The following is a 72089-nucleotide window of genomic DNA, read 5'->3' as shown; positions in this document are numbered from 1 at the left end:
GTAAAAAATAACATCCAGAAGGACTCTTTAGCATACAGTGGAATATCAAAGTGTAAACCTGAGATGCTAGGACTGCCAAGATATCCCCAATGCATTGCAGGCATTTTGCAGATCACCGTTAGAATTTTTTTTGCAAACTATTGTTTGGTCCAGGTTGGTCAGAGAGCTCTATGTATGGCATGAATAACAGTCTGTCAAGCATGATATTGCAGTCAATATCACAAATCGAGCTGCTTCATTTCTTCTGGCTCCAATAAGATGGAATAGATCCCTCAGTGAATTAATGATAAAAGTTTACCTGTGACTACTCCAGTCAGCTACTTGATAGGTGCATTGTATATGACATTTTAAGCTTAAAATATAAGCTCTTAAGCAGTTCTATTACAGAATTAGATAATCACAGAATATTCTCATCATATTGGATGCATCATCAAGTCCAACTTGTGACCCTGTACAGGACCACCCCAAGAGTTACACCATGTGCCTGAGAGCTTGGTCCAACCACTCTGGAGCTTCTTCCAATTCCTGAACCCTCTTTGGGTGAAGAGCCTTTTACTGATGTCCAACTTAAACCTCCCTTGACACAGCTTCAGGACATTCTGTTGAATCCTGGAATTGGTCAAAACAGAGAAAACCATCAGTGTTTTCCACCCCTCTTCCCCTCAAAAGGAAGTTGTAGGCTGCAATGGGGTCTCTCCTCCAGGCTGAACAGAACAAGTGACATCAGCCCCTTCTCATAGGGCTTCACCTCAAGGCCTTTTGCCTTCTTTGTTGCCCTCCTTTGGACACTCTCTAATGACTCAAAGTCTTTCTTGAAAGTCTCCAAAACTGCCCCCAGCACTGGAGGTGAGGCCGCCCCATTGCAGAGCAGAGCGGGACAATCCCCTCCCTTGCCCGGCTGGCCCTGCTGAGCCTGATGCCCCCAGGACAGGACTGGCCCTCCTGGCTGCCAGGGTACTGCTGACTCATGTTCCACTTGCCATTGACCAGGATCCCCAGGTCCCTTTCCACAGCACTGCTTCCCAGCCTCTCATTCTCCAGTCTGTCCGTACATCCAGGGCTGCCCCAAACCAGGTGCGGAATCCAGCACTTGCACTTGTTCAGCTTCATACATTGGTGATTTCCCAGCCCTGTGACTTATCAAGGTCTCTTTGCATGGTCTTCAAGGGACTCAACAGCTCTTCCCAATTTTGTATCATCTGTGTTCTTATTGTCCCTTAGAGTCCTGCATCCAAATTGTTTATTAATACATTGAAGAGCACTGACACTAAGATACAGCTCTGTGGAACCCAAGTGCTGACCAGTTGCCAGCTGACATTCTGAAGGTTCAGCTCAGATAACAACCAAACTGTGGGTAGCTTGCAGTTTCCTGTTTCTTCTTCAGGAACAGTTACTGAATGATTACCAAGCAGAGAAAATTCAAAGGTCCTCCAATTTGTTATTTCTGAAGCATGAATTTAATAGCTGCTGCCTTACTATCATTTTCCTTATAAGATTCCATAGAATTCAGTCATAAAAAGGGTTTTAATGAACAGCTAGATTAGAGTTGACACACAACTTGAACAGTCTGCAGCAGCCAAACATAAACAGGTACAAGTCAAATAAAAAGAAAAAAGTGATGGATGGTAATTTAAATTAGCTATGGAAAAGCAAAAGGCTTTGTGATTGACTTGACTAACAGCATCAGAAGAAAGCGCAGTGAATTACTTTGTTATTATTTAGACTCTAATACAATTTCAGCAAAGAAATGACCAGTGGCAGAAAGCTGAACCTTGATTATTAGATGCAGTTAAAACAAAAGTTCCAAGATTGGTTCTTAAAATACAATAAAATTCTAAATATTTTGGAACTTAGCTTGAAGATCTTCCTATAACAAAGTGGTCCAGGAGGAACAGCAGAGAAGAGGTGTGAAGGAAGCAGAAGAGAACAAAAAGGTAACAATAGAAAATCATCCAGCAGATACGGACAGAAAAGCATTACAGAGGAAGGAAGCATGACAGGATGTAATTTTTTTAAGTTACAATAAAACTGAGCAGACATGGTGTTAACCAAAAATGTAGAAGTCAATAAAACACAAAATGTAGAAGTCAATAATGACTGTAGAGTATAACATACAATAGTAAACGCATGCGAGTTTTGCAGATAAATACTCTCTAAACTGATCAGTGCTGAAACATGGGAATGCAGAACTCAAACAGTTGTCCATATCAAAAATATACCCTTTACTTTTATTCTCAAGGTGCACTAGAATAGATTATGTAGAATACTGTTAACTATTACTTCCTTGATGATTCTTTAAGTAGAGGCTAGAGAATACATATGTACCAAGTGGTAGTATCAAAAAGGATATAATTTGCCAAAAGAATAGAGCTATTTTGAATTTTCTTTTTGTAAACAAAGTATTTGTTTGTTTTTCTGCTTAGTTTGTGCTTTCTAGAAGAATGGATCATGAATCCTTCTCGGATTCTGGTCCAAAAAGATAGGGAGTACAACAATAGCATGTGGAATGGGAGAAGACTTTTAAAGACATGAAGGAAAATATTTGGAAACTTGAAGCTTACAAGGAGCAATCAATTACATAAGTTCATTCCATACTGCTAAGAAGGTTTAGAGTTTGTACTCTACTTTTATTCTGAACATTACTCATCTAGACAAAACTGAAATACCAGTCCTCTTGCACAAGCTGTGTCCTGATTACTGAAAAGCAATCTCACATCAAGGGATACAGCAAGCTAGGACACAGTGATTCCTCTCCCTGCAGGAGATGAAGTCCATTGCCAAGACACTTCAGAACAGCATGCTGAGGCCTGTGAATGCAATAGGACATGCAGAGGAAGCGGATGACTGAGATGAGAGAAAAGAGACACATTATGCTGATGAAGGCTCTCTGGCAGAAAGGCTCTATCAGATTTAAAATAATGCATAGGGTTACTCACAAAGAGGAAGCTTTGACTGCCAGCTTGTCAGGAGAGAACAGCAAACCTCTGAATGAGAGGTTTTCTAATCCAACAGGGAGCCAGTGTTGAATTGGACTGGCAGGGTAAGGCTATGCAAAACAGGGGTGCAGTGGTAGGGTAGACTGGACAAAAAAATTAGTGGTAAGGACTGAGAGAAAAATGAAAGTACATCTGAACAAAACTGAAAAAATATTAAAAAAATGTTATGTGCAATGTGCCTAATATTACTGTAAAAACCCATGTAGAATTTGCTCGGTCCATAGAAATGCCTGCTGATAATCTTCCATTGGAAAGTACTACTGATATTAAGAATCCTCAGCTGTGGCAGAGGAAAATTTGAAATAAAAAGAATGAATAAAAGGCAGAAAAAAAACGTGTTCCAGAAACTTGTGTTAAAAAAACTTCCTTGTCCAACCATTCCGGAGCGACTCTGGCAATGACACTCGAGTCACCAAGACTGTCACTGGTGGGACCAAAGCCACATAGCAGCAGGCAGCCCCGCTGAGCTCCTCAGCAGTCCCTGCACATCCCACTCTCACTCAGGTTTTCCAGAGCAGAGTCTGACACCTCTAAATCCTTAAATTCAGTCATAGCACTACCACAGCAGAACATCTCGAGCCGATGCCCCCGAGTAGGGGCCGGAGCAAAGGAATCCCTGGGCTCATTACCCCTGACAGTCTGTGCCCTCGACGGTCTGGGGTCTCCCATGTGAGCCATCCGCTCCTGCTGTGTCTCTGAGTGTCCGGTCACCTGGCTGGGACACAGTCCTTTGTTATGCAAAGCGTCCCCTGCCTCTTGCCTGGGGCTTCTCCGCTTCCCTCCGCTCTCAGCCTGCAGCTTGCGCTGCAGCTGCACGCCAAATGCATTCCTCAGCACTTGCTTCAGCTTCACCAGGAGCTTCAAACACTCAGCTGAGGTTTCATGTTTCAAATCCTACAGCCATCCTGCAGCAACGCTGCCGTCAGCATTCTGACAGAATACAAATTTATGGCAGCAGAGGCAGCTGTGGTGGCCCAGTCACACCTAAGAACCCAGCAGGTTCAGATCCACAAATAAAAGCAAACAGATATTACAGCCTTGCCCATTACTGGGGCATCAATGTACTGCACTGAGATAATGCTCATCAAGGTGTTCATACAAGGTAATACATAACGAAAACTCCTATTGATAAGTCATTTTTAAATGTTCACATTAAAAAAAAGTGCTCAACACAGAAATGTCCCAATCCAGGGCCCATTGAAGTCAATGGCAGCTTGAACTGGACTGTATACCAAAAAAAAGATATACAGAATATTTATTTTCTTCAATGATTCATTTTATGAATAAATAAATCTCTTTTAAAATAAACTGTGGTTGTTAAGTGCCAATTTAATTGCTGGTGCAGAAATAAGAAAATTTGGATAAGACTTAGTCATGGCTAGATTTTCAGGTTGAGCACAAATATGTAGAAAAATATGTAAACTACAGGCAAGCAGACACCATGATTCAGGGCCACCAGTAATTACACCAAGATTGAAGGGTTAAATCTTTCTTAGCATACTATACTGAGAAATCAGTGAGTTTGGGTTGTTTGTTTGTTTTTTCTTTATGAACATGACATAAAAATGAATGGTTGATCAAAGGCAAAAACAGAGTGATGCTGTTGCTTTTCAAAACATAAGTGTTCTCCCCAAATTCATACAGTTTTATTTCTTGTCATATTACTTTGTCCAGAGTTCATAAATTAAATGTATACAACTTTCTATCAACACTCTCAAACATTAGCAGGTATTGGATAAATTTCATGTTAGAGTATTTCTCTTCATTTGTGTGTCCAATGTTTAACTAATTTAGATATTTGGGATTATATTTCTAAAGGATTAATAAAACCAAGTGCTTTCTCTTTTGCTTTTGAAAAATAGATTAGGGAAAGAAAGAACCAAAAAAAATTTTACAGAGATGCTGCTTTGTTACTTTACCATTAGCAAAAAGTGTTAGGAATTTACAAAACATCTGAGTTTAAGAATATGAAATGACTACCACAGAGAAAATTATTTGAAATATCAAGTGAGGAAAATACAATAAAAACCAAACCTACACTCACACAGCAGCAGTGTGAGAGGCAATCCGGCAATGTGTCAAGGTAGATACTGCTTCTTTCATTTTAGAACTCAAACTTATCATTATAGCCTCGGTTTGGACACATGGCTCAGTTCCAAGAAAACTCATAAAGCCAAATCCCTTGCAGAGGTTTTAACATGATCACTAAAGAAAGATCTCTGGCAAGCTGATAATATTTAGCTGAGCTTTTCCAAAACACCATTCATGAAAACCACTCTCAGACTTGTAATCTCCCAGCCTCCAAGGTTAACTGCCTCCCTAAGATGCAGCTGGTTTCTTCCATCATCTGCAAAACACCTTCATACCATCCTCTCCACTAATATCTCACAGCTTTCTACAACATATCCTGCCCTAGGTACTTCAGATAGCAAGACTAATATTTATAGCTTATGCTCAGGGATATCATTCATTCTCTTCTACCAACAACTTTACTTTCAATAATGAAAATGACCTCTAGATAACAAGCACAAAACCATGCCATTTTTTTTTTAATATGCCATCCTGAAGACATTTTAAATAGTTCTCACACTGCTGCCTACCTGAGACACACACCAGAACCTGCACTGGAAAATTAATACTTCCAACAGCCTTGTCACTAAATTTGTCTTTTCAAACAACCTCTCCAGAGTCTGATGTGCACGTAATGAATCCAGGTTGGGCCTCAAGTCATAATTTAAACTTGCCAAAGACCTCCAACCACCACAAAAGTAACCCCTGCAGCAGATGCATCAAAGCCCTCAGATTCTTTACCTCAGTTTCTTGAAGAATGCTTCTATATTTCACCCAGAGTACTCAGTACTGTTACTAAAATTAGGTGTGTGGAAATAAACAACTGTTATACACCAAAATAAACTCATACAGACAATCAATAAAGGACAGAATGATCCAGCTACCAGTAGTGGAAGAATATTTCTGAGAAAATACTTTCTTGATCATCTCAGTCTACATCTTCACAACATGAACTTTAGAAGTATGTTCATAATCATACAAGACAGCAAAAATCATCAATTCTATAGGAATACTGGTTCTAGGACGTAACTAACCACTTCACCCACAAATAGACACATAAATATGTTCATGCACAATGTGCAATGCACCTAAATTTCAGCTTATTTGTTCTCCTTGTCTTTGCAGAGAGCTACCTTACCACCCCTTTCTTGTTAAGATCCCTTTTTCTCAAATGATTTTGCTGATATAATATCTAATTAAATCTAAAACTGGGTCTAAATCTAAAACTGTTCTCAAATTGTATTTATTATTAAAGTATGCTTTTTAGCCTTCAGTCCTGAAAGATCTACATGCCTAAATTATTTGCTTCATGTATTGTATCATCCACTTAAAAATTTTGGCTGGTTGGAACAACTTATGTCCTCTCAAAAGCTTTTCAATTTTAAATGATCCTTATCAAAACCGAAGATAGAATCTCTTATAACTGTCATATTTTAGGAGTCTGAGTAGACTGTTACCCATTTTTTATCTGATCTGTTTCAGTATCTCATTCCCTTTTTGCAGTAGAAGTACACTGAGCAGTACTGTGCATGAAATAGATGGCTGATTAACTATCCCAACAAAGTTTTTGAAATAAAAAAGGAGTTAATGTCATTATCCAAACTGACTTCCTGTTAACAGATGGCACCGTGCATTCTATCCTCATTTCTGAAAATCAAGATATTTTTGTTTGAGTTAAACTATATTTTTAGGTACCTGTCTTGCGATGAGTTTTGTCTATATCATATAACTATGGCTACTTAAAAATTGGGCATGTAATCTAAATTAGTCATGAAAACTCCACCCTGGCTTCTGTGGGCTCTAAATTCCCTGGCCTTAGAGACTCCTTCAGAAGGTGATTAATCCCATTCTGAAGTAAGTGTCTAGGACAGGTGGGACAGATTGCTCCCACAAGACTGATAGTCAACCAACCCCCTTGGTAACTTCTTTGAGTCATTGGTTACAACCTCACATCACAAATACTTAATTGTATTGCTGATCTGAATATTCTAGTGTCATATTCATGACATTTACCAGTTTAATTTTTTTTTTTAATTTAATTGGGAAGATAATTCTATGCTGTATGTTGATAACATAATCTTTTTTCTTCTCTTTGGCTCCAACCCTTTGCTGCACTTGGGTATGAGTACTCTCATTTTGGTGTCTGGAAAGTTTTACTTTCGAGTTTTACTTTCAATCACTTCCAAACTGAGTTCATAGATTCAATAAAGTATTTCATTTTCTTCATTAAGAACAGAGACCAGATATGTATACTCATTAATTAATCATTTTTAAATCTTTAGAAATCTTTGTACAATCCTCAGCTAATTGCAACTTTAAAAAAAAAATTGCTAGTCCCTTTATTAATAATAGCTTTATCCTGGCTATTTTCCAGTCTTTGCAGACTAGTCTTTATAAAATCAGTGGAATTTTGTCCAAATGTTTTTATGGTACTTCATCCCTGCTGGAAGGATGTTGTGGAGTCCTTATCAATTAACTGCATCTAAGATTTTGAGCAATTCCTGGTCAACTTTACTGTGTATATATCCTACTTCCTCATCCTGTAAAAGTCATATTGGCAAACATCCATTTAACTAATTTGTTAGAATAGGCAGAGAAAAATTGTTTAACTCCTGATATAGGTCACATTTTTTACTATCTCTCGATAAAAGAGACGCATAAGGTATTGAACAGACCACATTCCTACCCTAGGGAAAAATGTGTCTTATTAAAGCTATTGACTTAAACTAACCCATTGTAATAATGACTGCTGTACTAAACATAGTGGTTCAAGAAATACTCTCAGTTATGTAATGGATACAGCTGTGCATAATTGTTTGTGCACAGAAGGGTTAAACAAAAAATATGATCAAATTTTTGTAGTAGAAATCTTGGTTGACACATTCAAAACATTAACTCTACACTGGAAATTCAGAACAAATGCCACAGACAATGCTGCAAGAAATCTCAAGAGACATTGTTTATCCACTGTCAATTTGTGGGGTTTTTTTCCTTTAGATTTTATACTCATTTCACCTCTTTTGTCTATTATTTTCTTTAAAGGTCTTGTAGGGAGCTAATGGAGCCTTGAGACACAGTTCTGCCACTGGCTGACAGAAATCTCTGAGCTGAACATTTTGACACACCACTTTAGCAGATCAAAGCGTTCTTTCTATGCCTCCTTGTGTTTTGTACAAAAATTAATTTTGCTACAACCGTGTAACGAATACTTGCAAAATATGCAGCAATGATCTACTATATGTTTCTGTACAAAACTTTTTATTCAAGTTGATGGAATTAGATAGTCATAACTAAAGGAAGTGTTACATGCTTAACTGTTTATCTGGATGCCATATGTACCTCTCTTTTTATGAGTAAAATAAACAGCAGATTTTTTTTTTTTGGCTCATTACATTCTGGCTAAAAGCTTTAGCTAAGCAGTAAAGCTGCCAAGCTCACAGGTTTACACAGCTTTAACCACCTCTGTTCTTTCCTGCCACTCACTCTTGGGCACAGGTGTAATTCATTTAAATTCAGAGCATTGACCCTACTCCTTTATAAGATCAAGCTCAAGTCTACACTTAAGGATGTTCTTTTTCCTTTCTTTTCTTTCATTGTGACATAGGTACAACATTTTGAGGTTGTGTGGTGTACCTTCAAAAAGTGGTCTGAAATGAAGAGCAGAGGAATATTTTTCTTGTATAACCTATTAGAAAGGTACACAGATTTTTCCTTTTCATTGTATCTCTGCATTTGCTCTATTAGATGGAGAAAATACATATGGGAACAGTGAGGAGGGCAGTGGCTTGTTTGCACCTGCTTTTAGCAGGGCTGGAGTTCATATGTTTCTTAAACAGCTGGTACAGTGCTGTGTTTCTAGGATTTAGTATGCAAATAATGTTGACAACACTCTGATGTTTTGCTGTTATTGAGTACTGTGTACTCAAAATCAAGGAATTTTCAGCATCTTTTGCTCTGCAAGTCAGGAGACACACCAAAAGTTGGGATGGAGCATAGCAGACCTGGTCTGTCCAAAGGACAGTGGAGTGTCGTGCTCAGTACATAAACTGTGGGAGTTTCTCAGAGCTGACTGATTGTGGTAACTGCAGCCTCCTCTGGATCCTGCTCATCCCACTTCTCAGGGTGGGGAATAGGGGCAGGGGGAAGGAGAAGACAGGGGACAAAGCAACACAGAATCATAGCACCATAGAATGGTTTGGATTGGAAGAGACTTAAAGGTTTCATAATTCCAAGCCTGCTGCCCTGGGCAGGGACACCTTGGACTAGGCCAGTGTGCTCGAAGCCTCATCCAGCCTGGCACTGAACACTGTGAAGGATGGGACATCCACAGATGCTCTGGGTAATCCATGGCAGTGCCTTACCACATTCACAGTAAAGAATTTCTTCCTGATATCTGTTCTCAACACACAGTCTTACAGTACAAAGCAATTTCCTCTTTATTATTAGTTGGCCTGCCAAAATGGCCCTCTCCAGCATTTTTGAGGACTGTGCTTGCAGGATGAAGGTGTGCAAGGTTCTGGGGTAGGCAGCAGTGCCCAGCTCCCAGATGTGAGCTTACAGCTCTCAGGAAAACACCCTTCATGACATCACTGCCTCTTTGGGAAATTAATTCCCTGCCACCCTGCTCTCTGCCAGCTGCTTCCCAAAAACAGGAGTCAGATGTCTGAGGCTCTGCTGTGGGAAGCATAGAGCAAAAAAGTTTCTCTGACATTCTGGCTCCATATACATCCTGTTTATCTTCCTCACTACCTATTGTTTTTCCCTATGGGGCCTGCAAGAACCCTAACACCCAAGTAAAGACTGTCACCAGCTTCTGGAGTGGAAATAGGCAGGAGATAAACTTCCCTGGTGGCATTGGTATTAACCTTGACATCTGAGGAGGGTTTGAGACATGCATAAAATGACCCCATGCCATAGGTAGAGACAGCTTGCACCAGCTGTGTCATGAGATGCATCTGGTACAGCATTGCCCCCCATGAAATTTTCTTGCCAGAGAATTGAGCACATTTGAAAGAGCAGCTAGTGCTCGCTGCCTACTTGCTGTCCCTCAGATAAGATTCAGTATGTCAGTGTGACTGGCCAATTCAGGACACAGCGTAGCAAGTAAATCTAATGGTCTTCATGCTCACCTGGTAGATTTTGTCCCAAAATGGATGACAAGTATTTTCAAGGTCAGGTTCAGCAGAGAGATTTTATAAGAAATTCTTTTCGTGCCTCTCAGCTACTGTCTCCCAGAGCACTGATAATTGACTTCACTGATAAATCTAAATCTGCTTGTCCTCTCGCTGAGGTGTTTTTCTTCACTATATTATCTTTTCTATTTTTTTAATCAGAATAATAACATAGGTAGTGACAGTTAAACTGTATAACCTTGTTTCATGCTATTTATAGTGAATGGAGAGTTGTAACTTTCCACATCTCACCAGCTGTGTCCTGAGGACTCAGTTACATTACACTGAGAGCCTTTGAGCCAGGGCTAGTGAACACTCACTGGGATCTATTAGATACTTTGACTCATGTTAGCTGTTAGAGAGCTCTGCTGGATATTTGTACCCTGATCTGCCCAGGCAGATAGATTTTTCATGGCTGGGAACCATGTGCTGCCTTTGTGTGCCACAGCTGCTCTCTGAGTTGTTTATTTATCTATTTCCCTTGATTAAAAATAAAGGTCATCTGAGTCCTTGTCCAAGCCTTCCTTTTCAATCGTGGGAACAGAATCATTGAATCATTTAGGTTGGATAAGTCCTCTAAGATCTTTGAGTCCAACCAGTGACTTAACACTTGAACATGTCCCTAAGTGCCATATCTGCATATTTTGGAACACTTTCAGGGATTGTGACTCCACTGCTTCCCTGAGCAGCCTGTAGCAATGATTGATAACACTTTCTGTGAAGAAAAGCTTCTGTGAATAAACTTTTCATACCAGCCAATCTAAATCTTCCCTGGCACAGCCTGAGGCCATTTCCTCTTGTCCTACCACCTATTACTTGGGAGAAGAAAACAACACTCACCCACTACAAGCTTCTTTAAGGGAGTTGCAGAGAGTGATGAGTTCTTTCCTAAACCTCCTAAAGCCTCCCTGGAACCAAGGTTAGGCTGACAGGATCTCCCTTGCTCCTCCTTCTAGCCCTTCCTGTAGTTTCCATTTCCTAGCTTCCAGTCCAGTCAAATGGAACCTTCCCTGTAAGCAAGAACTAATCCTATAAATAATTTTAAGTGACTCAGTGAGCTCCTCTGCCAGTTCCCTCAGTACTCTTGGGGTCCCATCTGACTTCACAGACTTTTATGTATCTAAGTGGTGTAGCAAGTCTGCTTGGATTACTGGGACTTTCTTTTGGCCCTCTGTCTTTCATCTCAGAGACCTGGATACCTGGAGAACAACTGGTCTTACTATTAAAGACCAAGGAAAAGAGGGCATAAAGTACCTCAAACTTTTCCTCTTTGTCACCATATTTCCTCCCACATACAATAAAGGGCAGAAATTCTCCTTAGCCCCTCCTTTCTTTTCTGGATTTATAGAAAATATTGATTGTCTTTTACAAAAGTAGCCAGATTAAGTTCTGAAATTGCAACAATCACTTCTCATCTCTAGATCCACAGGTGGTGGTATCTTTCCTATCCACTATCTACTTTTATCCTTTCTTTCTTTTTCTTTCTTTTCCTTGTATATTTTCTTAAGAGATATCTTTATATTTTTGCTGTTATATTACTGTAGAAGATAATAATCAAAATGGCAACAAAATAGTTCTAAAATAAGCTACACACACACACACAGAGAAAGAGAGATAGATATAGATATATATAAAAAAGCAAAGATTTGAGATAAACAACACAAATGAAGACAAATATCTGACGTAGTTTTCTAGTAATATGATCAAAGGAAAAATTAACAGAGGTGAGCAAAACTCAAAGGTTTTGTACAGACTACTTACATCTAATGGTATTCTCCTAACCCCCTGCTTTCAAATGAAAAGAAGGTAGAAGAGCAATAATTGATAAGCTTGTTTTTGAAGCACTTACTAGTAGTGATCAACAGTTCAGGTTTAATTAAACATATGTAAAGCAGAGGAAGCAGTGAAAGAAACTTAAATTTTTAGGTCGTAGTTTCTACCAAAATCCACTTAAGTCAGAGTAATAAGATTTGCTACATATTTTGACATTACAGATAAAATTCAATAAGGTGATGGAAGTAAAACTACAATAGAAGTCATTTCACTTTTAAGAAAATAAGAGGATTTTTTAAAATTTCTTCAGAACAGGAGGTAGGGGAGGAATAATAACTTTTGCTGCTTGGGATGTTCACAATGACATGCTGTTTGCTATTAACAGAGACAATTGGCATAGCAGCAAGAAAAATTCCCAAGATTGTTTTAGAAGTTAGTATTGCTGAGAGATTTAATGGAGTTCACCTGCCTGCATTCAGAGGGATTTTTAGATTGATCAATCATATCTACTCTTAATAAAACTTACTGATTTTACTTTAATTATATTATCTAAATAGACTAAGACTTACTGTTATTTTTCCTTTATTCTCAAATATTTTTATTAATATCTTAGTAGAAAAGAGTAAAGATATGTTGGTAACAAAGCAATCTCTCATATATGGATACAGAGTTTGAAAGTGATGAATTGTAGGTGGAACCTCAACCAAATTTGACAGTGAAAAAGGCAAAAAACCCTGAAAATGAAGCTGTTGAAGCAACTGATAAACCCAATAGAAACTTATATCCAAATCTTTAAAAGGGGCTGAAGTGGATGCTAATGAACATAGTTCTTGTTAAGTATACTACAATTTAGGCTTTGGGTTTTTTTTTTTTTTTTTTTTTTTTTGTTTTTTTTTTGCTTGGTTTTTTTTTTTTTCTTTTGTTTTGGTTTTTTTTTTTTTTTTTCTTTTCTTTCTTATTAAATATAGCTCTTTAGATTAACTGGACTTTGAGCTACTGAAAAGTAAATGTCTTTTGAAATGTCAAGATAATTGGAGAGACAAGAATTCCAACAAGACAACAAACAAGAATTCTCTCTATAACTTTCTATTGCTAAGGTACTACTCATCTAATTACATGCAGGTATATTCATGCTCAGTGAATCATTAGCCTTCATCAGCATACAAAAGGAAAATCATCACTTGATTCTCAGCTGCCACAAACAAGGCACATGGTATTTGCCTCCTCAGTCAGTACTTCAGTACATGAACTTTACCTTTTGCATTTTTTCTTTTTAAAATAGAAACAATATATGTGAGTAAATTACCTTTTTTCAGTAGAAAAAGGGAAGCTTGCTCTGCATAATGAATCTTAATTTCTTATATACTAGCGGGTACAATTTTAGGAAATGTTTAAAAATCTTCGGTTTAGAAAGAAAAATCTAGTGTACACCAAAATACAAACAAACAAACAAAAAACAACAAAAAAACCCCACAACAACAAAACAAAAAAAAAAAAAAAAACAACAAAAAACCCCCTGTAACTCATTGGAAGACTGTCCTCGCTCTCTGTGTAATTGCCAAATTTCAGTTCTTTGTTGTACATACTTTAGGTTGCTAACTTTCTCATTCAAGCCCCAGCAAGAAGTTTGTTGTCTTCCTGATGTCTTCTGTAAATGCAAATCTTTCTACAGGGCAAACTACAGCCTACTAATCAACCTAATCCCATCTGCTTTCACCTGCTCTACTGATCCAAGCTTTTGTGACTGAAAATATGGCCTCATTATTGTTTTCTATTCAGATATTATATTTCCTTCTGGTTTAGTTTTTTTGAGCGGGAAAAGATAATAAAGTTGTCATAACAAGTTTCTATTTTTTCCTTGATATGAAGGTACAGAATCTACATGGACAACCCATAGCTTGTTACACAGTTAACACCTCAATTTTTTACTAGCAGAAATTAAATTGCTAAAATGTGTGAATGTGGAAGAATAAAGTTCTTTGAGAGGGAATAGGTTTGCTTAAAATTTTAAGGTGATACATTGCAGAAGCATGTCCCACTCCAGGTTATCAGGTCTGTTGACCTTAACATCTTCTTAGATAGTTTCCTGTTTCTATTTAACTATGATTTTTGTCCTGGAGAAAAGAGATATTATATATGCCACTGCGTGTGTTGAATGTTTCCTTGGTGCCATTCTGTGGTATTTGCAGCCCTCTTTGACATTATCAAATGGATTGACATTTCAAATATTTGCAGTGCTCAGCGGGTACTAATTCAGCGAAGGTGAACCATGAGTTGCTCTCATAGTGGCACAGCAAGTGATGTGTGTCTATTTAATCACAGCTGCTGAAATGGGATCAAAAGGCACTCTGATGTTAAACCCTTAAAGCTGCTGTCACAGCAGTGAGATCAGGAGGGGCCCACCACAGGAAGCAGAGTAAAAGGTAAACTTGGACTTGCATCCAATGCCATTCTGCTGCTGGTCATATCCTGGTGGAGACGACTAAAGGGGCACGTTCAGGGGAGTGGCTGTACAGGTGAACTGCACCTGGCCAAAACTCTCTCCCACACAGATATGCCCAGTGTCAGGAGCACCAAGAGACATTTCTTTAAATGAATTTTTGTAATCGTTTTTCCCTTGGTAGATGATGGCTTTAACTTCCAGTATTATCTAATTTTACTAGTTTTCTCTGTGAAAGAGAATTTGTTCAGCTTTTAGCTGGTATTCTGGACTTCTGGACTTCTACAAGGCTTCCTGTAACCCTAGAGTTCAACCACAGCAGATACTTATTCACCCTGGACCAAGATCTCCCTTGCTGTTTTTCCTTTACCTGCTGAGAGCAAGTGTTAATTGCACAGCTGCACTGCACACTTTCTAGCCAGGAGAGGGCAATAACATCCATCAGCTGCTGTGCAGGAGCAGGAGAAGGCTTGGAATATGTGGGGTAGATGATGGCACAGAGGGCGGGGATAGATGTGATAAAGCAGCAAGTGGCTGCAGATGATGCACAGTAAGTGTGATGGCTCTTAGTTCCACTTAAATATTTGGTCAGGACTCTGTTACTGCTTCAAGCTCTATCTTGACTCTTTCTTATTTAATATACAATTGTGTTAGCACCAGCAAACAGAAGCTCCACTAGATAATTCACAACAGAACCCTCCACTGAATTCCATTGCTTCAAATGATCATGTTCCTTACCTTTGCTGAAATAAGTAATGATACAGAGGTAAGGTTTTCTATTTCTCTAAAGCCAAATCATCTGGCTTTTAAGCTCAAATATTGAAAAAAAACTTGACAATGAAGCACCTGTGAGTTATGATTTCACACTGGTTATTTGGCTCAGTACAAAGATCTCTGCACAATATTTTATGATCTGTGTCACACAGAAGGTCAGAAGACATGATCTAATAGTCCCTTCTGGCTTTAAAATATTGGGATCAGAATCTAAACTAGACTGTAATGGAACTTTTTCTCTGTGTGTGTATAATTTAAATGCACAGAATGTTACCAGATTCTGGGCCTGTAAGTGTTCAGAAATTCTCATTTCGTTCCTCACACCCTTTATCTCCCCTAGAAGCGATTCCCAAGTTGTAGCGTTAACAGGTTTTTTAAACTTCCCTTCTCCCTACCCATTCCATGCAATACTTCCTTCACTGAGGTATCCTCTGCCCTCAGCTGTGAAACAGCAGACCTTGTCAGTCTGAGGGCTTTACTTGAGAGCCACTGTGGTCAGGGGGTTTCCTGCTTCTATGATGACAGAACACACATGAAACTTTAAAGAATTTTCTTCTTTTTTTCAGCTAATTGTAGACTATTTCTTCATCACCTACCCTCATTCAGAATGCTAGATCCAGACACTTAGAGTTAAGCAATGTAAAAATGTTTTCTGATTATTTTTGTAAACATTCCAACTGTCAATTACCTCAAGACAAACTCAGTTGGAGGTCAGATCATACCATGAAAACTCCAGCACCATTTTGAGGGGAGAATTGAATTGCTCACACAGAATTAAAACCTGTATGCTTGCCCATCTCAGTGATGCTCAAGAATTTTGCAGAGCTTTTACTGTTGTTTATTATTTTTCATGGAAAATTGGCTCATCGAGAACCTGTCTACTTGTAGTCTCTAGTGTTTTCTGTCCTCGTTTTGGAAAAAGTAGCTGCAAAAGTAACTAAGGTCTTTATTATTTTTTATCTTCTCCTATGAGATATTTCTGCATCTTTTTTGTCTCTAGTGACAAACACCACCACACTGCATGTAGTATTCACTGTAAAATTAAATTAAGCATGTGTTGGAGCACCTGAGAGCAACCGAAAATAATTGAAAAGAGCTCTAAAATCTCATTACTCCCATTAGGGTTTATTTCTCATAAGAAGCCTTACTGGGGAATTTGATGCCCACCCTTTTGGTTCCTCTGGAATGGGGAATGTGGGCTGGTATAAGAGTGGCATACAAGAAAATAAAACAGAAACCAACAAAAATGTAAACTGCTGGTGTTGATGCATAACCGAGGAAGAGCTAGTAAAGGAATCAGAGTGAAGCTGAGGAAGAGACATTTCTTATGTCTTTATGTGGGAGGAGACTGAGCCTTCCACTCTCTGCCTTTGCAGCAGCTGCATTATGAATTAATAAAGAGACACTTCATGAATATGCACATGAGGACTTTGCATTAATAATTCATGAGGCCATCAGTCAAGCAGCTGCACATTCAGCACCGGAAATTGAGGTTAGGCCTGCTCTGCCCTGCTTTTTTTGAATTACAACCAGAGGCACAAGGTGGAAGGGTGGGGGAAGAGAAGATAAAATGTTTATCAGGAAACAGGTGGATGGGAATGAGGCATTCTGACACCTTCTTCAAAAAGTAGCTGAGAAAGAGTGTTTGAAGCATAAGTGTCTTGACAAGTGTGGGGGAAGGGGAATGGGAAGGCAAGACAAAATGCAAGTGATGTTTTATAGGGTTTGTCATACAGTACATCTTCGAAGTGATGTAACAATCAGTGACAGAAAGCTACTCTGATCCTCGGATAGTAGGAATGGTGTGTACTAGCTGCACCTTAAAGAACTGTTGAGAATGTGGAAGATCATTTATTTCTTTTTAGTAAAGGCTGCATCAGGCCTTTTGCTTTGTAATTATTTTTTCTCTTGTTGTAAGCCAGTCTTGAAAAAATAAAAAAAAAGGGAGAGTGTGGAAAAAATCTAATCAAATCTAATCCAGTCCAAAGACATTATTTTTCTAAATACTTTATTTCGGTAAGTAAATATATAGATAAAATAATCCATGGTTTTAAGAGAAGAAATTTAAGGTGATTAAAGTTATGAATCTTCCTGTTAAATAGTGATCCACTGAAATATGAAACCTTATTGGAATTAATATATTGTACAGCTCATGCATGTAATAAATGCCTACAATATTATGATCTGGTTTCTCACATTTCTCAGTCCTCAGAGAATCAGATTAATAAAGGATTTAGATGAGTTTAAAATAATGTCATCTTCCTCTTTATCTGCCTTTGAACATCTGGTCCTTCTCGTTCATGCCACTGCCTTCTCTACTTCCTCTGTTTGTAGTGCTTAATTTGCAGGATGCAATGCCACATATCATAAAACATTGTGTATTGTGCTATTGCTTTTAACATGTCATGGTTAGGGGATAAGTGGCAGTGCATGTAATGATATAGGGGTTGACATTCTGGTAAGGTCAGTTAAGGCAGCACCTCATGTGAAGCACTCAAAGTTTTCTGTGAAGTGGAGAAATGTGGATTTAAAGTAAAGTAATGTAAAGCATAAAAAAAAAAAAAGAAATTTTCAGGTCTATTTCAAAGTTTGGACTGTAATAGTGCACAGCACACAATTTTGAATCTGAACTTGAAGCTTCTACTCAGCACAGCTTTCTAGCTTTGGAGATAATTAACTAGTGAGGCAACCTGTCTATTGAAACAGAAATCTTCAATATCAATATTCAAAATCTCAATTTTTTTTTTTTTCTTCCGGGGGGGGGGGACAGGCATATGAGAAGACAATGAAGTTTCCAACTGCAAAAAAATGTGCAATTTTAAAATGGATTATTTGTGTATTTCTTATATTAGTGACATATATGATACAAAACATAGTTCTCTCATTTAAGGTAAATTCTATACTTCAACAGTTACCATTAAATCTCTTTTCTAATTTTGATTTAGAAAACTATGAGTTAGAAAAAGAAGAACTTTTCACCCTTTTCCCTGTACTCAAACTATATGCAGATAAAAAGTAAAAATAATGGCCCCTTCAGCAAATAGGTTTAGTCTTTGTTGGCTTTGTTGGCCACACTATCCTTTATGCTTCTGCTTTGAAGAAATCAAAACAGAAAAGTGAGAGTGTGAGCTCTGCTACTACATTAGTTTCTGTTAATATGGACATGGATCTGGAAATCACAGAAAGCAAACCAAACACCTTGGGTTTAAAATCCTTCTTTGATTTCTTCAATATTTTTTTAAACAAGGGCAAGCAACTGGAATTAGCACTCATTACCCAGTAGGGGTGAAGAGAGGAGAGTGACATTTCCTCTGTAAAACATTAAAATAAATAGGTAAACGAAATAAACCATAAATAAAAAATGAAACTGCAGGAAAAAATATGTTCTCACACTGTTTCACTTGATGTTATTTTGGTGTGATATGGGGAAAGGCAAGATGTAAGCTCATTAAGCAACTGAGACCAGTTGCTGTCTCTTACAATAGTTTCAATAACCACTTAGTAAGAGACTTTTTTTGCTTAGTAAAAGGCTTTGCATGCACACTGGTTCTTTCCTCATTTTCTCACACTTCAACCTTTCTGGCTCCTTCCAGTCAGTTTTCCCACAAAACTTCAGGCCAGCTTTTTGTCATGACCAGGGCAACCCCACGGACTTGGGCATCTTGTTCTTTTCCATCCTAGCTTATTTCTGCTAACTTGTTCTAAACAACACAGCCAGAGCTCTCACTGCATTGATGGATTATAGCATTTCCAGAGAGAGACTGATTCCATATGCCCACATTGCTACTGACAACTTTCCAGTTAAATTAGCACAGAAGCTTCCAAACTGCCTTTGGTTAGTGGCCCATTTCTGAAGCTTTCCCAGGTTTTCCTGGTCTTTCAGATAGTCGCACGAGAAAGTTTTCATTCTTTAGGCATAGAGTGGAATTGACTTAGAAGGTGAATTAGCTACAGAAACACAAGGAATGCATTCCTGATCTGTTTGTGAAGTTGAGGGCAACTGGCTGTACTTGTGTACTTTTAATCTACAGCTGACTGGTAAAGTCACCAATTTTTTATCTGTTCATTCTCACCTTTTACAAAAATATCTGTGGAAGGTAAGCTTTTCTTTTCTTTCCCCAGGACACCTTTCCTGAAAAAGCCCATAGAATCATGATCATTTTCTAAGGAGAAGAGCTGGGGCAGAGTACTACTTCAACATCTCTGACATGTGAAGCTGCTGGGAGCTAATTTTTCCCACTAAACGACCTTACATGGTTCAGTAACAATCTGCTGCAGGAACCACTGACATGGATGATTGTTCTTTGACTTTTAACCTCCAGGTAATAGAGATTAAGTGCCACTTGGATGGAGACAATATTTTCTAACATTGAGTTTCTAATAACTACACTATTCTACAACAAACTCAAAAAAATGGAGTTTACAATAGGAAGCTACAGATTTTTTTTTCTTCCTATGTTATAAACTCCATTTGCCTCTGGGGGGAATTTATTCAGATACATTGTCCGTTGAGTCTGCAAGTTTTTCTGTGTTTCAAAGTTCACTTCATACCCAGGAAGAAACAGTTATTACCAAACCCCATTTAAATTTCACTCCAAAATTTTTAGTAAGGCTAGATGGTGAAAGAATTCATATTCTTTCTTCCTTTAAGGAATACATAGAAAACCACAGTTGCCAAGTTAGTTATTATATTCATTCTGAGTGGGGGTTTTTTATCAGCTAAGTAATAGCTTGTTTATACTTTAAACACTTCCTATTAATTTTATTTTCTATTAAAGCACATATTTATTTCCTTTGAAAAAGGTTAATATTTTTTCTTTTTAATAATATATTATTGTCTGAAATCATGGATAGTCTTTACTTTGTCGCACAATAGACCTCAGAACTACTCTCTTTGCTGTTGTCCCCAGTGCTTCAATGAAAATTTCACTCAGTGGAGAAAGAATGAATTTGCTTTTCAGGCTGATCAGTCTCTCCCTCTCAGATGAGAAAGGCAGACAGATGCTTTACCTCATCTTGTGTGGGCTGAAGTTTGTGCAGTCCATCCTGAACTGATATCACTTTCCTATACCACCCCCGAACAGCCTCCGGGAGCAAAGTCCATTTGAGATCCACAACACATATTTATTTTACTTACACTTTATTGATCTCACATGCAATCTGCTAGACAGAGATATTGCTGTGTAGCTCATGCTGTGGTGCAGCACATGCAGCAGAGATTGCTGCACAGCTCACACTGTGGTGCAGTACATGCAACAGAGACTGTTGCATAGCTCCCACTGTGGTGCAGTACATGCAGCAGAGATTGCTGCATAGCTCCCACTGTGGTGCAGCACATGCAGCAGAGATTGCTGCATAGCTCCCACTGTGGTGGAGCACATGCAGCAGAGATTGCTGCACAGCTCACACTGTGGTGCAGTACATGCAGCAGAGATTGCTGCACAGCTCACACTGTGGTGCAGTACATGCAGCAGAGATTGCTGCACAGCTCACACTGTGGTGCAGTACATGCAGCAGAGACTATTGCATAGCTCCCACTGTGGTGCAGCACATGCAGCAGAGATTGCTGCATAGTTCCCACTGTGGTGCAGCATATGCAGCAGAGATTGCTGCATAGCTCCCACTGTGGTGCAGCACATGCAGCAGAGACTGCTGTGTAGCTCATGCTGTGGTGCAGCACATGCAGCAGAGATTGCTGCACAGCTCATGCTGTGGTGCAGCACATGCAGCAACCTCACGCAGGATGTTTTGCAGCACGTGAGATGTGTTGGGCTGGGATGTGTCACCAATAAAGGACCAGGGCCTGACAGCTGCTGTCTATCACACAGTGAAAGTTCTAGACCACCTCTGGCAGACAAGCTCACCTGCACAGGAAATCATCCTCAGCTTTGAAAAGTCAGCTGGAGACTCAAATATATTAATATTCCAAGATATGAATGAGCTTGTAAACGTCTTCTTTAACACTTAAAGTAGCAATACCTAGAGGCCATTGTCTGCTGCAGGGAACAGAAAAACTTTTCACACTTAGTGAGGTGTTTGCTAGCTCCAATTAATGTGAACTCAGACTGCCTGAGCTACCTTTATCTGGACATCGGACAAACAGCACCAACAAAAGGCCTGTTACTTCTGCATGGTCCAAAAAATAGTATCATGAATCAATTTAGATGAGGAGCCTGTGTGACAAAATACAAAACAATATTAGTGAATAATTTAAAGTAGGTGGGATGAGCCTATGAAACAACTACAGCTCTGGCTGTGGTTCAGAGTAGCAAAAATGTTGTTTCTCAGCAAGAAACTTTTACTGGCTTAAGTGGAAGAAAAAAGTATGCTACTATCAAACTTGATTATTTAGTAATAGTCAATGCCTTCTAAACAGCAGCCTCTAACTATAGGTTAATGTATGAAGTAAACACAAACTATAAGCAGCATAAGGTTTTCTTAATTTATCCAGGTTCCTGCACTGGTGACTGATCAACTCAATCTTGCATTCAGAATAGAGGGATCTTTATTTGAAGTGCAAGTATCAGTAATTACATTAACGTTTGACCACACTAATGTTGTGTTGTCATCACATCTGCAGATCTGTAGAGGAAGAATGAAAAATGAGGGGAAATCTAAGAATTGTAAAGAAAGACCAATGAAATGAAGTGCCATAAAAATGCCCTTAATATATCAAATAAGGAGAAAAACATGCCTTTCCTCTTTTTTCTTTGTCTTTTTAAACACATTTACAGATTAAGAGTTATAAAAATTTAATTTGTGGATCAGGCACTAAGGTGATGAGGACAAACATTTATGGTCAAATAGAAAAAAAATTTCTTTACACCAGATTCCAACAAGATTTCAGCAGATTTATCTCATTTGGAAGACATTTTTAGTATTGGCAATACATGAGAGTTACATAATCCTATTTAGTACTTGTTATTTAATATATTCACTGTATCTTACTGGTAAAAGAACCCTTTCTTTCCAATTTTATCCTGATATTCATGGGTTTATGTAGAAAAAAATTATATGAAAAGCTAGCCCATTAACCTACATTGTAATGATTTGAGGTAATAATGAGGGCACAGGGCTTGAGATGTAAGCTAAAATTTTCAAAAAAATTTCGATGAAATTGAAAGTGACTTCAAGGCCAAGTGTCATTTTCAGAAATATCTGAGATAATTAGATGAGTTTTAAAAAGAAGTCAATGGGAGATAAATGTCAAGTGCTTAAGTTTTACCTGCCAATGGGCCTGAAGTGTTAAACTCATTTTTCAGCTTTGCCATTTCTCTCATGCTTTTCTAGAAGCCTACTTTAAATATAAAGTTCCTACTCATGTAGGAACATCTTGATATTTCAACATATAAATACCAATTTGACTCTTTAAATCACAAGTAGATGTTTGGTAATATTCATCTCTATAATTTATCATTTTCAGGAGGAGAAAGCAGTGTTTAATAATGCTCAGCAAACTCACATCATAGGATAAAATTTATTCAAAAGAGAAGAAAAAAAGATCATTCTTATCAGTGGGTGTTGTAATCTTCAAGGAGCAGGATAGATGGTTTTAAGGTCAGAGAAGAGTGGAAATGACAAACAGATGTATGAGCCATCACTTTAATTTTTTAACTCTCTGATTAGTCTCTCTCAGGAGAAATGAAGGGGTCTTCTCTTCTGAAGAGAAGAAAAACATTTAGAAAAAGCTCATTATCCTCTCTTTATATCTCCCTTCTCTCTCCCCTGCCAATATACTGCAATATCTCATTGACTAGAGAACATACATAAAATTTACCCTTGACTTTTCTATAATTTCTAATGATTTAAGTCCATATTCATTAATTTTTTTGTACATGTGATATTTTCCCCAAATCCCACCAGTAAAAAAGTTAATTGTTTTTCCTACATTTTCCTCTGTCATTTCACCTTTTCCATTTCTTTGGCTGCTAGGGACAGTCTATTGTTTCAGTCCTGTAAATGGATAGTCAATATGTGCAAAAAAAATCTTTGGAAAGCTAATAAATCATGGAAAAATAAATGAAGCTGCTGTGTACTCCCTACGGGATAACAGACTTCTCTTACATTTTATGGAAAAATTATGGTACCTACATTCAATAGTAAAGCAATAATATTTTACTTTATCAAGTGGAGTTGTTAAATTAGGCTGGGAAGATTTTGTGTTGTCTATAAAAGATTTAAACTTTCGCTTTAGAATTCACATCAAAAGGACAAAGAACATTTAGATATCTACTGAGCATAGGAAATTATTTCCACCTTTTTCTTCACTTTTGACATGTCCAGAGATGTAGGCTATAAAGAGGGCATAATTTCTGCCCTATGACTCAAATAAGGGAGGTATAAGGTACCATAAACTACCTGATAAAAACTATTTTTTCAAGACATAAATGTGTAGACTTTGTAAGCAATCTGACAGATAAGGAAATGTGAATCTTCAATTTATAGATTAAATATCAACACCTCACCCCTCTAAATCCTTTCTGTTTAGCGATGAATATTCCTCCTTACAGTGGAGAAAGATATGTCTTATGAGAGAATCATTCATTTATCTCACACTGACTTTATTCCAAATTGTTGCACATTTTCTATAGACAGTTAATATCAAGTGCACATAGTGTCTTTAAAAAGGAAAACAAAAATTCTTAGCAATATGGAAGCATAAGGATGTGTTTGCATGTTGGTGCACTATGGAATTATAATTTTAAGAATGACTACTCAATTTTATTCTTCTGCTAATTTGTTCTTGCCTTTGACTGCACTGTTCTCTCTAAATGCTTTCCTTATATTGGGGACAGTTAGTCAGAGAGAGAGAGAAATCCTTTTCCTCATTTTTTCTAATATACAATGTGCAACTAATTTGCAGAACCAGCCAGTCAGTAGCCATTGATTTTCCATCTCTGCTGGAGAAGGAAATATTCCATGCTAAAGCCACAAGTTTCAGTTTGAATCCTTGTCTGGGCTAAAGCCCCCAGAAGGGACTGGAGGTCAATCTGGACAAAGATCAAGTACTTCAAACCACAGCTGTTTTCCATGGCTTTTCTCACTTAGTTGGTTTTCCAACACTGCCTTTTTCAGAAAAAGCAGTGTTGGTGCAGCATGTCAATGAAGCTCATGAAAGGCTGTGCTGCATGTACTATTCAGCATCCCTGGGTAGGCCTGGTCTCACTGAAGAGCCTGCAGGAAGAGAGAGAAGAGCAGTCTGCAAATCAAGATGCAGCGTGGATAAATAGTGCCTCTTTCTGGCCTAGCACTCCCCTGTCAAAGGGAACTGTCAGAGACAACACAAGTGCAACACCAGGAGGGCAAAATTCAAGTCCAGATCACTCTCCAGCATGACACACTTTATATAGTCTTGTTCATAAGCAAGTATTCTTAGGACAAAGGAAACTGGACTTCTCTGGTTAACCCCTTATTTCTTCCACAGAAGAGTTTGATTGCCCACCAATATAAGTGTTTTAGGCTAACTAATCAGTGCTTGCTGCATAGAGAACCTCATAAATATCTTAATTTATGGTGAATTTACAGGAAAATACAGTGTTATCAGCAATTGCTGCACTTACTTTAAAGGAGTTAATTTCATTATAATTTCTGTTATTTATTAAATAATTAGAGAATTCTGTTACACACGATTGTTTACAATGGTTTATCAGAATTGAAACTGTGCCTAGAACAACTGGGAATGTTGAAATGTGAAAACCTGTTTTTATTGTAAACATATTTGTGGAGGACCTGTTACCCCCCACTTAAATAATGTATAAATATGAACAGTGATTTTTTCGGAAAGGAGAAAAAAATCTGATCCTTCACTGAATGTGTACCCAAAAACCTCTGTTTTTCAGAAAACAACAGATAGCCTTTATTATGCCTTTTCATTTTTTATTTCCCTTTATTCTTCATGGATCATAAAATAAGACAAGGAGCCAAATAACTCTAATAAGACAAGGAAAAATGTTCCCAATATTTCTACTTGAAAAAAGCTGAAAGAGTGAGAAATCATCTTTGAACTCTGAAATGAATCTTTATTCCTTCAGAAAATGCCTGATTAAAACCGCCAGTATTTTTACTTTCAACCTAAAACCCTAAAACTGATTTCTCTGTAAAATTGTCAACAGTTCCTTTAACTCTGTTGAATTATTACCTTTTCCACCAATTAAATAATTGTAATAAATAATGATTTTAATAAATAATTGTTTTACAGATGTTTTTGCCTTGATAATATTTTACTGTAAGACCATTTGAAATTGTTATGTTTGGAAAAAAAATTGTTAAAACTGTTTGCTGTGACGTATCTTTGTAAGTGTACATAAGTACACCTTACACTTTGTAAGTGTACCTAAGAATGCATTGCCCATGTCATATTTCTTTTGATAAATCCATGAAGTAATATCATGCAAAATGTTTGTCCTTTTGTTTAGATTCATTCTAATTCTTAAGTTGACTTTTATATTTTTTTCTAAGAAAAAAGAAAAATTTTTTGAATACCAGTGAAATCTTTTAAAAATGTTCAAGAAAATATTAAAATATTTAAATTAAATAATGAAACAATGTGTTTAGATATACCAGCATTAGGCATTCTGTTTTAAGTATCTGAACTCTAAAGTCAAATATTTATTAAAAAAAAATAGTTCAAAGTTGTTTAGAAGATAAAATTTTTTCTCTGCATTTTAGTATGTTGAAAATGGGTTTGGAAAAAATGTTCTCCTAAACTTGAGAAGGAAAGCTAAACATTTAGCACAAAGACAAAAACAAGGTTAAAGACAATTGGATCATTTTCATGCAAGAAAAAGTTTAATAAAATATCCTTAGTTGTGCTGATTTACTGATATCTAGATATTTTTATAATAGTAGTAGCAAACCACACACTGAAGAATTCTGTAATTTATAAGTGAGAATTTTCTGATCACACTTGATAAGTAGCTAGTCTGTTTGAAAGCTGTAACACTCTGAAGTCTCAGTTGCTTAGCTCCATTTAAAAATAACATACAAGAGAATGAAAAGGTTTTGGTGTCTGGGACAAGCTTATTAGTATAGTAAATGGAAATGTGAAGCAAGGACAGAAAAGATTTGTGATGCTTTCCCTGAGTCATGCATTTTTTTCAGAAGAAAATGGAATATAGAAAATAGAAAATAATGCAACCTCTAAAAGCATGAAAAATCCTAGGAGATGCTTTCAAGTACGTCTAAGCAAAATCTAGTGAGGATCTTTTGTGACTAAAACTTATGGATTTAAATGTCCTGGAATGCATGAGTAACAAAGGAAAATAAAATAGGAATGGAACATGAGATTTTTTGAGTAGACAGCTATGCAGATTATAGATATGTGTGACTGAGGGACAGTATTTAGGTTATACAGTAGCAGTTGTACACCTCCTAAAGCTAAAAGCTGACTTGACTCAGTGTTCTATTCTTTTGCATAGACCTGAAAGTTAATGTAATGTTCACCATGGGTTTGCTGCTCATGACCACTGTCTGAAATGTTCCTGCCATTTCAGCCACATGCAAAAAAATTCTTTGTCTCTAGACTTAGGAGTCTAAAAACACCAGGATTCTGTATTTATGTTTCTCTATGTTTGAAGAAATTAGATTTTGTTTGAGTTGCTTACCAAGCAGTGGGGAATAGCAGAGCCTTTAAACAACTGGATATGGGAAATATGCGTGGTGTGGTATCACACAAAACCTAGCACTTCGCACCCAAAAGTAGTTTAGAGGAATTTATGCAATAATTGAGGAAATTAATAAGTCTGTGTCAAGCGAACTTTTGTGCCTAACCTTTGTGGAGTTACTCTAGCAGGGGTGACACCCACCACCTGAGATTGTCATGGCTGGGATCAAAGCCCCTTCTCAGAGGATGGCTCCAGGGAATCCCTCGGGACTGCCTGCACACCCTGCTCCATGCAGTCATGCCATGTTTCCTGAAACAACAGCTCAACAATTTGAGTGGGTGCCTCCAAGAGACCCAGAACAAAGGAATCCCAGGGCTTTTACACCCTCACAGTCTCTGCAGATGCTAGTCTGGGGTTTCCCATCTGAGCCATCAGCTCCTGCCATGACTCTGAGTGTCTGGTCACCCAGAGAGGCCACAGGTGCCATGTCCTTAATTTCACACAAGGGATCAATGTTTTTGCCTGGGGGTCTCCCCATTTCCCACTCCTGCTAAGCCTGTAGCTCGCACTGCAGCTGCATACCCAGATACAAATGCATTCCTCAACATCCCTAATATCTCTGCACCATCCCAAACCAATCTGGATGTCTTTGTAGAATTTCTGCTACTGGCTTGGATACAAAATTTAGGTACTGCTATGTCCTGAACCAGTAAGAATTGAGGAAATTAACCAGGCTTTTAAAGGGTAGCTGAAAGAGGTTACACCTATTTAGTATCACTCACAGTTGTTTGATTCACTAAGGAAATAATTCAAATGTCTCTTCAGTAGGCTCGAACTTTAGATTACTTTCCTGATGGGATACACCCAGGAATTCAGAGGAAGCTGAGAGCTGTAATTTGCAAAGAAAATCTCAATTATCTTTGAAAGGTCATTGTGAATGGGAGAAGTTCCTGAGCACTTGAAAGAAGCAAATATCATTCCTATCATCATGAAGAACAAGAGGAAAATTCAAGAAACTAAAAGCTTTTCAGCATCACCTTGGTCACAGGAGGTGGAGGAAATAATCCTAGAAACCATTTTCAAACACAGGAACTACAAAGTGGGAGTAGTCAGCAAAGAGAAAATCATGCTTTATCAACCTTGTTCATAGACACCTATAATGAGCTAACTAGCTCGGTGAATGAGCTGGGATCTCTACCAGGGCCACTACTATTTATTGTCTTTATTAATGACATGGATAATAGGACAGGGGACATTCTCAGAATATTTCAGATTATATAAAACTGGAAGGAGGTTTTGGTACACCAAATATCTGTATGGCTTTTCCATATCTTCAGGGATGGAACAACCACAACCTCTCTAAGCAATGCATTTCAGTATTTTGTTACCCTCACAGGAAAAAAAGGATAATTGCTGTACCTCAGGGGTTGATACTGCAGGCAGTACTGCTTTGGTTGAGCTGCTATTCACAGGAACCTCCACAGGTTGAAGAAATGGTTTGGCAGGAGCCTCATGAAGTTCAACAAGGGAAAGGACAAAGTTCTGGTCCCAGAACTTTGGTCCCAGAACTTTGGCCCCAGAACAGACCAAAGTTCTGGTTCCAGTCTGCTGAAGACAGACTGGAAATCAGCCTTGCAAAAAAACCCCTGTGAATCCTGCTGGACACTCCTGAGATGCCTTAGAAGCACTGCCAGCAGGTCAAGGTAGGTGACGCTTCCCTAGGAACAGGCAGCCCAAAGTAGTTTTAGAGTCTTTATCCTTGGAGATATTAAAAATCTGGTTCAAGAGCTCCCTGAGCAAACTGCTGCAGCTGATTCTGCTTGAGAGGGGCGCTCAGAGTAGGTGATACCCATAAGGACCTCCCCACCTCCACTGATTTTGAGTCTGTGGTTCTGGAATTCCTAACAGCCAAGAGTTTCCTTTAAAAACATAGCTGGAAGAAAGTAGAAAAAAGGACAGGGTAAAGGTCAAAACGGGTCACCCGCTGTCCTTCATCTCAAAACTGTTTCATTGTAGCAAAGGTATGCACACTAATAGACCATTGAAATAGTAAATAAAGGGAATCAGGACAGTGCTGCTTGTCATCCAGTTAGAGGACCCATCAAGGACAGGAGTCACCATAGCTTCATTCCTTGAAAAAAGCTTGAAGAAGTTTAATTCTTAATTTTCTGTATATTTGCCTTGACACAATTAAATGGTGTGAGTCAGAAATCTGACCATGAAAATGTAGAATTCAATGGAGAGTGTAAAATCAGAAAATAGTAAAGGAATAACTTCTGAAGTGCAACTTGCAAACTCACTGTACAATACGTCTGCAAATTGATAAAACACAAATTATATATAGGCTGCTTGAGTTTAAGGTTTTACATAATGTCATTGTTAGGCAGGAAATACAAGGAAACATTTTAATTTCCATTAAATATGGAATTCAAAGTTTTAAGAGGTACAAAAACCTGTATACTCCCAAGAGCACGTGACAGTTATATTTAGAAATCTTTGTGTGCATTGTATGATCTCTGTTTCTAAGACACCAAAATCCTGCATGTAGAACCAAGTACAGGATAATAAAGGAAAAGCAGACTAGAAAAATATTTCCAGCAGCCAACACTAGATCAATAGATAGAAAAACTGCCAGGAGGGGAAATAGCAAGTGTGTATTTTCAATGTCGAAATTTACTACTTTCCCTCTTCATGGCAATGAATGTAGCTCATCTAAAACATAGCATTCATAGGTCTCAATATTCTTTCAGCTGCAATTAATTTTTGTGCTACTGACCTGATTTATTTTCCACCTCTCATTTTCACTCCTGGTTTATGTTTTAAAACCAGTACATGTCAATAGCTAAAATTTGCGCTCTTCCTCTGGCTTTTCTCTGCCTGTGTTTTAGTTCTCCAATGCTATAAAAAAGAACACCTCTTGGTAATTTATATGTGCTTATAAACTAATCTTGGGAAAACTATGTGCCAATATTACAAACTCTTACTATTAACAAAGGCTTTCGATAGGAAACTTCTCTACACCATTATGAAGAGAATGTGTAAATTTCAAAGGCTGCCTGAGTCTGCTGGGGAATATCACATGGAGTAACTCAGCATCAGATTCAGAAAAGAAGGCCTTAATAAGCATCCCTACCTGCATGAGAATGGAGAGAAAAAGCTGAAAACAGTATTGCTGTATTTCTGAGAGAGTGTCAGAAAACAAAGCTGTTTTGTGTGATTACATGGTCTGCCTTTTCTAGGACTAGGGTACAGCCCATTCAATTTCCTTAAATTCTGTCTTCTTATAGAAGATATTATATTGCCTGTGGACAAAACACTGGGAGAGTAATGGGGTTTTTGAATGCATTGATACTTTAATTTTTAACATTACATTTTTCTCTGGGTTTTTTTTTTTTTTTTTTTTTTTTTGGTGGTGGTGGGTTTGGGGTTTTTTCTGTTTCTTTCTTTTGTTTTATTTTGTTCTAAATTACTCTTCCAAAGCTTATATGTATAAAGAATGCATGCTTAGCTGGAAGCAATTCTGGCTAAAAATTAGTTCCTTCTGCCTCATTATCCTACTATTTCATGCATCTCTGAAACTCTGCATTATACTCCAAAAAGCTTCCTAGAGGAGATTTGTTGCCATAAGGCATCAATCAACATAACTTGTGATTAACCTCATACTAGAGAATAAAAGTATGTCAAAACCTTCTCATGTAAGTGGCTTGATGTGTACAGCACAGACATTTACCATGCCAAATTCCATTTATACTTATATTGATCTATTAGCTGTCCTGGCATTCTGAGCGGAGGGAAAAAACCCTACAAAAAAAGATTTTGCTGAATACGATACAACAGATTGTGGTAAGTGTGAAAAACCAAACTGCAATCTCTTAATGTGGCAATTTCATATTGCCTGGAGTTGCTACTTCTGCAGCATTATACTGCTGTCTTTGGGCACATCTGGGCAGGTGGCTTTCAGAGTAAAGACAAAGCCACAGTAAAGGAAGCAGAGGACTCAAACAGTAGGCAGGAAGATGGCTACATGAAGAAATGTGATTCCTATCAAACAGTCAATAGAAAATGAAAAAAAAAATCCAAGGACCTGAAGAAATCATGCATGGAAGAGAAAATGAAGAAGTAGATTAGCACTATGTTGTAAATCATTTTCCAGAGCCTCAGGATAAATGAACTAATCCTTCTCGTCTCAATGCCAAATATGCATAATTTGAAAAGAAGAAGAAGAATAACTTGCTTAAAGCATTTTTAGACATTTATTGAGTAACAGATGAAAAATATGGCTGCTATAGCTAGGTGCTCTTTAAATTGTGCATTTCCATAAAGTATTTCATTTACTTGAACAGGTTTGATAAGATCTCACAGGAGACTGATGCTTAACAGACCTGGGGTGAAAGGTAAATGCTAATATAATTTAAAACTAGGAAAGTGAAAGAAAAAGAAGCCAAGAGTAGATATGTTACACTGTTAAGTTAATCAAAGAAGGAATCAGTGAATTGCTGCAGAATATAGCCACAGTCACTGTTGCTTACAAGTTTTATTGATGGTGGGAAAGACTTCCCAGCAGTCAGTCAGACAGATATTTCTGTTTCCTAATGGCTGCTTCATCTGTGAAAGACTTGTTTTTGTGTTTTCCTCCAGAAATGCTTATGCTTTACTCTGTTCTCTCTGCTCTTTGGCCTTTCCTATCGAATGGCATTCCAATTTGGCTTTGATTTCATTAATATTTAGTTTTACATCTCAGAAACCTCCTTCTATATAAGAGTGACAAAGCCAGATTTGTGCTGCAGAAGCAACTGAAGAAATTTCCTCTTCTGATATCAAAAGAAATAAGTATTGCTGAAGTGACAGACATCTTTGTAATCAGTGATATATTATATGGGACAGGAATGAATGTGGGTTCCTGTACTTGTTCATCACAAGACCCATGAATCACTGAGAAACATGAATACAGGTAAAATTCGAACTTGTTGAAAAAGAAATGCCAGACTTCCAAAGAAACTTGCACTTTCAAACAGATTTTACTTCATGATTTTGGAGAGCAATTTAAAGACAATACTAAATTTGATAACATGTATCAATCATGATCTGGTTCCTCACTTTTTTTCTTTGGGCCTTTCTTTCCCTTTTTCTTGCTGGGCATTCTTAATAGACAGTTGAATTTTAACTAGGAATGTACGTATATTCTTACTTACATAAGACATGCAAGAATAAATGTGTACAAAACCAAAACAAACCAACTAACCAACAAAACAAACAGATTCTCAAGCATTTACAGCATGAGACATATTTGCATTCAGTGTTTTCAGATACTTTTGAACTGTGTGCAAATTCTTGATCGACCTCCAGAAAATTCATTAATAGTGAAAAGAATTTAAGCCACTAATCCAATTGTTTGCTACAGATACCTCTTTTAGCCCCAGGCACAGGAATAAATGACAAATTGGACAATATGCATAATGCAGACATAAAGATGAACAGTAATTCAGCTGCTGCTCAATTCTATATTATATATTACAAACTGGAGAGAATTAAATCAAATTTCTAAGCAACATGGCCTTAATGGATGCATGTCTGTTTTGCTCCTGCTAATGCATTATTGTTCCACATAAGTTTATCTTCTAGTGTCAATTTTTTTACATTTGGTGATTACTTCTCTAGTAAAATAATTTTCCTTGCTACAAATTTTGCTTCTGCTGCTCAAAATCTTAGGTGAACACATAAAGATATAGAGTTCTTGATTTTGAGACAACTATTTTATAATATATTATTTAAAATCTGTTCCATAAGAGACCAATAATATTTTAACTGAATTTAGTGGGGAAACACATTGATGGAAATGCAGTGTAAACTGCCACCTTAAATTCTTAATTTTTTCATATTCATAATCCACTTTCTAAATATCTGCCAATTCTTGTTTTAAAGGTACATTTCTAGCTTCGACATGAAAAATTTTGAGATTTTTCTACTATTTCCTGTTTGTGAATTGTCCTCCATATCAGCATATATCTGGTCCTCCACTATGTGCTTGATTTTTTTAAAGGCAGAAAAATTAACTAGTGGTAGTTTACAATTGTTAGGGATGTAATAATTTTGTACATTAGGGATCAATGATCAGAGATTTATATCAATGTTACATATTGTGCAACATTTAAGAGATAAATTAATCATCTGACTTTTCAGGAAGTATAAACAAAAGAAGGTATAAATTTAAAAGAAATTTTTAAGTAAGATATTTGTGAACTATTTCGGTATATATGTTGCTGTTCTTTGATAGGTCTAACTTTTACTCTCTGAGATGAGTTGAATTATTCCTGATTCTGGTTTCAATTCAGGCACTACAGGGTATTACTGCACTTAAATCTCCATGCTCTTCTTTCCTTCCAGAAGAAGGAAAAGGGATCTGTGGAAAAGGAACTGGTGGGAAAGGGAAGTTGCTGTCCTTGCCTGATGAGAGAGCTACAACAAAAACATGAGCTTGGGCTACAGGAATAGGAAGCTGAGGACTACTTCTAGCTTAGTGTCTCTAAAATCATGATAACTCTTGTGTGCTTTCTGCAAGTAAATGAAGCTGAAATTTCCACTAACTCATACACAGAGAACTACTGTACCCCTTTGAAAATGCTGTATTACTTTCAGCTTTGTTGTTGCTGTGTATCTGACCTCTTTGATAATTTCTTTTCTCCTTCACTGTAAAGCTTTCTCTCTTGACTTCACAAAAGTCAAAGAAATCAACAGAAGGCTTTCAGATTTAATTTGAAACATTTCTCATTTTGAGTTTCATCGGTCAAATCCTCTGATCTGATTTTCTCATCCCTCCAGACTCTTCACAATCTCAAAGGAAAACAGCTCTCAGGCCACAGGACTACATCTATACATCTTCAAAATCCTGTATCTAGGGCTGTTTCATCTGTTGTAAACCTGGGGCTTTGCACAGGTGAGTGATCAGCTCTGCCCTAATAAAGTTGGTAATGTAGTTTGAAATGAAATTTGATTCCTCCCTTTTTGGAAGAAGCAGTGCTGTTTGAAAATGAATTACAGGCCATTTGTTTGACGGCTACTCCATTATATTATAGCCAGCCTTCCTGTACTCGTATAAAAAAGCAAAATGTGAAATGGTGATATTAAAAAAAAAAGAAAAAGACATGGTAATTGCACAAGAAAATGGCAAGCCTAATATTTTTATGTGATTTTAGTAGGCAGATTCTTCCTGAGAAATAGCTTTCCTGACAAAATCACATTCTACTGTTGCATTTCATATGGGTCTTAAGGAGCTGGTTACATAAGCTGAAGGCCAACTACATATTTAATGCCTCAGTTCAAGCTGATTTCAAGCTGATATTGCACAATACAGACCCTTATAAATAAACTATTATTCATGGAACAGTATTTGACTGTATAATGAAATCATGAAAATACCTACATCTGCCCAAAATGCATTTAATGCATTTGGTAACTGGCAAGATTTCATTGCCTTGCTATTAGCCAATTCCAAATGATTTAGAAAAAAATAATCTTTTTTTCCAGTACATGTATAGACATTGAAGTGTAGCAGGAAGTAATCCCACTACTCTACAACTTGGATGGGGCAAACCACTGATAAGATGCAGTCTACAAATGTTTATTTGCCCGATTTTGGTTGAGTATTCTCCTGCCATGCTGCATTTCCTACAAAAACTTCCGTAAGAACATGTTCTGACTCTCTTTGTTTCTGGCTTTGCTAATGAAATTTATTTAAAATAAGTTTCAGGGAAGATTGCCATTCAGAATAAATTTAATAAACTCCATTGACATAGATGGAATTTTGCTGTTTATACAAACTGACACTCTGGGTCTATATATATGCAAAGGCTGAACTCGATGACCTTGGGGGTCTTTTCCAACCTTAATGATTCTATGCTGCTACACTGTATTGTTTTCCATCTGCACATGATTGACATTCACTATTTGATTTTCTGAGCTAAAAGACAATAGTCAAGTTTCTTGAAAGTATTCAGCAATTCCTTTTTTACTTTTTATGTGTTTCCTGTATTTTCTTTCACCAATTTCAACAATGGACTTTTAAAAGTGTTTGTTTTAGATAGGCTACTGCTTGAAAAATCCAAGCAATAGATTTTTTTCCCTTCCTTGTGTTTCCATCCTAGCAGAAAAACTATTAAAGCAGGCAGAAATCTGATTGCAGTCACTGTTTTCAAGCATTCTGGAAATTGGTAAATTTTTATTTCTGTGGTGGTAAGAGAAAATATTTGTGTGTATCTAAAATATTAAAGTTTATATAAAATGAATTAAGTTTTAGGATTTTTTCCTATTTCAAGAAATACATTCATACAAGTGGTCTGCACAGGAAAAAAACAAATCATTTATTACCCTTTCAGTTCCTTCCTCTTGCTATTTCATTTTCTCCAGTCTGTTTACTTATTTTCACCATCTCTCTCCAAAATATTTAAAGACTCAGCTACCTTTCAAGTTACTTCTTATGCTATTTTTTGGTTAGATGAACCAAGTTGAATGCTGAAACAGTGCCCCACAGCTGTTGGTACCCAAATGCAAACAATGAACACGATTCAAATATCTGACAATGAGTGAAATACGAACATAAAGTTTGATAAATAATAAACCTGAATAAATATTAAAGTTAATCATGGACAGCCTGTAATTTTGGAAAATAACCCAAATGACCTGAGTATATGAATTGTTCACTGAATTTATTTCTTAGCATCAGTTAAAAGACATGCAGATGGTCTTTCTTGTTGTAGCTTGAGCATTTGGTTGTGAAGTACATGGGTATTCCAACAGCACTGAATGCACAGTTTTGCTTCAAGAAATATATAACATATTAAATATGCACTCTTAAAATTTATTAATATTAATCATACTTATGGGTGCATTATCAGAAAAGGAGACTCATCTCATTCTTAAGGCTCCTTCAATATATTTTAGAATATGTATTCAGAGTTGGTCTACTTATGACAAAGATGCCTGAAGACATGCAGGCAGGCTTTTGAATACTGTATCATCTGATTAATATTTAAGATCTAAAGAAAATTGATAAGGCAGCTGCAAAATGTGACATCAAATATAGGGAAACATTTCTTTCCCTGGAGGGCTTTTGGCCAATGGAGCTCTGTGTAATTTCTTACCAAGTGTGAATATTTCAGGTTCTTTTAAGGTAGTTTTACAGCAAAATTCAGCTGTGTGTGGTGTGCAGCTGTTGGGGATATTGGGATTTTGTCATATTTTGCTTTTCATTTAAAAACAGTTTCATAGTTTTCCTCATTTATAGAAACTTCCCATGATACTGTAGGGATATAATTTGTTGTAGTATCCGAAATGGTCATGTTAGTATTGAACAACTGTTCACACCAAAGAGGAATACAAAAAAAAAAGGGAAAAAGAAATAATAAGAAGCTGTGTGATTCAGAGATAGTAAAGGCAAACTGTAGGTATGCAGTTCAATCACCTTGAAATCCAGCTCATGTATTCAGCTTTGTGGTGCAGATTTTAGGACAGGTCAAGGAATTTAAGAAACCAGTTACTCAAATAAGAATTATCTAAAATGTTTTACAATGATCTTGTCTTGAAAGTTTTCAAGCCATGTATGTAAACATCTACAATTATTTCTAAGGGTTCAGTACCTGTACTGTTTTAATCCATGTTGACATAAAAGAATATTTAATACATTCATATAGCATTGTAGTCTGGAAACACCCTATACAGAAATTAAATCAGTTTTGTAAATATTTTAATACATTTTTTGCTTTCTTGCACAAATACATGGAATGGTAACAGTAATAGTAATTTAGCAATAGTGATTGTAAATTTAAACTTTTTTCTTAAGCTGTTTGGAATTTCATATTATTAAAACTTCTTCCTTTGAGAGAAATTAGCAGAGATACTTAGAAACCCCCAAAGAATGTTATAAGGAGTTTATAAAGCAATGTCATCTGTAATTTCCTCATTTTTCTGATTAGTGGCTGTCTAGAAATGTTTTCCAGTGTTCCTTGGGTAGACCCCTTATTCATATTTATACTGTATTTTTAAAGAGGTTATATTTTTCCCTGTATGAACAGTTTTAGGTATTGGAGATCTCTACCTTTTAGATGCAGAGTATGTGAACATGGCAATTTCTTTGGGACATTGTCTGTCTTTGGGTTTCTGTGGTGGTTTTGCCAAAATGAAAGGTGAAGGAGCTGAAGGAACAGTAGTAATGAATCATCCTCATTGGTATACTGGAACCTGGATAGGTGGGATGAATCACCTCCTGAAGACTGTTGTCTCTCTTCATTAAATCAGGGCTAGGGGAGAGGTGACAGCATGGACCAGACAGCTAACTCTCAGAATGTCAATGCTAAAGGAAAAATTTAAACAAATTTTACATAAGTGCTCAGGATCTCTTTTATCTTTCATTGGATAACTGGAGAATGTTACTTCTTTCAACAGTATGCATTTATGATGTAGAAAGTACTCTTCATTAGCCCAGAATTATTCACCTCCACATTTAAAAATAGCTAAGACCGTCAGAAAATTTAAGTTTATATCAATGTGTGAAATATTTACACACAAAATCATAATTTATCTGACCTGAAGTCAGCATTTCACCAGTAGTCAAATGGAAGAGAAAGGCACCTAACAGAGAAAGTTCATCACAGTGCAAACTCAGTTAAGCCATCTTACACACCTGATATCTGAATGATTTGAAACTGAATGTTCCAAGTCCTGCCCTCCTTCACAGTAAATCAGGTTAACAAGCCTCTCTCTCTTATTTGCAGATTATAAAAGGAGCCTGAAATAAATAAGATTCTTTAAACAATAATTTTAAACCATATACTTAAAATGCTGATGTTGTTTACATCAGCATTTACATTTTGAGTTTCACTCTGTGACACCCAGAGTAAAAACTTTTGGACACAGAGAGAGTTACACAAATATTTTTGGGGATATACACATCTTCCTGCAGGTCCTTGTGTTTGGTACTGTGATGCTTATATATCAGCTTCTTTTTCTAGGAACTGCTCTTTTGGGTAGTTGTTTTTCAGAGTGCCATTATTCACACAATTTTTTCTTAGGAGATATGTCTTAGTCTCTGGAAACCCACAGGAAAATAGCTGGGTGAAAGCACTGGGGTAAGCACCATTAAAATACACATAGAGTGACATAAATATTTGCATGTTGTTGCTTGGATGATATTTTTGCACATATGGAAAGCATGTGGTAAAATAATCATTTTGCAAAAAAGACGACGGCATGAATTACCAGAGAGAAATGCATTAAATATAAACAGTAAAAGATCCTAAATTTCTTTCTTTACCTGACTATTTCTCCTATCCTGCCTTGTCACTCCCTGGGACAAGGGATGGGGAGTAAAATCAGTAGAACCTGTGTGTTGAAATAAGAGCAGTTTAGGATTGAAATAAAGTTAATAATAGTAATAATAACATTAACAATAGCAATAACAATAACAATAATTACAATGAAATGGAGAGGGAAAAAGAACTGAACCCCAGAACAAGTGATCCACAATCCAAAGGTTTGCTGACTGTGGGCCTACCCTATTGGACTGAGAAAAATGTTTTCCTCATGCAAACATCTGTTGAACCAGACTGATCAAAGATATGGACCTGAAGGGTGATTCAAGTGAATGTAATATCATACGCTCAGTACTATATTGTTCAAATACTCTTTCTCTTATCTCCTCCTTAAAGCAGATATATCCCAAATTCTTGTAGGATTGAATATAATCCCTTTATAAGTGCTAACAGGATATGAACCTATGCAGGTATAAAATAGTGCTCAACTTACATGGGTTTTAACACTTGAAACACGAACACCATCAGAGAAGTGACTTGCAAATTAGTATAGTACCACTGAAAGCAATGGAAAGATGCTGAGATACATCACACAGTTTTGGCCTTGACTGCATGAAAAGATTATTGTTATTGTAATACATATGTAATGTAATTTGACTCAGCTCTTAAGTATAGTGTTGTTAATTCCAAACACCTAGTCTTAGTAAATGTATGATTTTTCTTAATGCTTTTAGATAAAGACAAAAGTATATGTCTATGAACTCAGAAAAGAAGCTGGCTAGAGAGAACACTTGGGGTACAAAACTCAGTGCCAATCATGTATTTCAGCAATTTCAGCAACTTAATGCACTTCTTTTACTTATTTGATTGCTGCAAATAAAACCTCTTTCAGCTAATTCTCTGAGATTTAGATTATGAAAGCTCAAAATCTGACCAATTTAAGGAATGTTACATTTGTAAATGTACTTTATGCATTATGTGCATTTTATGCTTAACGGTTTTAAACTTTTCATTTTCAGATAAAAAGACTCTATAACGGAAAAAGGAGAATATAGAGTAAACACAAATCCAGTAACCCAATCTTTTTTTATGAGTAGCACTTTGTTTTAATGGCACATTTAGCTAACACTGAATTACAGAGGAGTTCTGACAGAAGAACATATGATGTCTGCATTAATATCAAATTAATCCTTTATGATCAATGTTATTGTCATGGAAAAAAGACTAATTAATTAAACAAGTAACATAAAGTGTCTTTTATGCAGCTTTTAAATCATAGTTGGATATTAATTACTAATTTTCTTGAAATCAGAAGATCCACTTGTTTCCATTCAGCTTCATGCCTTGAAGAGAGACTTGAACTGTAGTGTCCTTCAATGATGGGGAATACATTGTATGGGTTCAGCAAAAATGAGCACTTTTCAATTATTATCCACTATTACAGGTAGTGAAGCATTCTGCACTCCTCAAAATCAACACCTAATACCCAAATAAAATTAACTGATAATCCAGTCTTTTTATTGATGTTACTTGGCTTGTTCTGAGATCTTGGAGCATATGGAAAGACTACTGTGGTAACAGCCGTAGGATGTATCACTTTTCTACTTGCTCATATCTTTGGGCGAGGGGCCACATATCAGAGAGCTTTGACACTGGGCATCTCTCTGAGAATGCCTAGCATGTTTTTCCTGTTGTTACTTCACAGATATTGGGTAAAACAAATCACCAAAATACAGTGAACAATGATAGCAATGTCAGACACTGGTTAAAGTTGTAGATCCTCCGTAGAGTTAAAGAAAGATCCTGCAGAGCTGTTTGAGAGAGCAGGAAATGTTCATTGATCTAAGAATCACACAATTCTGTAAAACTCACTGAGCATAATAACCTCTTGTCTTTGGGAGATAAGGCTAACTAATATGACTTGCAGCCTAAGCAATTTTGATATTTCTAACTTGTTTCATTAACTTTTGATTGTTATTACAGAAGGCCAGGGGACAAGTACTGGATTCCATGTCACTCATGAAGGTATTAGAATGTGATTTTGTATTGGAAGGAAAATTGCAAATAATTTTTGATGTTTTCAGGTCCTTGTTTTGAGCTTGTCTTTCTTCCCCTTTTTAAAAAAGGAATCAAGTGTGAATGAGTAATTTCAAAAGTAAATCTACATGTCTTCATAGGGGAAAGCTTTCAGAACACAGCTTCTCTTATCACAAGAGTTTTGTGGTTTTTTCAGTCAAAGTACTAGCTTGGGCCTTGGTACATCTCCATCAAAACTGATATTAAGTTTCAAGGTATATTTGAGGTTAGATATCCCTAATTCAAGACTTAAGAGCTTTAAACATAGGTGTACCTCAGGTCAGTACTCATATCATCAGACATAGAAAGTGTGACAAAAGAGAGTCAAATCAGTATCAAATCCTTCTGAGTTAAGTTTTAGTAAAACTTGAAGAGCCATTAACTAACTTTTAGTGTTTTAGTGTTTTTTCAGCTGCATTATGTTACAAGACTGATTTATTTCAATCAAAAATGAAATATTATTGAGGTGCTTCAGCCAAATATAATTCATATGTAAATCTGCATTTTATTTTCATGAAAGAGAATACACAATAACAGATGATAATGTAAGTATGTATAAAGTCTGAAAGTGAGAAACAGGTAATGAGTAGATCCTATAATAGACATGCAGTCTTTGATAAATGCATCTTATTGTTTTAATGACATTATGATATTCTACTCTTTAGGCTAACCTGAAATAGCTTTGCTTTTTCTTTCACCACACTTCTAATGACACACTTGTGCCTTAGGATTTCCCTTGTGATAAAAATATTCTTATAAATGACAATGAATATAAAAACAGCTCTGTGAAGTACAATAATGTATTTCTAGCATAGCTGAACAATCTATTCTAATAAATTGTTTTACACTTAAACCTGTATTATATGAATTAGAATGGTGAGTATCATTCCAGACTTTCTTAAGCCCATCTAATTAAACAGCTTTGATGGGAGAAAAATTATATTTACTTGGTTATTTCCTCCAGTGGGTGTTTCTTGGACAGTTCTATTACTTTAGAGGTCCAGGAATACTGAAGTCCCCCAAAGGTTCCTGATGTTGCCCATTGCTGTGTCTTTCCTTGGAGGAATAGTAAATTCATCAAACATTATAGCTTAAACTTAGTTTTCCAAAACATGATAGTTTACCAAGTCATAATATGGGCTATAATATTTGTTGTTGACTCATGCTCAGCCTGAGACAGAAATTCTGCTGCCTTCCAGAAGAAAATGATGTTTCCTTGAATGAGAAGGGTATATGACAACTTAACAGGCAGGCACTAGCAATTTGATATTAAAAAAAAAATGTTTGCTGTTATATGAATGTTCTGCAGATCATGAAGATAGAGATTCTTAATATTCAGTTTAATATTCTGTGGTATCTTCATACAGAGCAGTAACATCACCATCCCATTTGCTGGACTATGTGCAGTAAATACTGAATTACCTGCTGGTCTCATCTACACCAGTGTCATTCCAAAATAACAGTTCAAATCAGTAAAACAAATTTCCCTGGAAATTAATCAGGTTGAATCCCTTTGCGAGGGCAGAGAATTGAGCTCTACCATGGCCTTTCTCCTCATCCTTTCAGTCCCAGAGTCCTGTTACTGACTTTGTACATGGAAAGGGGACATATAAGGAAAATATGAACATAGAATTAGGCCTGAAATTAGCTTGAAGAGTGGCTAAGGTTACATTAGCTTTAACATCTTCACCGACCCAAAAGTTTTAGGAAGATATCAGTTCTTTTTGTATGCGTGCTGCTGTGTGAGAAATAATGTGGTATGGAAATGTTCAAGCTTCTTTCAATCATCTTGTCTTCTTTACAGACTGAGAAATTGAGGGTCTAAGATACACATCAGACAACTTCTAAAATGAATCTGAATCTCATCCTAAGATTTAAACTAAAATATGAATGTCTGAAAGAACTCAGGCTGACTGTAGGAATTTTCCTAAGTTTTACAAGCAGAAAAGGATTCATCCAGTGCAAGTGTTAAGAAATCTCTTCAGATGCTCCAGGGTATCAGAGACATGTCAAATGGTTGACAGATAGGACCTGGGACATATGAAAGACTAAGGCTGCTGTAAAGGATCAGCTGAGACAGAAGGAAAATATCCCAGATTATCTAAACTGCTATTAATTGCCTATATATAGGCAACTGAAACCCTGCCTCTGTTAAGCAAGTTTTAGATACTTGATATTTCTAAGAAGAGACAATTTTGGTTTGATTTTTGACATGGTAATGTTTGAAGTTTTGGCTTTACTGAAATCACCTTATTTCTGTGACAAGATAATATTCTTGGGTAATTACTTCTAAGGCATAAAAGGTGACATTAGAATGTTAAAGGCTACATTTGACTTTGCATATTAGATTCAAAGCTATTTGGGAAAGTTCAGGTTATTTAAAATACCACACTTTCTTTCTTTGTTTTCAAATTTTGCATAGTAGCTTTATAAATAAGAGCTCTCTGACAGCTTGGACAGAAATCTCCTAGGAATGATCCAGACATCTTAGTGTCATAAACTATAGTATCTTCAGTGAATCTAAAATCCATCCCCTAGTCTGAATTTAACCTTTTGGATTTGAGCACTGCCTATTTAGATCTCTTCTAGACTGTGAAGGAAAATTACTCTCTCTCCTTAGCCTATACAAACATAAGTTTACAATGTTTTCACCTTTAAGTATGAATTTGAATAATGCATGACATAATATTAGAGGATGGGCCTTTTAAATTGAGTTAGCACTGCATGCCATCATATTTTGAATCTCCAGGCTTGATTACTCAGACTCAATGTTACATTAATTTTCTTTATTTTATTTAATATCAGAGAGTATGTCCTCCAAATCCTGTAATGGTGTCTTTATAGCCAAAGTAAAGGTGGCAAATATTGGACAGTATATTAGTGCAAATATAAACAAATTCATTGAAATTGTGTACTGGCCACATTCCAGATGTTGAGAGTAGCTATCAGAGCAGTAGGTACATCTCTGCATACTCAAATAATGTCTTTGGGTTGAAAATTTGATACAGAAAGTTTAGATGGAAAAAAAATGTGGCATTTTTTATGATCAAGAGAAATCAGCATTAAGAAACAGCTCAATCTAAACATTTCTTATTTCTCCACGCATGTACGTGAGACAAGTGCTTCTTGTACTCAAAAAACTGATTTTTTTGCAACCTCTTGGGGAAAACTGAGAACATTCTTTGCAGCTCTGTAAGCCTTTATAGTTTAGGTTCGGGGTCTGTTTCAGGAATCTTTCAGAACTTTTCAATGTTGCAAATAAGAAGTCTAGATTTTCTTTAAATTTCTCTTCTCTTTGCATTTGGTATAGTCGCTCTTTGCAGTCAGGAACTGTGATGCAAAAACTCCTTTAAAGAATGAAAGAAATAATAAAGCAATAGATGGGTTTTGCTAGCCATGAAGGCAGAAAAATAGGTAGCTGAACACATTCTAATTGTTGTCTTTTAAGTTGAATGTATCAGCTAAAGGAGTTAGGTCTTTCCCCCCTGGAGAAGATAAGGACCATCAGAGACCCTCCCCAGGGCCACACACTGACCTGCAGGGATCAGACACAGGGTGTAAATCAGGCTGGATTACCATAAATCCATCATCTTCCTCCTGATTTACATCCAGGTAGCCAGGAGGATTTACCCCCAGTACCTGCCTTGAGTGTCCCACCCCCAGAAGAGCACCGGGAAAAGACAAAAAAGACAGGCTCTTTCAATATTGATCTTGCTCATAAATATCTTTATTTTTTTTTCCCTTCTTTGGCTGCAAATGGAGATTGATGAGAGCAGGCCAGCAGCTCCTCACCTCTGAGGGTCATTTGTCTGTGTTCCTGGTAGGGGTGGGCACGTCACAGTTTTCCAACATTTAAAGATGGCTGCAAAGAGAATGGATGTTCTCTCTTCACAAAGAGCCACATGGGGAAGCCAAGAAGCAAAAGATACAAGTTCTACTGGGAGAAGTTTCACTTAGGTATAAGAAGAAATTTTTTTACAGCAAGAATAATCATTCACTTGAAAAGCCTACTCAGGGACATGGTGGTGTCCCTACCCACTAGAGGCTTCCAAGATTCAACTGGACACTGTGTTAGATGACTTCTTCTGGCTCCTATTCCCGTGAAAGATGGGACAAAGGGAACTCTTGAGATCACTTCACACTTGAGCTGTTCCATGTTTCTGTGAATGGACATATTCAGAAAGCATTTTGAAACAAAAAAAATTTACTTTGATATGAAAACTAGTAGGTAAACAGTTAAAAAGTCCTGTGGATAAGCAGATTGTGTCTTGTGAGGAGATTAAAATGTATTGGTTTACCTAGCCTAGAAAGGGGCTTAAATGAGCTATAACTGCGTTTTTTAAATTATACTTGAAGGAGGAGTGATACTTAAACAAACAGATAACTGTAGTGCAAAAGCAAATAAGCATAGACAACACTAGATACATTTAAGCTAAAAGCTCTAAGAAGGATTTTAGCTGTAGAATGAATTATGTTCTTTATGTTCCAACAGCAACCAGAAGAGTAGATACATTTACAGATGAACAGTAACAGCAGTAAAGGGAAAATAAGGGTCTAGTGAGTATAGCTAATTTTCGAAATCAGGTAAATACAGGTGTTATGACTTGATCCTCGTAAATGTGTTAGTAAATAAGATAACCAAATCATCCAACTTAAAACTTGATTTGCCTCCTTCTTCCATCTTGCAATTTCTGAAATAAAAAGCAATTTCCAGGAAGCAGCATGTTCTTAACACTTGTAATTTTTAGTCCCTGAAGGTCATGATGAGGCAGAACTTGGTGCCAGGTGGGCTTGTCCCACAGTAAAGAGATGCATTTCCATACTTGCAGCACTGCAGCATGATGATTTATTTTCTGGGTGGAGAAATGAATTGTGTGCCTGTAAACATCCCAAGGGCTAGAACTTCACAGAGAGATCTAGGGAGTGGAGGGGTCTAGCTCAGGATATATGATGGAGCTGCTGTGGAGAGGAAGTCTGGGAAGAGCTGACACTTCTTTCCTCAGGAATTGCCCTGATCTTTCCTCCACGAGCATAAAACTTGTTCTTTGATAAGAGCTGGTGACATCATGTTATTACAGCCTGGTGTAACCTTGCAAGTGTCTTTCTACCCTGGAGTCAAGAAAAGAAAAATCCTTCAAGCATAGAAGGGTCTCGGTGCCAGAAAAATTCATTAAAGCAACCCTCAGGATGCCATGAAGTTCCCATTTTAAAATGCCAAAAAACAATGCAGGCAGTTTGAATGTTAACCTGCAGATAAAAGATGCTTTCTTTATATTCCCAAAGATGCAAGTTTTGACCTTCCACTCATCATTCCATATTTGCAGATAGTGGAGAACAGAACCTCCAGGGCTAGGAGAGTGAGAGAATAGGGGCATTCAAGGGAAAGCACATCTTTCATTGTGTGACAGGCAAAGAAAATGCTCCATTTTCTGAAGTTACATTTCAATAGATCACAGTCTTTGTTTATCAAATACAATATTTTATGTTTCTATTACAAACTTGAGTTTAGGCTTCCTTTCTGCAGAAATGACAACTCTGAATATTATCAGGAAAAAAAAAGAAGGTGATTTTAATCTAAATTCTGTCTGCACAAAGCTCTTTTCATTACAAGCCCAGAAGCCAAGCACAACATATCTACAACACTTGATTAGGATCCACTGAGTATTAAGTATAAACTTACACACATAAGTTTCTTCCTTCACTGCTGCTGGTAGGATATTGAATGCTGTTTTCTCCCTTTGTCTCTTTTCCTAAAGACTCTTCTGTCTCTCTGTTATCCTGTGCTGAATAGTAAGGATTTTTCATGTACAAAACCTAAATCTGCCATAAGGAACTCTGCTGAACCAGCTTGTCGCAATACATTAGCAAGAAAAATCTACTGGGAGAGGAATGGTATAAAGGTAATCTAGAGTATTAGGAGTGACACAGTCAACATTTAAAGATTTTGCAAATGGAAAACTAGCAGAGGTCTGAGTAAGGTGGTTGAGATTATTGTAAGGTTCACAGAGATGAGCAGGAAATATGAATGTTGAAAGAGATGTGAATTCTGAATCACTAAGAAACTATATTTATCTTTTAAAACACATTTTATTATTTCTCATTTTAGAAAGAAAATGTCAAATTAAATTGCCAAATAATAAAAAGTGAAATTGCCTTCTTATCTTAGGGAAACTGAAAATGTAGTAAGACATATTACAAGTAGGTATTTTTGTAGAGATTGGGGCAGCTGGAGAAATTGTTTTGGTTCTCATCAAGTCATTTTAGATGTAATACCTCTGTGCCTGTGGAGCCAGTGGGACATACTGCAGCATGATGCAGTAGCAGATATTATTCACTAATAGTTAAGGACCTACTGTATCATTTCTATAGTACACTGAGCCACCAACATATGTGCAATAGGCAGCCTTAACAGAAGTGAAATTAAGCTACCTAGTCTTTACCATATGCATATATGTACATGCCATATGCACATTGAAAGTCCATTTGCGTAGGGTCTGTTTCAGGTTTTTGTCTTCAATTTTCCAATAAATTAAATTGTACTCATTAATGATATCCATTCTAAACAACCCTTAATCTTTCCTTACTACCAGTCAATATGAGTGAGAAGTGACAAGTACATACAAGCAGCCATTGTTTGTGCAAATTTTAGATTCAAATTGCAAAGGGCTGAATTCTGAATAAAAAAATGCAGAAAAATAGGTCTTTTTTATACATAATAATAGTAATAGAAGTTTGGGAGTTATTTTTGCAGGACAAGGGGAAATTACTTCATACCAAAAGAAGACAGGTAAGGTCAACTAGATGTAGGGAGGAAATTTTTAACAGTGAGGTAAAACAGTGCCACAAGCTGCCCAGAGAGATACTGGGTGCCCCAACCCTGGAAACATTCAAGGTCAGGTTGGACAGGTCTCTGAGCAACCTGTTCTATTTGAAGATGTTCCTGTTTATTGCATGGGCATTGGGCTAAATTACTTTCAAAAGTCCCTTCCAGCCCAAATCCTTCCATAATTCTATGATTATTCCTTGTTCCAGTTTTATTTATTTATAGATTCATAAGATGCATTATTTTGGAAAAAACCCACAGTTTTGTGTGAATTTGGGGTGTCATCATAGGCATTAGCAGTTTTTGCATTTTACATGATAATAGTAGTTTAAAGACTTGTAAATTATTCAGGAAATTTTCTTATCTCTTGGTTTTGTTTTGTTGGTTTTCTTAAATGAGACAAATAGCAGTTTCAGTTAGAGGTGTTATTATACTTTGCCAAAATGCTATCTAATATTTATTTGTAAAGGTTAAATGAACTTTCACAAAATGCTTAGTCAGGGATGTCTTATAGAAAGTAATTTTCAGAGATCATGTTTAAGAAAACATTAATTTCCATCACAACACCTAGGGTAAACTAGCTTCTTCTCTTACTGGTACTTTCAAAAAACTTCTCTGGATGTGGAATAAAGCAATGGAGAATAAAATAAAAGGTTCTATGAGCCTCCCCAAATTTCTGTTGCCATTAAAATAATCATTAAAGAGTCATCTGTCTCTACCTGATTAAAGCAGCTGCTTCTGCACTCTAGGTGATGTTTGGCTGGTAAACACCTGTAAACAAATCTGTCAGGTGCAGACACCATCTCAGAGAGGTTACAGAGCTTCCCATTCTTAAGATAACAGGGCTTAAGTGGTCCTATGTACATCCACAAAAGTACATCTTAAGTCCACAGTCATAAAGTCACTGCTCTTGCAAGGATGAAGAGCAGACAAGATTTGACTGCATGGCTCAGCACGTGGACTTGATGCTCCTTGCAAACTTGTCCTTCTTTTTCTGATCTAACGTGGAAAACAATCTTCCAAGGACTCTTTGCACATGGTGATATTTCTTTGTGCAAAAGCACCTGATATATTGACTCATTATAAATTTGACCCTTGCAACTTAACTGCATGATCAAGGCTATGATGTCTGTGTCCATATGACAAGGCAAGGTGGATGTATTTCTCTCCAGGCTTGGCAGGAACATACAGCATATGAGCAACTCTACTTGATGTCAAATAAATTTAATGCCTGTGAACCTGCTCATTCAACTAGTCAAAGACAAGACCAAAACCCACTAAACACCCGCCCCCACCCCTGAAAAAAAACCCCAACTCAACCAACAAATATGATAAAGCTTTATTAAAATCTAGTCTACAATTAATAAATATTTATTCTCATGGTGCCCTTTAAAACTTTTTGTTCCTGTGGCTGTAGATACACTAGAAATCTCCTAAATTAATTAAGCTAAGTTCTTATCAGAAATTACAGTAATGGCCAGCTAGCCAAAATACTAATCTCCCAATGTGCAGCTTAAGCTTTGTATCTGAAATCAATCATATTTTCAAACAGCCTGCAATTAATACATACTGCAGCCTAGTGTTAAACACCCTCCTATATCTAGCTTTTTAATTTGGACTCGCTCTGTCATCTTCAGTAGAGTTTCACCCTGCAAAGAGTCCCAGAGATTTCCACGGAATATCTACCTTTGGAAGTTATAATATCATTCAAAACACAAGTATTACAGTATGTTTCGTGTTAACCGTGTGGCCTGTTCATTACATCCTTAAAGACTGTTTAACTAGTTATTGCTCCCTCAAAGAAGAATTGAACATAGATTTCATGCAAAGGGAGCAAAGTCAATCTAATGTTAATAGTTGTGTTCGAGCTCTATACCTTATAGCAACACTATCTTGCTCCTTTTCACTTTATTGTTCCATAAACAACTGTGTTCCTAGCTGTAGAAGTGTAAGGCTATTTCTATTTTCACAGTAGGATTTAGCTTCTTCCGAATACGATAAAGGCTATTGGACTTGATTGGTTGTGGAAAATGGTGAGTTATGTTTTATGTGTTTCATTTTGCTTTTCGTTTTGTCAGCAAAACAACAAAAACAAGAAAAAAGGCAATGACTGTCAGTGAAATCTGTTCTAGTTTGCTTTAATTTCCTTTCTAAATAGTTATGTTAATAGGAGAAATCCCCACTCTGAAGAGTGGAAAAGTCCCAGAGATGCATTTTGAATTCTACACAGAATCAAAAAACTGCAAGGGCTGTAAGCATTGCTTCTGAAGCTCCCGTGTGGAGAGAAATCATGGGGCTTGCTGAATCTCACAGCAAAACCTGCTGTCTCAGCAACAATTACTGTAGATGTGCTTACAAACTGACACCAGTGATAATGTCAGCGTGCAGCTGGGATGTTAAATGGAACCTGCTGCTCCACACCAGCTTATTCAAGCAGATTCATGGGCAGGGAAAAAAGCAGGCAGAGGGGCAGAGAAGATGCCAGTGTGTTATGTGTGTGTGTGTGTGTTACAGATATATGAAAATGCAGTCATGCATTTAGAAAGGAAATGTATAAAAAGGTGAAGACAGTGAAAGAATACCAACTGGCACTCAGCAGGGGATTGAGGGCATCAGGAAAGCAGCATGATGCCAGCAGGTGAACAGGGCAGCAGGAGCCTGTAACTGGCAGCCAACATGTGGCCGGGCCAGCAGGCAGCAAACACCTGGAAGCTTCTTTGTGAACCAGCCAGCAGGAGCCTGGTACAGAGCAGAGAGCAGGTGGATGGGGTGGCAGCCAGGCTGGATACCTGGCAGCTGCTCGGGGTCAGCTTGTCAGAGAGCTCGCTACACAGAGCCATAGAAAGGGCTGCTTGCTTTTTTTCTCTGTTGTCTTTATGATTGTTCACATATTTTAATGGGGAAGATGAAACACAGGTTCTCCAAAGTGCATTTTGTGTGAAAGGGGGAGCCTGTGTCATTGCTTAAAATTTTTTTCCGCATTTTCAAAGAGCTTCCTCAGTTTCAGCATCTCTTAAACAACACTGTAATGAAATTCCTTTACGTTGGTCAGAGTTTGAACAGTTCTGGTTTTAAGTGCCATGATACATATTTAGATCTCCAGGCAAAGTTAACACATTAACCGGTATAAAACCAGCCACAGCAACAATATCACTGCAAAACTCTTCTAGCGAGCACTACAGCAATTTTCTAACCTGCAGAAGAAAAAACAGAGATTATGGAAGAGCTGATGGCACTCATTACAGCTCCTCATACTTTAAGGCACTACACTGACTCTCACTACCTAGAAACTGGCTTTGTGTGTCCATCCTGTCCCTGATGAGCCCTGCACAGCATGGCAGCCAGAGAATAACAAGTGCTATTGCTGCAATATCAACCCCCTGGTTATGGAGGGGATTAACTAGAACCAGGGTACAAATCAAAAAGCTTTTAAAATCTGAGGTTGCACAGCTCATTAAGCTCTTTTAATGAAAATTATATTTTTGCTATGGATTTTACAGACGTCAGTCTTTCCCCAAAGAATTAACCGTACAGCTGACCTATTCAATTAAAAAATCTTTCACCAATTTGAGTCATCTGGGATAAAACTCGGTATACATGAAATTACATCAGAATCCTTCCTTTGAAGAGACCACACAAAACCTCAATACTGATCAGAATGGGTTTTTGCGGATTTTCTCTTTCTTTCTCTTTTCTTTGCTGATACATCACTCTCTGTACAGTGTATTTGCAGCAGGAGGGTAACCTCTTCACTCTCTGGCAATGACATGCTGCAAGGTATAGCATGTTCCTTGGGTGTGTAAGCAGATGGATATCATGTAGGAAGAAAGAGGTGTGCGCGAGGGCGTACGTGGCCCTGAGGTCCGGCTAGCTTATGGGAGAAGGCGGCCGACGCCTCCGCGCATCTGAGAACCAGCCCCCCTTGGCGTCCTGGCCTCAGGCTGGGCTGGGTTGCGGATGTGGTTGAATGCGCGCCTATGAGCCGAGGAAGGAGGCGACCACTCGCTGGGGTGGAAAACGTCGGTTTATTGAAGGTGAACGCAACCAACAGGTGGAAGAGACCCCAACAAATGGCAAAGAACATGTGGAGGGACAAGGTTTTAAAGGAGAGGGGTGGAGAAAGGAGGGGTGCCCAGCTAGCCAATAACCAAACAACATGGGAGGTACAGAACTTAATAGACATACAGGAGTAACCAATAAATACAAAGTTAAGGAGGAGCCCTGGGACCACAGCCAACCACAACCCCCAGAGGGAAGAAGCCTCTAGAACAGAGGGAGGAGTGGGGTTGATTGACTGGGCCCAGGGAGGAGAAAAACTTGACTTATAAGGATAAGAAAGGGGAGGAGAAGTTACATAACCTAGGAGCTTAAGAACTAAGGGGGAGGGGGTAACCATGGAAACCGGACTGGCAGGAGAACAGTGGCGGGAAAGCTGAGAGGGGAAGAACCATTTACAAGAACATGGGGGAGGTTACATCAAGTGGGGGAGCAAACACAAAACTTAGAAAACACACTACAACATCTCCCCGTTTCTTAACAAATAAAAATGAAGGAGCAAAGCAGTCCATAGAACTTAAAACTCGGGGACCCGCGGCTGGTCCGGCCAGTCCTCGCCTTCCTCGAACTGGGGTCCGTCCGCCCAGGGATGGCCAGCGGGCGACGTAGTTGACCCCTCCTCTTCTGCAGCTTCTCCGGCCTCCGAGGAGAGGTCCCCCAGCTCGATGTGCTCCTCTACGGGCACGGTGGCATGATTGATGCTTGGCGAGGTGGCCTTGGATATCAGTCTCTGGACCAGACCACGGATCAACATAAAGAAAACTAAAAGTATAAACAAGCTTAGAACAATTTTTGAAACTGATTCTAAAATAGAACTGGCCCACCCGCTAAGGCCCCAACCCTTGAAAATGTCCCCCAGCCAGTCCGAAGTCTCCTTCTTGACCTGATGGACGAGGTCCTGGAGCTTCTTGATGGAATGCCTGGCGTCCTCGGCTTGGGAGGACAGGTTCAAGCAGCAGAGGCCCTCAAACTCCTCGCAATGATGGTGATGGAGCAGCAATAGAAAATCTATTGCTGCCCTGTTCTGGAGTGTCGCCTTCCTTGTAATTTCCTCGTCTGTGAGGAGGTCGTAGAGAGCGGCTGAAGTAAAATTTGCTTGTTTAGCCACCCAACACTCTAGGCGGCCCAATTCACCTAGAGCCTTCGCCACCGATACCCAAGGCAACAGAATAGTAAAGGCGACGGACTTTGAATGGGACCAATGAGTAATTTCGTCGTCACAATCTTCTGTGAGATCCTTAAGATCTCTTTTGGCTCTGCCCAATTCATCTGTGACATTATTCCTTTTCCAATTAACAATTTGGGTCATGTTGGGGGTAAACAGCGACAGCCGGCCAAAGGTACACGGCCCTCCGACCAGGCCAGAGGGGATGCCTGCCCACGCTCGGTCTCCGCAAATTAAAAACACACCCCGAGGAAGGGAGTAAGGGGTCCGGCCAGTAGTGGTGGGGCCAAGGATTTTCAAAACCGCCTGACACCACTGCCTGGCCTGGTATTACTTTTTCGTTTGGAGGACCACCTCACTGCCCTTCTCTACGGGGGTAATACCATAATCAAACTGAAAACAAACAGAGGCGTTGGCGGAGCCGAGCAGATGTAATTCAGTGGGCTCGGAGGTTGCAGGAGCCAGCCTGAACACTCCGTCTCTCCAGGCATTTGAGGCGTCAAAACTCGGGAGGATAGTGAGGCTCCTGGCCAAAATCGGGTAAAAGGGACGTTGGAAGGTGGGAGGGAACTCGCCTGGAGAGAATGGGATCCCCACAAGGCAAGACGACATCGGGTCCTCTGCTGCACCGGTATCTAGACAGATACTGTCCTGCCCTAGAGATTGAGCCAAGGCACGCCAGACGTTGACTTTCGGCTGGGGGATGACCCACGACTCCGAAGGTGACACAAGGAGTCCGTAGGTCAGGATGACTATTAGCAGCAGCTCAGGGTTGGGAACCAGCGATGTTGCAGCGGGGGCCATTGGGGGGATGCAACTGAAACGAAAGAGACCAGTAAAAGTATAACGAAATTACAAATAGGGTTCTTCCCCAAACAGCCAACTTAAATAGAACATACGGGGCGACATAGCTGGAGCGGGAGGAGAGTAGGAAGCAACGTGGGATAGTAAATCAAGGGGAGGAGGAGAAGCAGGAGGTGAAGGTTCTTCGGAGAGAGGGGGGAGATCTGGAGGAGTGGACAGGAGCTGATGGGAAGCCTTCCTCCGCCGCCGCCAACACGCTTGCCGTACCTGCGACACTGCCTCTGCCTTGGTCCTCTGTTTCGGGACGAAGGGCCTGACCCACTTTGATGGTACCCACCTGGGGCCTGAGGGAGTGGACACGCAAGCGTATCCCCTTCCCCAGGTCACCAGGTCAAAGGGGCCCTCCGTCCGCCAGGTCTCCGGATCCTTAACGAGAACCGGAGGCCTGACTTTAGGCTGCAGCTGCTGGTGGCTGCCGAAATGCCGGACCACTGGAGGATTTTGACTGTCAAAAGAGCAGTTAAGAAAGTTAAGAGTGTATAGAGCTCTTGACAGCCGGACGTGGGGGGTCTCCACCTTCATCGCCGGTTGTTGGCGGGACAGGATCTTCTTAAGGCTCTGGTGGGCCCTCTCCACCATGGCTTGGCCTGTCGGGGAATAGGGGATGCCGGTCTTATGAACTATTCCCCATTGCTGCAGGAAGCTCCGCAGTTCCTTAGAAGTGTACGCAGGGCCGTTGTCGGTTTTTAAGGCCCTAGGAATGCCCAAGACAGCGAATGCCTGAAGCAGATGCTTCTGGACATCCACTGCCTTCTCTCCTGTGTGGGCAGAGGCATAAATGGCCCCGGAGAAAGTATCGACGGAGACATGGACGTAACACAATCGACCGAAAGACGGGATGTGTGTCACGTCCATCTGCCACACCTCGCAGCTCGCCAGGCCCCGGGGATTTGCCCCCGAGGCCACGGTGGGCATCTGATCTTGTTGGCATTGGGGACATGTGGCCACGATCGCCTTGGCCTGGTCCTGCGTCAGATAGAATTGCCGAACCAGGCCAGGCGCATTCTGATGGAAGAGTTGGTGGCTGATCTTAGCCTGGCCGAACACATCCGGGAGAGGGCCCTGCGTCACAGCAGCCGCGGCCAAAGAATCGGCACGACGGTTGCCTTCCGCAATAAACCCAGGCAGATCGGTGTGTGATCTGACATGCATGACATAAAATGGATGCTCGCAGTGGGAGACAAGCTCGACGAGCCTATTCAGCAAATTAAATAAATTTTTGTTGGAAACCTCCTGAAGAACTGCACACTCAGCTCTTGACACTACACCGGCTACATACGCGGAATCTGTGACCAAATTAAAAGGTCCTGGGAACTTCTGGAATGCCCTGACGACTGCGTCTAACTCAGCAATCTGTGGAGAACCCTCCACAACAACAACATCGGTCTCCCACTGCTGAGTCTGAGGATCCTTCCAAGTCATTACTGACTTGTGGGATGCTCCAGACGCGTCAGTAAAAACTGTCACGGCATCCAATGGTTCCCTGCTTTGAACCTTTTTGAGAGATAATTTGAACTCCGAATTAAATAATTTGTGGGCCGGCCGATCAACCGCGATGCGTCCAGTGTAGCTGTCGAGTGCAAACTGAAGATATTCATTTGTTTGCAGCAATTCTTCGAAGGTTTTTAATTTTAATTGGCCCGATTCCAATCTAATTGGGATGTGTATGCATGAAAAATCACACCCTGCCAACTCCCTGATCCTCGATCTTGCCTTGAGGATCAGTTCGGCTACCAACTCCTGTGGCCGTGTCATCCTTTTGGACCGATTATGGCTGAGGAACACCCACTCTATGATTAAGAGGGGGTCGCCCAGGCCCTGGTCCTTAAGGCTTTGGTCCCACTGATGTATTATGCCATGGAGGTGTGGCAGCTTCCCCAGTACGATAAATTTGAAAGGCAGGCCCGGATGGTATCGGTGAGCCTGCCTGGCCGAAATAGCCTTTTGAATCCTCTCCAAGGCTACCTGTGCCTCTGGGGTGAGAACCCTAGGGGAACTAAGCCCCTCTCCCCCTTTCAACAAATTGAAAAGGGGGGCTAGGTCTTCGGTCGAAATGCCTAGCCAGGGTCTCACCCAATTTAAAGACCCACACAGTTGATGGACATCCGCTAGGGTCTGGACTTTTGTCCGAATGGCCAATTTTTGCGGAACAATGGTCCGCTTTGTAATTTCAAGGCCCAGGTACTTCCAAGGTGGCATCCGCTGAATCTTGTCCTGCTGGAGCTCGAACCCTGCCACAACCAACGCATTGGTTGTCAGGTCAAGCGCATGGGCAAGTAGACTGTGGTCGGGTGCACACACGAGGATGTCGTCCATATAATGGTGAATGATGACGTCATCCCCGAGGGCTGTACGTAAGGGCGACAGCAGCGAAGCGACATACCATTGGCAGATCACAGGGCTGTTTTTCATTCCCTGTGGGAGCACTCGCCAATGGTAGCGCTTGGCTGGGGACTCACGGTTGATGGATGGAACCGTGAAGGCAAAGCGCGGGGCATCATCCGGGTGAAGGGGAATTTGGAAGAAACAATCCTTAATGTCTATCACGGCCAGATTCCAATTTTGGGGGAGCATTGATGGGGAGGGCATCCCTGGCTGGAGAGACCCCATGTCTGCTATAACTTCATTAATTTGACGGAGGTCGGTCAGGAGCCGCCACTTATCCTTATTAGGTTTCTTGATGACAAACACTGGGGAGTTCCAAGGTGACATGGTCTCCACCAGGTTGCCTTTAAGCAGCTGCTCCTGAACGAGCTCATTGAGCGCCCTTAATTTTTGCTTATTAAGTGGCCACTGTAAGACCTGTACTGGTTTATCAGAGAGCCAATTCAGTTTCCAGGTCTGGCGCTCTTCAGTGGCCACCGCCCGAAAAACCTGGGGAGCCTTTGGTAGGTCAATTCTGGCTCCCCATTGGGCTAATAGGTCTCTTCCCCAGAGAGGCTCGGTGTAATCTAAAACGAACGGGCGAATAGAAGCCAATTGCCCGTCGGGCCCCTCAATTTGAACAATGCTCTTGGATTGATTTGCCAATTTTAGACCCCCGACACCTGAAATCGTGCCTGCTGCGCTTTGCAATCCCCAATGTGACGGCCACTCCCGAGAGGGAATGATCGTCACATCTGCGCCCGTGTCCAAAAGACCCCTTACGATCTTCTTGTCCCCGCCCAACGAAAGTTGACAGGTCAGGCGGGGCTTCTCCCTCCCTACTAGCTGTGCCCAGGCCACCGTCAGAGGCGATGTCCTCTCCGCGGAGTCCTTCTTCTTCCAGTGATCCTCATCCGGCACCGGAATGGCCTGGGCAATAACCTGTCCCCTAGGGAGGAAGAGTGGGGGTCGGACACAGTACAGCCCTACCGCGAAACGGTCCCGGTCGGTGGTTACCAAACCCGGGACGATGTAGATGTCTCGCGGCGTGTGCTTTGTGTCCCCAACGACGGTCCACCTGCAACGTCCTAGTTTCCTCCAGCGACCCGGGTGTTGTAGGTCGACAGACACCAGCTGGATGTCACTGCTAGGGAGATATAAATCCCTAGTTAGCTGCAGCCTGTATGGGGAAACAGAGGACATGGTGTTAAGCGCAGGTACAGTGCCACAGGTAGGTGAAGTCACATCCGATAAAGTTGTCAAGTCCGGTAAAGCGAAAGTTGACGGCGGTCTCTCCTCTCCTCCCTCCCCGCTCGATGTTGCGTTGCCCGCCGTATTTCTGTCCACGCGCAGGGAGGGGCTGCGCTCAGGGCCTAGTTTTTTTGGCCCTTCTTCTCTTTCTCCCTCTGCCTCCTGAAGTTTAGATAATCCAGCCTCATGGGACACTGTGGCATCCAGTGCCCCATCTCTCCGCATAAATGGCAGGGGTGGGTGTCGATGGTTCTTCTACCGGACCCTGGTGTTGGTGGCCCGGCAGCGGGGGCAGCCTCTAGATCGAATGACTCGGGCTCAGGGAGATCGGCGAAGGCTACGGAGTTACGGCGTGGGTGCGCAGAAAGAGGAACATGAGCCACTACTGCCTCCATCATCGCCTCCACCGTGGGCCAGGGAGTTCGGGGGAGAGTGCGGATGGCCTTTCGGCATTCTGCATTGGCATTATAATATGCCATTTTTCTTAGCATGCACTCTCTCTCCCGATCCCCGGACACCAGTGCTTCCACGAAACGGTAGAGGCGTTCGATGAAGGCTAGGTAGGGCTCATGCGCGCCCTGCCGCACCTCGTCTTCCTCCCATTGGGAGGTGACGACTGCTAGCCTGAAAAAGGCTCGCTCCGCAGCCTGAGCCGTCTCCACTAGGTGTTGGGGGAAAAGAGCCCGAGCCTGGGCTGCCCCATTTGCCCATTGCCCCTCGCCCAACAGGTGTTCTTCCTGGACTATCTGGCCGTCCGCGTCGTGAGAGGTGGCAGGATTCCCCCAAAGGTTTGGGAGAACCTCCAAAATCTCCCTCTTCCACTCCGCCACCCATATCCGGAACTCCATAGGGCCGGTCAAGCTGGAGAAGAGAGCCCTAAGGTCAGCGGGCACCAGATCTCCCCGTGCAAGGGCATCACAGAGCAACCCCCGGAAGTATTCAGACTCCCGGGAGTAGTCCTTCTGCGCCTTGCACAGTTCTTTGATCCTGGCTGGTGCTAAAGGCACCCACTGCACCAAAGAACTCCCCTCTCCGCTCAGGGTGTACGAAACCGGGGCAGCTTCCAACAAGGGTGCTTGTCCCGGCCTCCGGTCATCCACTCCCCCCCCCCCGGAACACAAAGCGTGGGAACCGGAAGGGAAGGCGTGGGAACCGGAAGTGGAAGAGGTTGAGGCGGGGCCAGACAGTGAGGCGGGACGAGGGGGCGGGCATGGCACACCACCCCTTTCCGCCCCCTGGGTGGAACACGGGGGCGGAGCCAAACACGGAGGACTGACAGGAGTAACGAGGGAGGAACTTACGGGGGGCTGAAGTGGGGGAGGCAATATGGGAGGAGCGGTGGGAGGAGCCGGATGGGCGGAAGGAGTAAGGGCGGAGTCGGTAGGGGGTTGAACTGTGGGCGGGGGAACGGGATGAGTTGAGGGAGGGGCTAAGTATGAGGGTGGAGCGTGGGCCGGATCATTAAAGGGCGGCACCGAGGGTGGAGAAGTAGGAGGGACGGGAGGTGGATATGAGGGAGGGGCAACCGAAAATGGGGTTGGGTCAGGGGGAAGGAAGGGGTTGGCGTTGGGGAGGAAAGGGTTAGGAGAACACGAAGGAGAAGGAGAAGGAGCCTTGGCGGGAGCAACCACGCGGTCGCCGCCATCTTGAGCTCCATGGGAGCCATTTTGCGTACCATCAATAAACCGTACTAACTTGGGATGAACAACTGGGGACTTGGGGACTGGGATAGAGGGTGAGGAACGAGAGGACGCCTGGCCAGGGCTCCTCGAAGGGGGAGGCCGAGCAGGTCGAGGGGGAGCAGGGGCAGGATGGACCCCCTGCCTCTTTTCGGCCTTTAGAATCCCCCTCGAGGGCTCCTGCCTGCGGGAAGAGGGTAAGGGCTGAGGAACAAGGGCAACGGAACGGGGGGAACGAGGGGATAAACCAGAACTTGCGGGACCCTTTCTAAGCTCCCCTGACGAGCGGAGTACAGCATGTACTCTGCCCGCCCAGTATGCCACGGTAACTAGCTTCGTCTCCCCAGCATTTATAGCTTCATTTAATTTGGCCTCAACGGCTGCCCAAAACCGTGGCTGTCTAGCAAGTTCTGGGGAGACTTCGGGGAACTTAGAAAAGATCCACTTAACTAATGACTTTACTTCTTGTTTGGGCGCCTTGTGCCCACCAGCAAGCAACAATCCTTTAACACAATAATAGACCTCCTTCTGGGATTTTCCCATGCCTGCACCCATGGCTCCCTTCTAGCACAGTAATCACCCACGCTAGAAGGGGGGAAAATCCTCTGATGACACGAACCACCCGCTTGGAAGAAAAACCGCAAACTTAAACACTGAACCGCCCGCAGCCAGCCCCTGCTCCCCCCACTGCCCCCAAGTCAGGGGTTACCAGTCCGAGGGAAAGAAAGGAGTTGGGTGTTGGGTCCGGCCCCACGTCTGGGGAAATCCGGCACCCACGGGGAAGTAAAAATAAGAAAGGAACGGGGTTTGAGGAGAGCCCTCAGGGAAAGAAGGTGGGGGGTAGGTCCCCAAGACAGGGCTTGTACCCCTAGGGAAAAGGTTAAAAGGCAAGGGGGAAGCCCGGATAGTCCCCAGAAAGGGCCCGGACTTACCACTCCGGCGACGGCGGGTAAAAGAAAACAAAGCGGGGGTCCTCGACTCTGGAGTCGTCCTTTGGGTGGAAGGAGTGTCGACTCCGGTCCTCGGGGAGCGCTGCCCTTATAACAGGGCCTGCTACCACCCGAGGTAGTATGGCGTCCAAGGCACTACAAAGTCCACTCCGCGGGGTCCGGTCAGTGGTCCAGTTGTCCACCTCGGCAGGCCCCACGTTGGGCGCCACACTGCGCGAGGGCGTACGTGGCCCTGAGGTCCGGCTAGCTTATGGGAGAAGGCGGCCGACGCCTCCGCGCATCTGAGAACCAGCCCCCCTTGGCGTCCTGGCCTCAGGCTGGGCTGGGTTGCGGACGTGGTTGAATGCGCGCCTATGAGCCGAGGAAGGAGGCGACCACTCGCTGGGGTGGAAAACGTCGGTTTATTGAAGGTGAACGCAACCAACAGGTGGAAGAGACCCCAACAAATGGCAAAGAACATGTGGAGGGACAAGGTTTTAAAGGAGAGGGGTGGAGAAAGGAGGGGTGCCCAGCTAGCCAATAACCAAACAACATGGGAGGTACAGAACTTAATAGACATACAGGAGTAACCAATAAATACAAAGTTAAGGAGGAGCCCTGGGACCACAGCCAACCACAACCCCCAGAGGGAAGAAGCCTCTAGAACAGAGGGAGGAGTGGGGTTGATTGACTGGGCCCAGGGAGGAGAAAAACTTGACTTATAAGGATAAGAAAGGGGAGGAGAAGTTACATAACCTAGGAGCTTAAGAACTAAGGGGGAGGGGGTAACCATGGAAACCGGACTGGCAGGAGAACAGTGGCGGGAAAGCTGAGAGGGGAAGAACCATTTACAAGAACATGGGGGAGGTTACATCAAGTGGGGGAGCAAACACAAAACTTAGAAAACACACTACAACAGAGGTGCCATTACCTCTGACCATAACATTGACAGAATCACATGGCTAAATCCACTGCTTGCATTTTAAATAGACATTTTGTGAATAAATAGGTTTAAAAAAGTGTGACTATAACCCAGACCAGTGCTTTAATGGAAATATATCAAGTCTTAAGAGGAAGAAAACTGAAAGCAAATCACAGAAAAAGCAACAAACTAGCTGAAAGAAAAGTCTTAACAGTCAGCATTACATTGCTAATGGTATTTGTTCCACAAAAAAACCTCTGAAATGTTAAAATAATGCATTCCTGTCAGAGTTATGTTGCTTAAACACTAAACAAAAATAGTTTGTTCAATGGATGGCCTATTATCAGAAGACTAAAATATATAACTTGAAAGAACGTGAAATACTTGAAGAGGCAATCTGCAGGTAAAGGGCTATAATATATATTCATAAAGGGCAAGAGTTAAAACTGTGCAAGCAACCTTGGCTGTTAATTTCTTGACTGCAGTGCTTACCTTTGCAACCTCTGCATTTTCTTCATTAAGAAATCCTAAGTAATTGATCATTTTTATAGTGTTCAGAGGTTCAGATACCATGGAAACAGGCTGAAACTAGGGGAGTGATTGAAGTATTAGAATAATTAGCAAAGAGTTGTGGAACAAAGTTGCTGCCTAATGCTTATCCTTCTCAGTTCATCCTCAGACAGTGACTTGGCATTATTTGTGCTGTGGTTTTTGTCTGTGTTCTTATGCAAATCTATACATGTTTACATCTGCCAGTATCCCTGCATATTTTTCCCCATGCAGTATAATATGTATTTAGTCTCAAAAAACATGCTCTGTGATGTAAATGTTCTGTACTACTTACTGAAATCACATTGGCAATGAGCTGTTTCTCATTAGAACAGTTTGCTTTGTTCCACTGGAAATCCAATAATTATGTGCACTAGCTTACCAACACAGTTCCTCCTTTTTGATATTATAGTTATTTGCACAACATGGTCTGATGTTCCAGATCTGCAGCTCAACATCATGGTATTTTTTTAATGAGATACCTTTCTTGCTATGAAATTCTCTGTGAAACTGGGAGTCAATATTTGTTAGAAGTTTTGGAAGAGGATGGATGAGAGTTTCAGTGTGAACTGGCAGGAGGTTTTTGTCCTGAAGTTCTCAGGTTTTAGTTCAAACAACGAAATCTTTTCAACCAACTATATTTGCTCCAGGAACAATATATGAACGCTGTGTGGTACAGTAATGCTCAAGGTGCATTGTGTAAATCATAAGCTTAGGAAATCCTTTAGCTTGGAAAAGACATTTAAGACCTTCAAGGTCCAACCATTTACCCAGCACTGCCAAGACCACCACAAAACCATGTCTCTAAGTCCCACATCTACATGTCTTTTAAATACCTCCAGGGAGGTATCAACCACTTGCTTGGGCAGCCTGTTCCAATACTTCTGATGCAGAAAGCACCATTTTATTTATATTTTTGAAATGGCAGGGGTATTAGAATTTCTTCTTAGAACCCGGGAGATAAGAAAATACCCAAAATTATAATTTTCACATTCATACAGATCTGAACCCTATAAAACAATGCTACACAAGTTTATCTGAAAGTAGTTTTACAGCTGAAGTTTCTAATTGAATTTTTATTGTAAGTAAGGAACAGGTGGCAGGTGTTATTTTGATTTATTTTGATTTTGTCCAGAGTGTTTTTGTAAAGTGGGTAAAGACAAATTTTTTGCAATAACGAGCACTTTTAACAAAAGATAGTTGTTTTCCAGTGGAATCTTTAACACTTCATCCATCTTGCACTACATAGTATGTTCTTACTGAGATTATTCCACAAAAGTTTATCTGAATAAATTCATCTAATCCTGAAACCTTCTCTTAGCTTGTCGTGTAATGAAAAGAGTAACATCTTGGCAAATTGAAGTGAGTTAGGCATTAAAGGAATTTGGGGAAGAAACTGAGGCTCATTTCCTTTTCTTCTAACATAAAACTCAGCAGACTGCGATTCATTTGGAGAAAATAAGAAGGGAGATACTTTTTTCTCAGACTTGTCTCATACCCACGTGCATATGTGATGCACACCTTCCATGACAGACAGACACTCTGCTTTTATTTATGAAAGCCCAGTCAGTTTAACCAAAATGAAACAAAACAAAACAAAACAACTCAAACAGCTAAATAATAGCCAGTGTGCATTTATAATGTGCATTCAGAATGTTACATGGTATCTCTCCTGATAGAATTATTTCCTTCTACCGTGGGAGATATTCCAGAAATCATGCTTTAAGCCAAAGGCCAGCTGGATAGTACTGACTGACTTTACCTGAAAATTCAAGGCAAATATGTATGTAGCTATTTGTTTTGTGAGAAAAAGAGTGGTTTGAGGGTTTTTGGTTGGTTTGCTTTGTCTTGATAAAAAAACTAGAACACTTCAGCCTCCAGAATTCTCTCTGAAATACAAATCAAAATTCCTTTATTTATGAAAAAAAAATATGTAACATAGTTGGCTACATCCATACTATTGTGAATGCAAAGCTAATCTATTTGAAAGCATCAGGAAGATATTTGAGCAATCCCTATTAACATTTAAGCTTGGCTTATAGTAATACACATTAGCAGTGTTTTCAAACAGGATGAGACACCATTTGGAGATGAAAACCATAATTTTAAGGTATTCTAGGTATCATAATGAGAGTTTTTTCTTAACACTGAATATTCATGATGCATCATAAAACTAATGATAAACATAAAAACTGATGTGAATGTTTGAGTAATCTGTTCTTATTTGTTTGGAAGAGCTGTAATAATTGCCTGGTTTGTAAATTAAACATCTGCTCTGGGAATAAACAAAAACATAACTGAGCATATTCAAATAAATGGAATTCACCTCAGTTCCATAAATTTTATTATATGGACTCATCAATTTTATTATACCTGAGTGATGCAATGCTATAGAAGTTAGTATGTAATTTTCTCTATTTGTAACAATAATGTTTTCTGGTTCTAATAAACTATTGCTCTTATTAAAGGTTTTGGTTTGTCCGTTTCTTTTTTTTCTCTAAAAGATGGGTGATAAAATGGATGACTTAAGTAAATTTGGCTACTATGTTTTTTTATTGCTGAATTGTTGCCCAGGTCCAACAGAATGTTAAAAATAGTTTCTAGTTGCATACCAGGCCATTTTAGAAATGCCATAAATTTTTATATATATATAAGAAATTCACTTTTTATTTAAAGTAGCCCTGTTTTACTACCTGCCAAGTTTAAAATAGTGAAAGATTTGGATAAAAGACAAACACAAAGACTTAAAAGAAGATGGAGACGAAGGAATTTTTTTGCTTTCTTTTAAGTAAAAAAAGAATAAACTCATCTGGACTGATACATTCTTCAACAATAAGGTGTTAAAAGTACTATACAATAAATAGTTAGTTTTGGATTGCAACCATCATTATTCAGTGCATGAACACCATAAGCAGAAGACTTGCTTCCTTGATTCTTAGTCTTATTGCCAGTTCTGGAGTAGAAAGTCATTATGTCTTCCTCTTGCTTGACTCTGCTGATCAAGAATGGTATCCTGCTACTCTAAATGTTAGGACTGAAGAACAAAAGTTCGTAGTATTTCTATGCAATCACTGCAAATGCAGGGTTTACTGCTTCCTTGAGGCCAGTACTACATCTCCATAGAAAATGTACTATAAGAGTAAATAGCTGATGATGTCTGGATTTTTACTCTCCATAAGATTATTAAACTCCATAAAGATGAGCTTAAGAAACTCAAAACCCTTCTGCTCTTCTGCTTCAGAAAGGTTTTCTCACCTTGCCTAATACTGTGCTTGAGTGCCTTACTCCTTTGATGTAACGTAATTTTGGAGATTTTCTACTTCAGCTTTTGCTTCCCAGAGAGAAATTTTTTAAACAACTTTAATTTACAACAAGGAGATGCCAAAAATTCACCAAAATTGCCTTCAGAAAGGAGGACTTGGAACATGGAACAAAAGTTGCTAATCACAGACTGAAATCTGAAAAGAAGTTCTGCTCAAGAAATTAGTTGGAATTGTCAGCATTCCAGATAATCTCAGTCAGAGGCACCATATCCTGGAGGAAAGCACATTAATTTGCCAGTCAAAGACAGTTCAGTCTTTCCTCCTGTCAAGTCATTCAGGCCAGCACCCAATGCTGTAAAATGCTCTGAAACTGTGTCATGATGTTGAGGGGGGCATTCAATATTCACAGGAGTAGCAATAAAAATTGTGCTGCTTAGGAATTTATGGGAAAAAATGCCATTGGCTTCAGAAGTCAAAGTGCATTCTCTGTTCCTAGTATTTTGTTAATGAACATTAATTGTGTGTCATATGAAATAAGTGTCTGAGCCTACTGATTCTAAATTAGTTGTAATATAGGAAATAAAATGGCTGGTTTAGCTTTTCACTTTCATCAGACAGGAATTCATTGGGCTTTTTGTGAAAATTTAAGAAAAAGGCAAAACTCCTGCAAAAGAATTATTCCTTGTGAAGCCTGACAAATTACTCAAAACATTGTTATACATCAGAAATTTCATAAAGATGCAGTTACCTGTTAATGTTAAAACCCTCTTTGTCAAGTGTGAACCATAAATGTCAGAAATTCAAATCACTGGGTTCCTTTTGAAGAGCTTTAATCGATAGCTTACAGGTGATCAGTACTCCTGTATATCTGCACTTCAGAAGCCAAGTTCTCTCCATAAGCAGTATATAAAATCTTGCACTGTGATTTTACAGATGCGTTTAAACATTAAGTGAGCTTTGGGAATAAAGGGAGGAGTGGACTGGCAAGATAAATCTGTGTAACACTTTGTCACTCATGAGTAGACACCTGCACCTAACTGAAGGCACTTGACTCCCACTCATGGCTAGTAAGGACACATAAATTACAAGTCAGAGGCTTGGACAGTAAGGTATGCAGTTGCCCAAAGCATAGTAATGTGGAAGATATTGAAAAAAAATCAGGGCTTGTTTGAAAACATAAATGTCAGTCCTAAGTCATTCGGAGAGACAAAGTGATCATATTACATTATCATGCTAGACCTTTATGTTGCTCTGGGGTTTTAGGTTTAATAGCCACCATTACCATCAGGGAGGGAATATTTCTTGTTTTCATTCCACTATCCAGAATAGCTATTTCTTAATAGCATAGCCTGAGACAGTAATAGCAAAAATTAGAAATAAATTATTCTCATCATTTCTGGGGGAGGCAAAAATCCGCTCTGTCTCTCGCAACAATTTTTAGACTGAACACACCAAGAAAATAGAGACTTGTTTATTGACTTGAAGTATAGAAACATAGAATATAATTTTTTAATGAAATCTGCCACACACAAAACAGTGAAGGTCAAAACCAAAGGCTAATCCAAACTCTGGAACAGGTTTCTAGTGCTATGCACCTATCTCTGCATAGTACCTTACTCCTCACTCTATCCTTACTTCCTGGACTTCTGATCTTTTCCTTCACAGGAAAACACACTATGCATCAAAGTAGTAATCTGCTTCCCTCTATGGATACACTCTCAAATGACCTCTGCTGGATGAAATAATAAGTTTTGATAAAGGCATTAGGCAATATAGCCCTTTTCCTCCAGCCTTCCCCAAGTTTTTAACAGGTAAGCCAAAATAGTATTCTGTTTAATAGCCAAAGTTGCCCTTCCCTTCTCTCCTACTGGGACTCATTTGTATTTTCAGAAATTCATACATACGACTGTGAATGTCATCTTCTACACAGCCATTGCCCTAAATCTGCACATTTTTAGGAGGTCTTCACTCTCTTTCACAAAATTCAGTACATGCAGAAATGCAGGAATTATTTTCCATACCAACAGCACTGAAAAGCCAGACTTAGTCAGAGCCAGTTACTGGCCTGAGTTTCTAAGGCCCCTCAAAAGACTAAGTGCAGTCTTAACTTCAATGTCATAAAAACTCTTAAAAGCTGTTGGCCACATTTCAGCCACCCCAACAAAGAAAAAAAGAGCATAATTTGGTTGGCATCTGAAGTGAAGATTTCCAGCTCCAGACTGATTGTCCCCCTTGGCCATGCAGCTCTGGAATGCCAAGCGAGCCCAGGTGCACCTGTGTGTGTGCCCTCAGGTGCGCTGCCCTGCTGCAGGGTCTGCGTTCTTAGGAACCTGAGGCTGCACAGCATGTAAGTACAGGCTTGGATTTTATAATAGCTTGGAAGTAGAATATTATATGCTATAATTCTCTGCAGTTTTTCCACATTGTTGATTGCTTGCTTTGATTTCTCTTGTTATCCTCGCAAAGGTAGTGTCCTGAATGCTGATGGCAGAAAACTTGGCACTCCCTGAGGCTGTAATTCTATGGTAGCAAATATTGGAGACGGTCTGTAATTTGTGATATACAATAACTGCAATAATGGTACAATGCCTGTGGGTAAAGCAGTGGAGGGAACGTAATGCAGCTAATAACTATTCATTTGATGGGTTTTTAATTTGGTTTTTTTTTTCTGAATGTATCCTGTGTGCAATATTTTAACCATTTCACAACATTTTTGTAATGATAGTTGTTTATAATTACGTATTTATATCATCTGCCACACTCAGATTCCTAAAAGGCACACAAAATTTTCCAAAGATTTTCTCAATCCTCAATTTTTTTATATTGGTTTAAATTTTCTATTTTGGGGCACTTATTCTATACTAATAAGAGAGAAAGGCTATACAAATATTCATTTGGCCAAATTAAATCTTTGATATTTTAAAATTAGTTGTTTAAGAACAGTGTGGTTTATTTCTACATTTCTTTTTTTAGAAATACAGATACTTTATGTGAGTAATCCTATAGCCTTTCTCTGCACAATAAAAATATCTCTTATGTTCTATTAGAGGGCAGTAGTAGCCCAGAGAATACTAACCAGAGAGAAGGAGAGAGTTTCTTGAAGTATTTGTTGAAACTCTTATCTGCAACTAATAGTTCAGAACAGCTGTAACTCCCTTAGCAGTACAGTGCTTTTGGTACTAAAACAGTTGCCTGACACAGATTGATAATTTATGCCTGTAAACGGCCACTGGGATATTTCTAGCACATAAATGATGGACAGTAATAACTGAGGATTTGTATCTGGAGCATTACGAGATCTCCACGGTTTGAAGGCTTTCAAGTGCTTCCTACAGCCCATCGGGGTAAAGTGATGTAAAGTAGGTCAGGTGCTGGGAGGAGGGAAGTGAGATGGGAAATCATCGGCTGTGCAGACATTAGCACATTGTGATCTCATCTGCTGCTGTGAGGCTGTAACACAGACTTGATAAAGTCTGCCAAAAATATTTTTCTTCATGTACCTGTCAGTGACTCTGTCTCTTCCCTACAGTTGTTATGTCTGACTGCAGCGTGTTCTAAATAATAATATGCCATTTGGGAAAGTGCTAATGCAATTTGTATATGAATACTAAGTAGCACATTTTGTAGTTTTCCACCATGCTGTGATCTCCCTGTGCTTTTTTATAATCTCTGAGCTTTGATCTTCTCTGTCCCAAAACAGGAAGCTCAAGCATGCCCAGGAGAGTGACTCCAAGAGTCTAAAAACGCCTACGCTAGCTCTATACAGAAATTCTACTTCTCAAAACAGAGTATCAACATCAATAGACATAATATAGGGAGTTTCCCACACTGCTATTCTCCAGGCCTTGACATTCCCAGCTGCATGGTCACTTGAGTGAATCTACCATCCTCATTGTCATTCTTCCTCTTTTAACTCTTTCCTCCCAACAGCTGATAAGTTCAGCTCAACAGGGAACTCCTCCACAAAAACTTCCTAAATACACTTTACACACGTTTCCACTTACATTTCCCTATGCATAGATATCAGACAAAGCAAAAATCTTAATGGAAAAAAACTTAAATTTACCTGACAATTTCAGGCATAGAACTGAAAAATTTAGGCAGTTACATTTTAAAATGTATTGCCCTTCCCACAGTGATCTTTTCAGACTGCTCCACAAGGTGTGCAGAGGAACATATTAAGTGTAACAGATGAAAACATCCTTTTACACCAAATTTGTGTTTTTACTGTTTGTTCCTGACTGAGCAGGATTTCATGTGTTTAATGTGCAGAAGTCAGCATGCTGAAGCATGAGGCATCCTGCTACCTAGAAAAAGCCCTCAGATAAATCCATCCAAAGCAAGAAGCTGTGTGAGATGATCAATTAGAAAAGCAAAAACAACTGTGCCAATAATTGTCTCTAGCCAAAATCACCTTTAAATACCATTTATAACAATTCCTTTAATACAGAGTCTAAAATATCATTGGCTGTGCTAGTCTGAGTATCCCACTGTTCTGACAATTTCATTAAACCCTTAATAATCCTTTAAAATGAGCAATGATTAATCTATTCATTTTTAAACCTTGTTGTTGAATGCAGTGATAGACATAATGTTCTTTCACTGTTAACAAGTGCCAATTCTTGGGCATTGTGACAAGTTTCATTTGTCACTTCCTGAAATTTTTCAACTCATTCCATCAGGGCATCCACATTTGGACTAGGCATTTTTGCCAAAGAAATCCCACACAATTTTCCACAACTCTTAATAAAAATAGGTTGTGTTAATACTTTGTGCTATCAAGGTGTGTAAAAGTGACGCAGCATATTGTTTGAAAGGAAAAGAGAGATAAGAAAGTTTACAGATTAATTTGGACATCTACGCAATAGCATATGTCTCAACTGTTTAGAAACCTATTACAATTGTTACTGAAACAAAAATAATGGTTTGCTGAAACAGAGAAGGAAATTGCTTGCTAGAGAAACAAATAAATATTATTATTTTTCATGAATAAATTCTGCAAAGTAGTGAAATTAGGCAAAAGATTTAAAGAAAGACTATTAATTTCCCTGCACGTCTCCTAAAAACTAATATTTAGAGATGTAGTCTCACATAAAAACAGCTGCACTATTATTTGTGTCTTTTCAGATTTCATTTATAAAATGAAAAGAAAAGAATCACAGGACAATTTTCTGGAGGAAAAACTCTAGGTCTCCAGTCAGGTCTCCCCATGCCTTGCCTTGACTTCTAGCAATGCCACTGGCTGCTTCAGCTCTTGCAGATCAATTGCAGGTTGCTGCTCCTCTGAATCATCATCTATTCTTTAACTTTCAGAAGTCACTCCAGCCTGGTGAAATGAAGAGGCCTGCATGAGAAGGCTGCTACAGACATTCAATATGCCTACATCAGTCCTTCCCCTCAGAAGTGCAGATAAGGCTCCCAGTGCCTCTTCATCAAAAGCTTCAGGGACTTTGCAAAGTAGAGCAGAAGAGTGATATACCACACATTTGTAGAGCAGAGCAGAAGAGCAGTGTATACATGGCTGGAGAACACACCAAAAACACGATATAGTATATCTTAAGCTATAATGCCACTAAGAAGAACCTTTTGGATCTCACACCCAATGCTGGTGTTTCTGGTATCAAAACTAAAAGAAGAAACAATGAAGTGGACTAAGTGGTCTTGCATATCCCACTGAACATTTTTGTGCAGCTGGACGATTTGCAACTCATTGCTGAGGTATGAAATACCTGGTGCCAAATAGCATGTACTTCTGGTTCTCTTGTTGTCTTGAGTTCATCTCTTGATAATTAGTTGCTCTTCTGATTAGTTCTGTAAATTTGGTAGCGCCGTGATAATTTCTGAGGCTTGACGAACTGAGAAGTGTCTCAGTCATAGATGCATAACATTCCATTCCTTTGCCTGGTTAGCTCTTTCCACGAAATTTTTAACTTCCTCAGAGATCTCTACTCCTGACTGATATTGGTCATGATATCTCAAAGTTAAGGGAGAAAAAAAAATATCTATATTAGTACAGATATTGATCCCAGGTATGATTGTGTGAGCCCAACTTTCCTGAGAATTCAGGCTACAAGTACTATAATGGCAAGGTCCCTGAGCTTATGGCTTGTTTTTTAACAATAATGATGGTTAAAATATCTTTAATTTCAGACTTGCCTTATCCCATCTGGGCTGTGCAATGCCCTGACACCTTGATGTTGTTCTCACAAACTACATATAAATAACTCTCCTGAAGCCCTAGGGTTGCTTACTGTGCTTCTACAAGAGCAGGCCCTTGTTACTCTGACTCACAGATATTTGACATGAATTTTTTTGATGCTGGTTAAACCTTAACAGCTTTGTGAATTAAGGACTGAATTTGCAGTTTTAAATTAAAAAAAAAAAAAAAGAAAGAAAAGAAAAGTAAAGCCATCATCAAAAATTCATCTGATTGTATTTGAGTTAGGGCAAAGAATGGCTTGTTGCTTGTCCAAGATTACTCAGGCCTCAGATCTGCAAGAAACTCTGCACAAGTAGCACCTAGCCTAGTTCTGTCCAAGTAATCACAATACCTTACACAGTTTTATTAGTAGGGCTTCCTAAGCCACATTACTTTGATGGAGCTGGATTTATGGCATAATTACATGGACAGTTATCCCAGAATAGCTGAGGGGAAGGTAACCTCTGAAAGGGAGTCAATGTTAAACCCTTGTAGGTGGAAATGGTATTGAAGCGTCTTAAATTGCCTGAGTCGCAATGGCAACTGTGTCTGACTAAAGCCTCACTCCCTGAGAGCTATAATCCAAAAGATCATGATTTACATACACTGATAGATTAATTGGGTGTGCTGTTCATTTGATATACATAAATACATAATGGAATAATGGAAACACAGAATCATTAAGATTGAAAAAGTCTTCCAAGATTACTAAGTCCAACCTTTAATCAAATGCCACCATGTCAACTAAACCATAGCCCTAAGTACTACATCCAGTCATTTCCTGAGCACTTCCTGGGATGGTGATTCAGCCATTTCCCTGGACAGCTCATTCCAATGCTTGACAGCCCTTTCAACAAAGAAAATTTTCCTGATGTTCAACCCAAACCTCCCTGGGCACAGGTTGAGGCCATTTCCTTTTGCCTTCTCACTAATTATATATGGGAAATTAGGTTGATCCCCATGTCTCTACAAACTCATTTTGGGTAACTGTAGAGAGTGATAAGGTCACCCAGCCTCTTTTCTCCAGACTAGACAACCCCAGCTGCCTCAGATACTTCTCATAAGTGGGCTAGAATGTCAGTGACTACTTCGTCCTGGCTGCTCCCCATTCCTGTCTCCTGGCTCAGTGGTGCTCAGTGGTTAGTTGCCCTGAGGATAATTGGTCTTCCAGTTAAAGACAGGCAAAAGTGACATTAAGTACCTCAGACTTTTCCTCATCCCAGCTGACAATGTTCCTCTCCACATCCAATGAAGGATGAAGACTTTCTTTATTCCTTCTTTTGCTATTAATGTATTTATAAAACCACTTTTTAATATCATTTGCAGAGTTTATCAGAGCGAGTTTTAGCTGAGCTTTCACCTTTCTTATTTTCTCTTCACATGGCCTAGTAACATTCTTATACTCTTCCTGAGGTGCATGCCCCTTCTTCCAAAGTTTTTTTCCCTGAGTTCCAACTAAAGTTCACCATTCATCCAGGCTGGTTTTCTTGCCTCACAGCTTGCCTTTTGGTACATAGTCTGCTACTGCAGATTTCCTTTTCTTTAATATGCCTATAATACACACCTCTGTGTGCTTCTTGTGTGCACACGCACTTGAATGGACATGCTTGAATGGACAATTTCTTTTTTAATTGAAGCCATGTTTGGAAAAGAAGGAAGGATTCTGGAGGGTCTACTAGCAATTCTAGCATTTCTAAAAAGCCCTCTCACCTAAAGGTGAAGAATAATGTGGAATGAAAAATGAAGCCATGACAACTAGTTTTAGTTTAAAAAACTGTTTCACAAAATAACAGTTGCAAAATCTAAGTTATCATAAAAT

The sequence above is a fragment of the Ammospiza nelsoni genome, chromosome 3 (genome assembly GCF_027579445.1).
Source record: "Ammospiza nelsoni isolate bAmmNel1 chromosome 3, bAmmNel1.pri, whole genome shotgun sequence".
Classification (NCBI taxonomy): domain Eukaryota; kingdom Metazoa; phylum Chordata; class Aves; order Passeriformes; family Passerellidae; genus Ammospiza; species Ammospiza nelsoni.
Note: the sequence above shows the minus strand (reverse complement) of the source record.